The sequence below is a fragment of the Hibiscus syriacus genome, unplaced genomic scaffold, assembly GCF_006381635.1.
Source record: "Hibiscus syriacus cultivar Baekdansim isolate YM2019G1 unplaced genomic scaffold, ASM638163v2 tig00002237_pilon, whole genome shotgun sequence".
NCBI lineage: Eukaryota > Viridiplantae > Streptophyta > Magnoliopsida > Malvales > Malvaceae > Hibiscus > Hibiscus syriacus.
In genome coordinates, this window is record NW_024061918.1 from 586974 (window position 1) to 659062 (window position 72089).

The window sequence follows — 72089 nt, forward strand, 5'->3', positions numbered from 1 at the left end:
CAATACATAATCTCTTATGTATTGTTTTTTATCCTACGGATTTTGCAAAAAGACCAAAGAATTTGCCAAACTACTCTCACTGGAATCCCTTGATCGTCTAACACATCCCGAGTTCAGCTTATGCCCTTCAAATCATGGGACTGGCTTGACTTTAACCATCAATGGCGGCTGGCAGGTTTCTTACTTCTTCTGTAGATTGTGAACAAACGAATTCATTCATCTTTGTCATCGTCCTCATCGTAATTGAACGGCAACGGTACTGACTTGAATGCTCGATACTTTCCAACATTGTTTAAATGCTCATTTTCCAACCTAATACATCACTCATAATTCTTAACAACTTCTCAGAAAATATTGAAGTACTTTTAGATGAAAATATGTGTTATTTGGTCACTCGACTATGCATCAAATTTCATGGATTACCTGAAGAAATTCCACACGCCACGACGGATGATCTCAAGAGAAGCAACAAGTGTAGCCAAGGTTTCTCGGTGCAAATCAAACTTGAAATTCAACACAGTTTGGAGCCATGCAAATCTCAGCGCAACATTCAAACCCTGAAATTTATGTAATCTGTTAGAGAATGGTTATGAATGAACTCAAACTTGGAAACAGTATATACACTCTTATAAACTAACCATGGCTGCAAAATATATATTTTTGTGAGGAACAAGGAGTTTGTCTCTCAACCAAGGGTTCTTGGAATGTCGGTTCAGGAGCCCCCAATCATAAACGAAGTCCCAATATGTACAAAATATTGCTGCAATGGCCGACACAATCCCAACTATCACTCTCCATCCAATCCCTGTGTTAACATAGTAAGCTGTTCTCAAACAAACAGCTACAATGGTTAGGAAATATTTGAGTCCATTGTACCCTTGGAGCGGATCTCTCTCTTCGAACAACCGACGCAAGCACTGGAGGAGGCGAGCCATGTACGGAAGCACTGCCACGATGAAGTAGAAGGTCTGGTACACTTCACTCTTTTTGCAAGTGTGCTTCCTGTGTTTAAAATCTCCCCAGATATAATAGCAAACGTAAAACTCCAAGCTCCTAATGGCTTGTACCTGGCTAGTTAATTGATCAGCTAAGAAGAAATCTGGGAGTGTGACCTGCAGCATGACAGATATGTTAAATCCACAATTATGATCAAAGGGTTCACATTTGTTGTTTAATTTACCTTGTACAGAGGAGCGCAGATACAATGAAACAAGCACGTGAGGAGGAAGAATCGACTCGACCGATACAGGACGTTGAATGGGAGGAATAGGATGATGAATATCGACTGCAAAACATGTATTTTGTGAGGATAAATGGGAGCAAAATATTGTTTGGTGAATGGTGATGTGAATTACCAGGACCAAGAGTAAAGGAAGAAGTTCGGGGAAGGTTTTGTAGTCTTTTGTTTTGGAATCCATCTGCATGTCGAGGTTGGAGAGGATAGTGGCTAATGCCAATGTTCCAAGGACGAAACTGAGGAGTAGAACTTGTCGATAGCCCAATTCGGTTCCCGGCTTGAAACCAAATATGAAGGCGTAATTCACTCTGTACCGCCTCCAGTAGAATATGTTGATTGCATACATTACCATGTGTAGAACAATGAATCCGAACAAACTGCACCCAAATCATCACAACCATTTTTTCTTAAACATGTTCAAGGGTCTAAGCTTAAAACGTTTTCATTAATTATTTTAAAAAGTAGAAACTTATGGTCAAATATCTGTAATGAAAACATTATTCACATGCCTAATCATTTATATATAGAATGGCAAACTTGTCAATCACCTAAGTGGTCTGATCTAAGATAATTAAATATTTAATTATGTAGTGTTTTAGTTAATTATAACGCTGCAAAACTATCAAAAGGTTGGTAGTTTGTATACCTAATCTCACAACAGCAGCATAAATTTTTAACGTCAGTAGCTATCATAATTTCCATATTAGTGTTGCCCCACAAAAGTCAGAGTCTTTAATGATTACAGAGTTTTGGGCAATAAGATGACTCACTGGCCATCCAGGATTAATTAATTCTACATTGCTTTATAACCATAATAATTGTTTAACAAAATTACCAAGAGAACAACAGCCAAAATTATAAAAATTTCTCAGGATATATATATATATATATATATATATATATATATATATAATATATATATATATAAATCTTATATAGATGAATATAAATAATAGATTGAGTATAATAAATAAGATATATAAATAGTTAAAAAAAAGTTCAGATTTCAATCAATGTAAATCCGACACTCATACCAGATCAGAAAATGGTGAAAGTAAGTCGATGAGATATGTTAATGGCGGCTAAACTTGAAGAAGAAAAGGGGAGTACCTATAAAGAGGAAACATGGTATCCATATATGCAATCCTCCCTCGCTATTCATGATTTTACGGAGACGAATGACCAGAATCAGGCCTAGAAGAAGAGAGGCCATGCACCCACCGAAAAAACCTGATTTTTTTAAGAAAACAACATTAAACAGATGAAAGATTCAATATAGTGTGTGTGTATATACACACACATCTTGAATAGAAAATTTACCAGTAAAAAAGGTTATCCTATGCCTTTCCCTTTTGGTTTTTGGTCTTAAAAAGTTCATCCCCTTGGTACGATTTGCATTAGAGAAATGCTTGATGAAGGTGGCTTCAACTCTCTCCATCAGCTTCGTAACCTCATCTGAACTACAAAGGTAAGAATTATCCACCATTTTCATGTATGATTTTGATGCATTTCTGGATGAAATCTTATCATACTTCTTCATGATTTTGGAGAAAGCCAACGTATTCAAAAAGCTGTAATTAATTCCAGGAAACAAATTATTACGCACACCAACAGATGAAACAATCAAGTAAAATCCCAGAGCCAGTCAATTCATTAATTACCTGTAACTTTTAAGCAAGCGGAGTTTTTGGTAAAATTCAACGAAAGCCACCTTGAGTTGTTCTTCAACCTTTCTTAGATTTTCCCTGCTAAAACTCAACTCCGTCTGGTTTGGAACCTGAAGGACACCTTTAATGGTGGAACGAGGAGTTTCGAGAGTATTGTTCATCTTAACCCGATCTAGTACTTCAAGTGGTGCAGGTTTGACTCCTTTCAATTTGGGTTTCGACGGTTTGGATTCTTGAACCGGACCTTCTTCATCATTGTTATCATCATCAGCTTGTCCGTGAGTGCTTTCTTCAATGGCTTCCAAGTGAGCAGCTTTTTCTGCAAATCCAAAACCAGGATTATACATAATTATCGATGATTAAACTTGGGATCACAAAGGAGAAAACTTACTGCCCGCTGCTCTACTCCCCGATGGAGTACTCGGAACCGACAAAGAAGCGGCAGAAGCGGCAATGTCCGAAGCAAGACGAGTCATCTCGACTGACCGATCAAAATGAATCCCAGGGGGATTCTCAACTTTGATCCTAAAAGCAATCAAAGCATCCATTTGCTTGTTCAAAACATCCGCCTCTTTCATCACTTCCTGCACTTTAGCCTTATAAAACCTGTCTACTTTATTGAACTCGTCGTCGAGTCTTCTGAAGTACACCAGCTCATACTCTCCACCATCGTCGGACGACATAAGGAACGTCGTTTCGTAACAATTGGTGCCGTTCCGATCGACGGAATTCACCAAAATGGGTTGGCTTTCAAGGTCGGGTGAGGTGGATGGACTGGTTGGGTTGTGGGGGTGGTGTCGCTGTGTTAGGCCGCTAAATGCTCTATAAAGTGTAAGCTTTCGTTTCAGGCCGGCGGGTGCGGTGGCCGGTGGCTTGGTCCGATGTTTGAAACGTTGGAGTTCTTTTAAGAGGGTCTTCAAGTATTCGTAATCCATATATGCTTCTTGCCATTCCGGCACCATCTGTGACACAAATTCCTTTCCGAATTTCATTTTTGGCTTTCACAACTGCCGATGCAGGTGAAGAAGACACTGTATATAAGTGAAACCGTTTTCTCTTTTTATTGGATTTGAAGTTTATGTAAAGCTTCTCAAGCTTGGGGCTTTCGTTTCTTGAAACAGAAGAGAACCCCACAGGAGTAGCTGAGAACTTGAAACTAAATACTACTTACTACACAAGTTGAGTAGAGAATTGAAAGATCAATTTAACCCTTGAGCTGGCTTTGTTAGTTGTAAAGTTTTTTTTTTTTTTTTGTTAGACTTCCGTTCCAAAGTTTTACTTAATTAATTTTTCGATCTACATGGTGTAAAATTTTCGGGTCGAGTTGACTGAAACTCAACCCGTGCCCATCCTTAGGTGGGTGAATCTCCCAACGGAGATTTTCTGTATACACAATGACCCGAATTCGAAACTTGCTTAAACAATATTAAATTTCTAACTATTTCAAATAGTTGTAAAACTTTATTATTAATTATTAGCGTAAACAACATGTTAGACCAAGTTTCTATTTTGGTCAACAAAACTTTTCTTTGAGAAAGTTGGTCACTGATATCACGTTTTTATTATAAAATGGTCATAAACCATTAAAAATAGTATTAATAATTCAATCACTTCAAATTTATTTATTCTATCAATTTTATCATAATTCATAAATAAATTATTTTAATTTATCTTCATTTTAATAAATTTAACAAGTGAAATGCTACATCAACACAAACCAATTTACCTCAATAGTTAAAAGAATCAATATTATTTTTAGAGGTCATAGGTTCGACCACCAAATATTACAGTTGGGTGATTGAGCATTCATCATCAAATAATTAAAAGTATTTAAAACATATTTACTTTATAATCACCTTAGTTTAATTAAAGAAATGAAATATTACATCATTTGGTTTGTTTTACTTTTGGATCAATCTAAATTCGTTTTGTATTACAAGAAAATAAAATAAAATAAACTTATTGGAAGAAAAATAATACTCAATCTTTAGATATTACATTTAAAGTGATTTAATTCTTGAAATAAAATATGATAATTTTAATTTAATATTATAATTTCCTTCATCATTTATTATTTTTTTATAATGCATTCAAATATGTAAGCAATTTCTACCATGATTTAATTCAAATATTATTTTTGTCAATAATATGATAATTACTTAGCTTATTGTAACGATTAAGTTTGTTTATCCCTAGCTCTCAAATTTGATCCCATTCAACCAGCTTATATTAAAAAAACTACATCAACCATAATTTAACTTGAATATTATTTTCTTCGATCATGTAGCATTCGATTAAGTATTATTTATCCCAGATTCAGGTTTTGATCCACCGAGACTCATCTATATATTCTTTAATTTTTTACAAATAAAATGATAACATGTATTGTATACACTCATTTTCGCCCTAATTTGTTTTTAATTTTATTTTATTATATATATATATATATTGTAATATAGTATAACTTTTGAAATTTTTTTTGAAAAATATAATATATAATTTTCAGAAAACAATTTTTGAAAATATATATTATATAGTTTTTGAAAACACTTTTAAAATATATGTAATTTTTAAAACATTTTGAAAACATTTATATATTATGTAGTTTTAAAAAAAACATTTTGAAAATATATATATTATATAGTTTTTAAAACATTTTGAAAATATATATATAATATATAGGTTTTTAAAACATTTTGAAAATATATATAATATATAGTTTTTAAAACATTTTTTTTTTGAAAACTTATATATAATATATAGTTTTTAAAACATTTTTGAAAATTATAAAAAAACATTTTTGAAAATTTATATAATATATAGTTTTTAAAAAACATTTTTAAAATATATATTATATAGTTTTTAAAAATATTTTTTATTTTTATTATTTTTATTATTATTTTATTTATTATTATTTTATTACTTATTTTTTATCTTTTGTTTGTTTTAGGTCCAAAATAGGGTTCAAAGTAGTCTAAGAATTGGGCTTGAACTAATCCAATACAGGTTAGGGTTTGAGAACCCTAAAAGTCGATCAACAGCGTCGCACAGTAAGGAGACCAAGGGTCATGCGAGCGGTCGGCCAAGGCGTCCGGCCGAAGATCTCGGGACTGACCCATCCCGAGATTTCAGCCAGTCAATAACAAACCCCCAAACTAGGGGAACCACCCACACTAAAATCGTAAACAATCCCATCAGGGGTTGTATAAATAACACATCGGCGAACAATAAAGGGACATCAACACAGAGAACAAAGGAAACCGAGAACCCATCACAAAACAACATCACAACCTAAGAAAAACTTAGAGCCATCGAGGCACAACAGTGACAACAACGATGCCACAGAAAAAAAAACAAAACCATCAACCTACCACGACAAACCAACATTAAAACAGTAAATACAACAAAGCCAAGCAAAGCAAAAAATGAAGGCCATCGGAAGCGAAAAAATCACCGAAAAATGGTAAAGAAAACGAAGCTTCCCTTTTAGATCTAGGCCGATTGAGGCCATTTTGTGGTGATCGGTGGCTATATTTGGTAAAAAAAGCTTTCGAAAGGGGGTAGTTTTTTGGTCTCCAGCCACCGTGGGTGGTGATTAGAGCGATTTCCGGCAGGGCGGGATTGGCCACCGGATTGGTGGACGGGTTTCCACCGGGGGAAGGGAATGTTGATAGAGTTGGGAGAGGTGAGAAGATAACAATTTGAGAGAATGGGTAAAATGAGGGTGAATTGGGTTTTTTCTGGCTTTTATACAACCCGCAGACCCGTCCCGTGGTTCGACCCGACCCGGAGGGGAAGATACGCGTGTTTTTAAAGTTTAAAGGGGAAAATTATGTTTTTGGTCCCCCATGTTTTTCATGTATTTATTTGGCCCCGAAATCAATTTTCTCTTCTTTTAATTCGACCTTCCATTTTTATTTTCTTCTAATTTAGTCACTTATGCATATTTTTATTATTATATTATTATTGTTTTTTCTTTGATTTATTATTTAGTGTTTTATTTATTTTTTTATTTTGTTCTTGGATTTATTTAATATTTATTTATTTATTCATTATTTTTATCTAACATTTTTTACCTTTTTTAGAGTAATTCCAATCGATCAAAGGTAAGTAGTTTGAATCGGGTTTTAAATTTTAATTTATTTTTTTCAATTTTTACAATTAAAGACAACCGACAAATTAATTGGTACCAAAAGAGCAGTTCAAGGGTGCTAATCCTTCATTGACTGTAACTGACTCCCGAACCCGACACATTTCTGGTAAAACGCATATCAGGTAAAATGGTGTGCGATCCACCTAAATGTTTTTTAAAGTGATCGGGTGGCGACTCTAACTCTAACCCAATTATTCAAGTCAAAGCCCAATTCTGGGCCCAACCAAAAGACGATCGTGATAGCTTGGCGACTCTACTAGGGACAGGTAAGTGAGTCAGACCGAAATTAATTTTCAGTTCCCTTTGTTTATTTTTCAAATAAATAGTTGTACTAACATTTTTTCAATGATTTCAGATTTTTGAAAAAGTTTTCATCTCTGGCTCTATACCCGAGCTCCGAACCCTTTTAAGTGGGGGTGAAAGCGATGCCTTAGTGGGAATTTATTCTCTGTATGGGCCTAGCATGTAACCTTCGAGATTCATATATCTTATGTCTTCGTGTGAATTTATTCTTCGTATGGGCATAAGGGAATGTATCCTCTCGAGTTTAACTTAGTCCACATGAGCTTGTAATGTGCCTAGGACTAAGGGTCTGGCAAGCCCAATGGGGCACCAGCAACTCGGGTACCATTTTAGAACCTAAACCGGGAGACTATAGGGAATTAGAGCCTGCCCCAAAACCTTATTTCAAACCCTAAGTTGCTTCGATATTATTTCCTGTTTTATTTTATGTTCAAAGCATGTGAACTAGAAATTTATGCGGTTAAGACTTGTTCAAAATCAACTTATAGGATAGACATCATGTTCGGGTATGAATAATAAGCATATGGGGTAGATATCATGTAGGGTAGGACTTTTCATTTTCATTATTGTTTTGATTTACCTCACTAACTCTTTTCATTTTTGTTCTGTTTAATTTTTTTAATCATTTGCATCATTCAAAAGAGGTATTAATCCACTAAAAATGTGTTCGTTAAACGTAAATAATTTGTATTAATGGACAAAGGGTTTATAATACAAGAGATGAAAAGCTCAGAAGTCCCGCTATGGTCAGAGAATACTCAGAATGGACCGGGATTTACATTGTGTATTCTAGAAGTCAACATTTTAAGCTGGAAAGGGTTGAAGGGGCAAGATGAGAAAAATGTTGTTGACCTGAAGAGTCCTTTCAAAGACAACAAGAATAAGATAGCAAAGTGATAGTTGAAACTGGAGGCCATCGTTGACAAATTCAATAAGCAAGCTTCGGATAGTTCCTATCGATGGAGGGTTTCAAATTAGGAACAAGCTCAACAGAGAGCGAAAGCCGAAGATGCAGTCATTCAAGACTTTTTAGAACAAGTAACTCGTCACTTGCACAGTTTAGCCAGAGAAGCCGGAACGGTTCAATAGGGCATTCAACCAGTGACAAAGGCAGAAGATGAATTATCCCGTCAGAAGCTGTTCGGGGTTTATACCCTTAAAATGTTTTTTGTCTCCTACGACATAACACTTTTGTCCCCAATAAAGGTTATTTATAATAACAGACTCGTTTTTGGATCAATGCCTCAAACATTGCATGCATTATGCATTTAAACATATTTTGCATTTTGGTTATTTTCATTTCTTTACATTCGCATTAACTAACAGAAGAATGTCTCCTCAAAAAAGGAAACAAATACGGGATATACCACCTCAAGCATTTGACACTCCCCATCAGCATAACACCCGCTCAAAAAAGAAGAAGATAGAAGACAAAATTACTCAAATCGAGGAGAACATGTTGAAGCTCCAGAGAGAATTAGAAGACAAGATAAACCAGAGCAGTCGAAGTACTCTGGATGCAATCACAAAGAGCCAAGAGTCCTTGGTCGATCAAATTGTGGCCAAGTTATCTGGTCTACGTCAAACGAGTGCGCCTGGGGTAGGTTCATCGGAAGGGGTAACTATGCCACCTACCTCACAAGTGGTTATCACACTTGGAATCTTACCCAGACTTTAAGGGGATCTATCCGCTGTAAAAGTGAAGACCCCATCTGCTGCAAGGATACAGACTATTGTATCTAACCCTGAGAATAATTCGGGTTACCACTATATATCGAATTTGGACAAAGAGGACAAAGCAAAGAAGATGGAGGAGAAAATCAAACAATTGGAGGACCAAATGAAGGTAGTTAAAGGAGACCATGACTACCATGGAGTCGATGTAGTGGAACTCAGTTTAGTCCCGGACTTGATTCTTCCTTCAAAATTCAAGTCCTCGGAATTCAAGAAGTTTGACAGGAACAGTTTCTCATCCGCTCACATCACCATGTTCTGTTGAAAGATGACAGGATATGGAGGAAATTACCAACTCTTGATCCAATGCTTCCAAGAGAGTCTGTCGGGCTCAACCATCCGGTAGTACAACCAGCTAAGCCGATCCCATATCAAGACTTGGAATGACTTAGCCAAGTCATTTCTGGAACAATACAAGCATGTCAACGACATGAGACCAGATCGAGTTATGCTACAAAGAATGGAAAATAAGCATAATGAAAGTTTCAGGCAATACGCGTAAAAATGGAGGGATTTGGCTGTACAAGTTCATCCGCCCTTGGATGAGAAAGAAACTTGGAAGCTTTTTGTATAGACCCTGAAGGCTCCATATTTCGGACACCTGGTTCCAATCACACGAGGAAGCTTTGCAGACTTAGTTATGGCTGGAGAAATGATCGAGTCGGCCATAAAGCAAGGTAAGATTAAGGATGGGGATGCCAGTAAGAAACCTCTTATGAGGGAGAGAGATATAGAGAGATTAACAACATCAACCACATCAATAAAGGTGTTATAATCTCCAACCCAAAATCAACTGTAGTTGTACCGTCAAGTCCTTCTAAACAAGATTCCAGAGAACCCAGGAAGGAAATGGAACATTTCGACCCTATTCTCATGACCTACAAAGAGCTTTACCAACAACTTCTTGACATCTACGTATTGTCACCATATTCGATGGAACCTATGAAGCCCCCATACCCCAAGTGGTATGATGAGAATGCTCATTGTGAATATCACAACGGTGTCTCAGGGCATACTATTGAGAACTGTTACGCATTCAAGAGAATCATGTAGAAGATGCGTAACAAGAACTAGATTGACTTCAGTAACTTGGGGGTATCCAAGTGAGGAAGATCATTTCATTATTTGAGGCATTCTGTTTGAATTCGTTTTTCATCTTTTCTCAAGTTTTTTTTTGTAATTATATTTCAATAAATTTATGTTACTTTAAAGATGACGAGCAATGAATTATATTTACAAACTTGAAATTCTTTGAATATCAACTGAATTAAAAACTCTGTAAATGTTTGGAGTTATAGATCTTTAGCAAATTAACATGATTAAAAACAAGGACTTTGACCTTACCCCGAAAGATACGCTCGAACACCATACCTTTCTATTACAAGAACCGATATAGCCTTCTCCTCTCATAAAAGAATAAAAAGAGGCTTGATATTTAGATGTGCATAGGTGCAGACAACATGGGGCATCCTTTTGCATATGACATTCCTATACTTTTTGTTCAAGATGTTCAATGATGATAATGATCTTTACAGATGGAATAGTCGAGTAGATGAATCAAGTTTAGGTCAGTTGCTTGGAAATTGAACTCTAAAGATGAATGTTTTTTACTTTCAACAAACACCTAGACTATAACAGGTTCTTCTTGTAACACCCCCAACCCATACCCGACCCGGATATGAGTCAGAGATACTACATTGACTTTAAAACACAACTCTTAATAAATAATAGTAAAATATTTGAACTTATATAAAAAAAAATACAATAATATACATACTGTAATATATGTTTACCAAAATATTCAGAGCATACACAACTTAACCCTTTAATTACATGCCAACTGCTATTTACATAACAAAAGACTACTGATTAAGTTGCTTCTGATCTGATGGTTGCAGGAGTAATACTGTCAAGCTGCTTCACCTGTCTCGTCTATTTCTTCGGATCCTACGTGTGAAACACTCACACGCTAAGTCATCGACTTAGTAAGGCAATAATAATAAAGCACATGTAATGAATATATCATGATCATATGAGATGAGATGCAAACATGTACTTAATCCATGTAATATACATCATTCATATCCATACCTGTAAGCGTATGACTGTAACATTCATGAATCTGTATTAATAAGTTTACTGGCCCATGATAGCATATTGAGAACCTAAGGTATCTGAGTAATGTGAGGTTGTGCACTATGCTGTCACCACAGCTCGTATAAATGCACCGAAGTGCCCCGTAGAATTGCACCGTAGTGCCATATAATGATGTCCATAAGGACCACGTAGAATTCCTTAAGAATCATATACATATACTATGGATCAAGTATGTGTCTTTCAAGACTTCACACAGGTTCCAAAGAATATACATATGTCCTAAAGAACCGAATAGAATTGCACAGTAGTGCCATATAATAATGTCCATAAGGACCACATAGAATTCCTTAAGAATCATATACATATACTAGGGATCAAGTATGTGTCTTTCAAGACTTCACACAGGTTCCAAAGAATATACATATGTCCTAAAGAACCGAATAGACCATCTACTCTTGGCATGCCAACTATACCTATAGTTCTCATCTACCTAACATGGGCTTATACATTTCCCGTAGTTCATATCGCGTAGACATAGTATTTCCATACCTTTATCACATAGGCATATCATTTACATACCTTTATCACATAGCTCATATAACTTTTTCTGCATATTCATGTCATATAATACATATAATATGAATTCATGTCATGTAATACATTTAATATAAATTCATGTCATGTATCATAATATGGAATGTGATCATATGTCAAAATATGGAATCTAGACTTATCACAAGTCTAGAACTGAATATACTACTATATTCATGCTATGCATATGCACTCCTATACTTCTTTGCCTTTTCCTCGATCGATTCTACTTGTAGATTGTTCCCGAACTCGAGTAGGCTCGGTATCTACATAAACATAATTTTCAAGATGATCATCAGATGTCTATGTCTTGAAATTAAGCTTTAATAGCCTACTAATTTAAGGAATTTATAGCTGAGTCTTTCTTCCTTTACTTTCATTTTTTTTTCTCATGGGGGAATCGGTTCCCCCCCTGGGGGTATCGATTCCCCACTAGCCTTCTGGAATTCATATGCGTTGAGGGGGTATCGGTTCCCCCCTGGGGGTATCGATTCCCCTCTATCATTCTGGAAATCATGTTCGTTGAAGGGGTATCGGTTCCCCTTGAATGGGTACCGATTCCCCTAACCCAGAAATCCTATTTTGAGCCCGGAAATCATCTCATTTCAGCTCAAACATACATATTTCAATCCCTTTAATACTCTTAACTCTCATACACTTACTTAAACTAATTATTATCCATTCAATACCTCTAAAACTTAGAAATCTAATCATCCATATAGAATTGAAGAATCTTACTCAAATTTCAACTTGTTCTAATTTCAATTCTATTACTTCATACTTCTTAATTAGCTTATTGACAAGTCAAAAATCTGATTCAAACATCAAAAACTCATTCCTATCAAAATTTCATCTAAAAATTCATTTTCCAAATCTATCTCTAAAACACTTATCTTGTTGTTTTAATGTCATATAAGCTTTCCTTTAGCTTATATAACATCCAAACTTTCATTCCCAATCTTAAAAATCAAAGAAACTACCAAGGTTTAGATTCTCACCTTTACTTGCAAGTTTCACGCGGTTGGAGAAGGAAGAGAAGAAGAGAAAAGTCTGGAAGCTTATCTCAAATGCCCACGTGATTTATAATCTCACCCTAAGGAATATTTAATTATTTCCTTTACTCAATTACTCTTTTGCCCTCTTAATTCTCCTTCTTTATGATTCAATCCTACACCCAATAACCCAAATAGATCATTAAACTCTTCCATCATTATACTTAAATTACCAAATGTTGAAACTTTGCAAATTAATCACTCACCCGACATGGAGGATGTTACAAATCTCTCCCCCTTAAGAAAATTCGTCCTCGAATTTTCATTGCACGAACAAATGAGGGTATTGATGTCGCATATCTTCTTCACGCTCCCATGTTGCTTCTTCTACTTTGTGATTTATCCACAACACTTTGACCAAAGGAATAATCTTGTTCCTCAATTGCTTAACTTCATGTGCTAAAATTTGAATCGGTTCTTCCTCATAAGTCAAGTCAGGACGAACCTCAATCTCTTCTGGTGTCACGATATGAGAAGGGTCAGATCTATATCTTCGAAGCATTGAAACGTGAAAAACATCATGTATCTTTTCCATCTCAGGTGGTAAGGCTAGCTGGTATGCTACAGGTCCTACTTTCTTTACAATCTCATATGGTCCAATAAACCGAGGACTCAATTTTCCTTTTCGACCAAATCTCAACACCTTCTTCCATGGGGACACTTTTAAAAACACTTTATCTCTAACTTGAAATTCAATTTCTTTCCTTTTAAGATCAGAATAGGACTTTTGCCGATCAGAGGCCACTTTGAGGTTATGCTGAATTTCTCGAACTTTCTGTTCTACCTCTTGAATTAAATCCGGACCAAGAACACTTCGGTCGTTGAGTTCATACCAATTTAATGGAGTACGACATTTTCTTCCATATAATGCTTCATAGGGAGCCATCTTTATACTAGACTGATAACTATTGTTGTAAGCGAACTCTGCCAGCGGTAAATACTTTTCCCATGATCCTTTAAATTCCATTACGCACGCTCTCAGCATATCTTCCAATATCTGAATAGTTCTCTCTGATTGCCCATCAGTCTGAGGATGAAAAGCCGTACTAAAGTTTAAACGAGTCCCCAACGCTCCATGCAAAGATTTCCAGAATCTAGAAGTGAATCGAGGGTCTCGATCAGAGACTATGGAAACAGGTACTCCATGCAATCTAATAATTTCTCTAATATACAACTCTGCATACCTTTCCATAGAGAAATCCGTTCTAACCGGAAGAAAATGCGCTGACTTAGTTAATCGATCAACAATTACCCATATTGATTCTCTTTTGTTCGGGGTCAAGGGTAACCCCGAAACAAAATCCATCGTAACATTTTCCCATTTCCATTGAGGAATGAAAAGCGGTTGCAATAATCCTGATGGAACTTGATGCTCGGCTTTGACTTGTTGACATATCAAACACTTAGACACAAATTCGGTGATGCTTCGCTTCATCCCTGACCACCAAAATCGATCCTTCAAATCCATATACATCTTGGTTCCACCCGGGTGCATCGTCAATGGACTACAATGAGCCTCTGTCAATATTTCTTTCTTCAACACCTCATTGTCGGGTATCACAATTCTTCCTTTGAAATACAAATTTCCATCTGACTTAACCTCAAAGTCTTTAATCTCTTTGTTCTTTACTTGTTCAATTCTTTTCAAGCACATTTCATCTTTACCTTGCAATTCTCCTATTCGTTCTAACCATGCTGGTTTTAGGGTTAATTCTGCACAAAGACCACCGTCTCCCGTTAAAGATAATCTTGCATCCATAGCTCGTAAAGCTGCAAACGTCTTTCTACTCAGAGCATCTGCTACCACATTAGCCTTCCCGGGATGATAGTCAATTATCACATCATAATCCTTTAAGAACTCTACCCATCTACGTTGCCTCAAATTCAATTCTTTTTGAGTCATCAGGTACTTCAGGCTCTTATGATCCGTATATAAGTAACAACACTCCCCATAAAGATAATGACGCCAGATCCTAAGAGCAAATACTACAGCAGCCATTTCTAGATCATGAGTAGGGTAATTCCTTTCATGTGGTTTCAACTGTCTCGATGCGTACGCTACCACTTTTCCTTCTTGCATTAATACACACCCCAACCCGTTATAGGATGCGTCACTGTATACTACAAAATTCTTGCCAGATTCCGGTTGAACCAATATCGGAGTTTCCGTCAGAATTCTTTTTAAAGCTTCAAAGCTTTCTTGACATTCAGAAGTCCAAACAAAGGGTACGTTCTTTCTCATTAACTTTGTTAGAGGCAGCACAATCATCGAAAAATTCTTAACGAATCTTCGATAGTAACCGGCAAGTCCAAGAAAACTCCGAACTTCAGACACATTCTTAGGAACTTCCCAATCCATTATAGCTTTAACTTTCTGAGGGTCTACTCTAATCCCAACTGCCGAGATCACATGCCCCAGGAAAATTACTTCCTTTAACCAGACTCACATTTGGACAATTTGGCATACAACTTCTTATCTCTTAAAATTTGCAAGACGATCCTTAGATGTGTGCTATGCTCTTTATGGGATTTCGAGTACACCAGTATGTCATCAATAAAGACAACAACAAACTGGTCCAAGTAGGGCTGAAAAATCCTGTTCATAAGATCCATGGAAGCAGCAGGTGCATTCGTTACTCCGAATGGCATTACTATGAATTCATAATGACCATATCTTGTTCTGAAAGCTGTCTTCGGAATATCTTTCTCCTGGATCTTCAATTGATGATAACCCGAACGCAGATCAATCTTCGAAAATACCGAAGCTCCTTTTAGTTGATCAAACAAGTCATCAATGCGCGGAAGGGGATACTTGTTCTTGATGGTCACTTTATTGAGCTGTCGATAGTCAATGCAAAGACGCATTGATCCATCCTTCTTTTTAACAAATAACACCGGAGCTCCCCAAGGCGATACACTTGGTCGGATAAATCCCTTCTCTAGCAACTCTTGTAATTGATTCTTTAACTCTTGCAATTCTTTAGGAGCCATTCGATAAGGTGCCATTGCAATCGGAGCTGTTCCCCGGCATTATTTCAATTTGGAATTCTACCTCTCTATCCGGAGGTAATCCTGGCAATTCAGCAGGAAAAACATCAGGGAACTCTCGAACTATTGGAATTTCCTCTAACCTTTTCTCTTGAGCTCTTGAATCAATCACATTTGCAAGAAAACCCTGACATCCTTGTAGCAATAATTTCTTGGCAGACATCACTGATATTACATTTGCTAAAGGATTAAACTTTTCACTACTCACACTTATCTCTATTCCTTCTGGACTTTTCAGAGTTACCTTTTTCAATCTGCAACTAACATCTCCATAATAACGGAACAACCAATCCATTCCCAGAATCACTTCAAACTCGTCAAAGGGTAATTCCATCAGATTAGCAGGGAATTCAATTCCCTGAACCTTTATGGGACACCCCTTACAGACTTTATTCACCCGGGCACTATGGCCTAACGGAGTTGTACTATAATCTCATTACTCGTAGTTCTAAGGGAATCCCCAACTCCTTTACTAACTTACTTGTAATATAAGAATAATTAGAACCCGGATCAATCAGTACCAATACTAATTATCATACAACTGAAAAGTACCTGCTATAATATCAGGGTCATCACGGTCTTCACTTGTCTTTAGGTTGTATACTCGAGCAGTGGATCGAACTTCAGGTTGAGCAGAGAATTCAGACGGGTTCCTTCCTCTGCCTCTTCCTCGTCCTCTTTGTGAGGAAGAACCAGCTCTTCCAGATGGTGCCGGCTCACCAACAATCACGGGACAATCCCGGACAAAATGTCCGGCATCTCCGCATCGAAAACAAGTCCCAGCAGCCATACGACAAGCTCCATAATGATTTTTCCCACAATGACACTGTCTCCCTTGACCGGAGTAGATCTCCCAGCACCAGATTCCACTGACTGCGTCTGTCTAGGTCTTGCCTGACTTGCTCCCCTAGCAGACGATGCAACTGATTCTGATCTAGTTTGTGATCGAAATCCCGAGTCTCTTCCCCTTTTTGTTGGTGTTGAACCAGAAGAAGTAGTCGTCCTCTTTGATGTCTGAACTCTTGAGTCCCCAAATCTTTCATTCTGAGCCCTTTCAAGAGCTTTTGCACGATTGATCACCTCCTGGAACGAGGACAAGTTTAATACTCAACATTTCTTTAAGTCTAGGGCGCAAGCCCTCCACGAACCACTCGCAAGCATCTTTTTCAGTAGGCACAAACTCACCTGAAAACCTGCTCAGCTTATTAAACTCACACTCGTACTCATACACAGAGCGGCTCATCTGCTTCAAATTCATAAATTCCTGCTTCATTTGGCGGATAAACTGATCTCCAATATACTTGTTTTTAAATTCTTCTAAAAACAAAGACCAAGTCAACTGGTCGGTTGACATCCTCATGGTGACGTTCGTCCACCATATCCTCGCCTGACCCCTCAATAAAGATACAGCTCCATCTAATTTATCCACTTCAGAACAGTGGAGACCCTCTAACATGATTTTCAAATCATTTAACCAAAGATCCGCTGACACAGGACCTTCCTCAGCTTCTCCCTTAAATTCGAGAGCTCATAAACTTCTTAACTCTTTTGCTACATTCATTCTTGGAGTTAGTAGAGCAGGAGGTTGAAGACGCGTCAGAATAGCGTCTAACGTTCTGAAGAACGTATCTTGATCTTGCACAGGCACTCCTTGAGATGCCTGTTCTTCACCTTGCCTGGCCAGGGCAGGTGAATTACTGCTTTCAGCATGCCTATCTTCTCCCGCTTCACTTCGGGAGCTATTATGTCCGGACATCTAATAAGAATAACGACATTATTCTATTAGCAAAACAGCATACTCATACTATACCATCAGATCAGAAGTTCTCACTATTTGTTGGCATGTATTCCATTTAAAGACTCCATAGACTCTGGTTTATGCCTAGAATCGGCTAAACCATGGCTCTGATACCATTAAATGTAACACCCCAACCCATACCCGACCCGGATATGAGTCAGAGATACTACATTGACTTTAAAACACAACTCTTAATAAATAATAGTAAAATATTTGAACTTATATAAAAAAAATACAATAATATACATACTGTAATATATGTTTACCAAAATATTCAGAGCATACACAACTTAACCCTTTAATTACATGCCAACTGCTATTTACATAACAAAATGACCTACTGATTAAGTTACTTCTGATCTGATGGTTGCAGGAGTAATACTGTCAAGTTGCTTCACCTGTCTCGTCTATTTCTTCGGATCCTATGTGAAACACTCACACGCTAAGTCATCGACTTAGTGAGGCAATAATAATAAAGCACATGTAATGAATATATCATGATCATATGAGATGAGATGCAAACATGTACTTAATCCATGTAATATACATCATTCATATCCATACCTGTAAGCGTATGACTGTAACATTCATGAATCTGTATTAATAAGTTTACTGGCCCATGATAGCATATTGAGAACCTAAGGTATCTGAGTAATGTGAGGTTGTGCACTATGCTGTCACCACAGCTCGTATAAATGCACGAAGTGCCCCGTAGAATTGCACCGTAGTGCCATATAATGATGTCCATAAGGACCACGTAGAATTCCTTAAGAATCATACATATACTATGGATCAAGTATGTCTTTCAAGACTTCACACAGGTTCCAAAGAATACATATGTCCTAAAGAACCGAATAGAATTGCACCGTAGTGCCATATAATAATGTCCATAAGGACCATAGAATTCCTTAAGAATCATATACATATACTAGGGATCAAGTATGTGTCTTTCAAGACTTCACACAGGTTCCAAGAATATACATATGTCCTAAAGAACCGAATAGACCCTCTACTCTTGGCATGCCAACTATACCTATAGTTCTCATCTACCTAACATGGGCTTATACATTTCCCGTAGTTCAATCGCGTAGACATAGTATTTCCATACCTTTATCACATAGGCATATCATTTACATACCTTTATCATAGCTCATATAACTTTTTCTGCATTCATGTCATATAATACATATATATGAATTCATGTCATGTATACATTTAATATAAATTCATGTCATGTATCATAATATGGAATGTGATCATATGTCAAAATATGGAATCTAGACTTATCACAAGTCTAGAACTGAATATACTACTATATTCATGCTATGCATATGCACTCACCTATACTTCTTTGCCTTTTCCTCGATCGATTCTACTTGTAGATTGTTCCCGAACTCGAGTAGGCTCGGTATCTACATAAACATAATTTTCAAGATGATCATCAGATGTCTATGTCTTGAAATTAAGCTTTAATAGCCTACTAATTTAAGGAATTTATAGCTGAGTCTTTCTTCCTTTACTTTCATTTTTTTTTTCTCATGGGGGAATCGGTTCCCCCCCTGGGGGTATCGATTCCCCACTAGCCTTCTGGAATTCATATGCGTTGAGGGGGTATCGGTTCCCCCCTGGGGGTATCGATTCCCCTCTATCATTCTGGAAATCATGTTCGTTGAAGGGGTATCGGTTCCCCTTGAATGGGTACCGATTCCCCTAACCCAGAAATCCTATTTTGAGCCCGAAATCATCTCATTTCAGCTCAAACATACATATTTCAATCCCTTAATACTCTTAACTCATACACTTACTTAAACTAATTATTATCCATTCAATACCTCTAAAACTTAGAAATCTAATCATCCATATAGAATTGAAGAATCTTACTCAAATTTCAACTTGTTCTAATTTCAATTCTATTACTTCATACTTCTTAATTAGCTTATTGACAAGTCAAAAATCTGATTCAAACATCAAAAACTCATTCCTATCAAAATTTCATCTAAAAATTCATTTTCCAATCTATCTCTAAAACACTTATCTTGTTGTTTTAATGTCATATAAGCTTTCCTTTAGCTTATATAACATCCAAACTTTCATTCCCAATCTTAAAAATCAAAGAAACTACCAAGGTTTAGATTCTCACCTTTACTTGCAAGTTTCACGCGGTTGGAGAAGGAAGAGAAGAAGAGAAAAGTCTGGAAGCTTATCTCAAATGCCCACGTGATTTATAATCTCACCCTAAGGAATATTTAATTATTTCCTTTACTCAATTACTCTTTTGCCCTCTTAATTCTCCTTCTTTATGATTCAATCCTACACCCAATAACCCAAATAGATCATTATACTTAAATTACCAAATGTTGAAACTTTGCAAATTAATCACTCACCCGACATGGAGGATGTTACACTTCTTGACAATCTTAAGAGATTAAATCCGTAAAAAATGAGCTATTCCACTAATGAAATTGGTTTATAGAGGAAATTTGAAAGTCCTGGCTTTATGAATAGATCGCGTTCAAACCATGACATTGCTCGGACACTTGGCAACTCGGTGTTTGCTCCACTACTATTGTCAGGATGAAGACTTTGTGATGAGATGAACCCTTCAGTTAACCTGATAAAAGTGATTATAATATTAAGCTTTCCCTCTAAAGCAATTGGTTAAACACCCCAGCTTTATGGATTTGGCTAGCTAGATAATGGCAAATTAAATCAAATTTATCTAAACAAGAAATTTTCGGTAATGATGGACTAAGGGAGTTAAGGAACACCTGTTATAGTCAATTTCACACGAGCACTCAAAAATTTTATTTTTAGACCGAAACTTTTGCACTGCCTTTGTTAGAGGAGTTTACAAAGCTTGAACAAATGGAAGATCTTATATGACCGAAATAGAAGGTCTAGTAATTGATCATGTTAGTTGCGTCATTTTGTCTGCATCCAATTAAAATGCCAAGCCAATCAATGACCGAAGAAAATGACATTTTTATGGTTAAATAAGAGGCCCACCTAAAGCCAACTCATCCATTTGAATATTTGTCAAATAGCTATAACTCTAGAGTTATTGATTCTTTTGATTTTCTTTGAGTTTGTGTTTATAATTTGATTCGATTGCAAGCCTGAATTAAGGAGCAATATTTTACAGAATTTTTATATGCTCATATCTTTTTCCCTCCAAAAATAAGAGAAATGAGAAAAACATTTTCAAACAGGACAGTCTCAAATGTGAAAGGCTGCAACCCGAGAAGAAAATAAGGTATGGTCGATTCCAAGTACAAGACCGACAGGAAAAATGAGGCTCCATCCAGGAGATAAAACAGAACTAATTTATATTGCATGCATCATAGACATACTTAAGAGCATAACATTTATTATTTTTCATATACATAATGTTTTGCATCGTTTAGAGTTTCAACTCCAAGACAAAAGATACTCGATTCAAAAGCACCTTCAATAAAGACCTTCGAATTCGATTACACTCAGCTCAAAGGCGCATCATTTGCAGCATAGCTTAAGGCGATAAGGGCTATCTACCAACTAAAGACCTTCGAGTTCGATTACACTTAGCTCAAAGGCACATCATTTACAGCATAACTCAAGGCGAGAAGGGTTATTTGTTAACAAATACCTTCGAGTTCGATTACACTCAGCTCAAAGGCACATCATTTGCAGCATAGCTCAAGGCAAGAAGGGCTATCTGCTAACAAAAGACCTTCGAGTTCGATTACACTTAGCTTAAAGGCACATCATTTGCAGCATAGCTCAAGGCAAGAAGGGTTATCTGCCAACAAAAGACCTTCGAGTTCGATTACATTCAGCTCAAAGGCATATCAAATTTACAGCATAACTCAAGGTGAGAAGGGTTATCTGTCAACCAAGATCTTCGAGTTTGATTACACTCAGCTCAAAGGCACATCATTTGCAGCATAACTCAAGGCAAGAAGGGTTATATGCCAACAAAAGACCTTTGAGTTCGATTAAATTCAACTTAAATGCATATCAAATTTACAGCATAACTCAAGGCAAGAAGGGTTATTTATCAACCAAGACCTTCGAGTTTAATTACACTCAGCTCAAAGGCACATTATTTGCAGCATAGCTCAAGGCAAGAAGGATTATCTGCCAACAAAAGACCTTCGAGTTCGATTACACTCAGCTCAAAGGCACATCATTTGTAGTATAACTCAAGGCAAGAAGGGTTATCTGCCAACAAAAGACCTTCGAGTTCGATTACATTCAGCTCAAAGGCATATCAAATTTACACCATAACTCAAGACGAGAAGGTTTATTTGTCATCAAAGACCTTCGAGTTCGATTATATTCAACTTAGTGGCAAATCAAATTTACAGCATAGCTCAAGGAAAAAAGGGCTATCTCTTAACAAAATTGTCGAGTTCGATTCCATTCAGCTCGATGACACATCAATCACACTATTTTTTTGTTGCAGTCGAGATTTTTAAGTCGAGAAGAAGTCATGGGTTAGCTGTGTTTTAATGACAAGAAACTATTTTCCAGCATAGCTTAAGTCGAGAAAAACTATCTGTCAATGAAGATTTTTGAGTTCGATTGTGAGGGTTTGTCAACCACATGGTGGAGTCAAGGAACTATTTCCCAGTTGAATTCTTAAACCAAGGTCTTTAAATCGAGAATAAGACCGAAGTGGACTGCAATTTGGCAATAAGAAGCCACATTCTGATTCAAATTCTGAACTCCGGCTTTAATTCCATATCATTTCAAGATGGACTCGACTTCGCGACGGAGGAGTCATCCATAACTCAATTTGAAAAAGAGTTATTCTATTCAATTTTCAACTCCACCGGACAAAAATTTGTGTCCTTTTATCTTTGTCATACTTTTCGTTCCACAAAACATAACAAAGAGGGGCAGCTGTATACACTCATTTTCACTCGAATTTGTTTTGGTTTTTAATTATATATTATATATATATATATATATATATATATATATATATATATAATATATATATATATATATATATATATATATATATTGTAAATAGTATAATTTTTGAAAATGTTTTTAAAAAATATAATATATAATTTTCAGACAAACGGTTTTCGAAAATATATATATTATATAGGTTTTGAAATCACTTTTAAAATATATATAATATATAATTTTTGAAACATTTTGAAAACATTTATATATTATATAGTTTTTAAAAAAACATTTTGAAAATATATATATTATATAGTTTTTAAAACATTTTGAAAATATATGTATAATATATAGTTTTTAAAACATTTTGAAAACTTATATATAATATATAGTTTTTTAAAACATTTTGAAAAAATATATAATATTATAGTTTTTCAAATATTTTTTGAAAACTTATATATAATATATAGTTTTTAAAATATTTTTTTGAAATTATATAGTTTTTAAAATATTTTTTTAATATTATATAGTTTTTAAAACATTTTTGAAAATTATTTAGTTTTTAAAAAAAACATTTTTGAAAATTTATATAATATATAGTTTTTAAAACATTTTTAAAAAATATATTATATATTTTTTAAAAAAAATTATTTTTATTTATTATTATTATTATTTATTTTACTTATTATTATTATTATTATTATTATTATTATTTATTACTTATTTTTATCTTTTGTTTGTTTGAGGTCCAAAATAAGGTCCAAAGCAGTCCAAGAATTGGGCCTAAACCAACCCATTACACGTTAGAGTTTGGGAAGCCTAAAAGTCGGTCAACAGTGCCGCACAGTAAGAAGACCAAGGGTCATGTGAACGGACGGCCAAGGCGTCCGACCGAAGATCCTAGGACTAACCCATCCTGAGATTTCGGTCAGTCAACAACAAACCCCCAAATAAGGGAAACCAACCCCGCTAAAGCTGAAAACAACCCCATCGGGGGTTGTATAAATAACACATCGGCGAACAACAGATGGACATCAACACAGATAACAAAGGAAATCGAGAACCCATCACAAAACAACATCACAACCGAAGAAAAACCGAGACCCAACGAGGCACAACAGTGACAACAACGGTGCCACAGAAACAAAAACAAAACCATCAACCTACCACAACAAACCAACATCAAAACACTAAACACAACAAAGCCAATCAAAGGAAAAAACGAAGGCCATCGGAAGCAAAAAAAGTCCCCGAAAAACGATAAAGAAAATGAAGCTTCCCTTTTAAATCTAGGTCGATTGAGGCCATTTTGTGGTGATCAGTTGCTAGATTCAGGGTTTGAAAAAAAGGCTTTTAAAAGGGGGTAGCTTTTGGGTCTCCGGCCACCGTGGGTGGTGGTCGGAGCGATTTCCGGTAGGGCGGGGTTGGCCATCGGAGTGGTGGTCGGTTTCTACCGGGGAAGGGAATGTTGAGAGAGTTGGGAGAGGGAGAATATAACATTTGAGAGAATGGGTAAAATGAGGGTGAATTGGGTTTTTTTTTGTTTTTATACAACCCGTCGACCCGACCCATGCTTCGACCTGACCCGGAGGGAAGGGTCCGCGTGTTTTTAAAGTTTAAAGGGGAAAATTATGTTTTTGGTCCCCCGTGTTTTTCATGTATTTATTTGGCCCCGAAACCAATTTTCTCCTCTTTAAATTCGACCTTCCATTTTTATTTCCTTCCAATTTAGTCACTTATGCATATTTTATTATTATTATATTATTGTTTTTTTCTTTGATTTATTATTTAGTGTTTTATTTTTTTATTTTGTTCTTGGATTTATTTAATATTTATTCATTTATTTTTTATCTAACATTTTTTACCTTTTAGAGGAATTCCAATCGATCAAAGGTAAGTAGTTTGAATCGGGTTTTAAATTTTAATTTATTTTTTTTCCATTTTCGCAATTAAAGAAAACCGACAAATTAATTGGTACCGAAAGGGCGATTCAAGGGTGCTAATCCTTCCTTGACTGTAATCGACTCCCGAACCCGACACATTTATGGTAAAACGCATATCAGGTAAGATGGTGTCCGATCCACCTAAATATTTTTTAAAGTGATCGATGGCGACTCTAACCCAATTATTCAAATCAAAGCCCAATTCCGATCCCAACCGAAAGACGACCACAACATGTATCATTAAATATTAAATTTACTAAATTATTTTAAATTATGAATACACTGATAGAATATATAAATTTTGAAGACTAAAATTATGATTGTATCAAGAGAAGTAACCATCTCCACTAAAATTTATCAAAAATAAAACAACCAATAAAAAAATAGAAATATAATATTAGTGACCAAAATGTCAAAAAAATTAGTGATTAAAACAAAAATATAATAATAATAATAATAATAATATTATTATTATTATTATTATTATTATTATTATTATTATTGTATAATATAGAGTGTTATTTACCCTAACTATTACTAATAGAGCTTTATATCCCAAATTGAAAATCTTACTTGTTTAATCTGAGTTTAAATTTAATTTGATCATAAAATATTAATAGATTAGGGTAAATCCTACGATTTAAGTCAATGCGGTTGTTGAGATAATAAAATGCCACCTTGAACCAATTAATATACAACCCTCGACCCAGAATGACACATTCGATGACTAATGGGTAACCCAAGGGATGGATTGAAGAGACGAGTGAGAGTGATTAATTTCTTAATTTTTTTAATTTTTTTTTTAAAAATTAATATAATTTTTTACATTAGTCCTATATTATAACAATCACTTTCAATCTTAAATTTTGTATTATGCCAACAGTAGTCAGTCTTGGAAACAGATTAAGAAAATGTCACTTTTGATTTTAAAGTTAAAAAAGTAGAGCATGTTATAAATAAAAAAGGATTATATGTGATGAAAGTGCTTTTTGGCTAATTCTCTCTCCTATCAATAGTATTCAGTTCAGTCGGTAAAATACAAGGTTTTTAATTTTGAGGTCGTGGGATCGAATTTTACGGAGGACATTTCATAATTAGGAGGTCTTCTACGAAAGCTGCTCTCAACCTGGTATTGGGGGCAACCTATTATCTTACCTTCTCCTTACCCCATTACATATGAAAATAAAGTACAGTTATTTTTTTTCTTTCTCTTATAACCATTTTGTATTACTAATATCTGTCGCATCACTCTCAATTTTTCTATTCCCGTTAGTAAATATATCATTTAAATAAGTTTATAATGATTTTTATTTCTTTATATACATTTTAAGGGTTTAATTATGAAATTAAGAATTTAACCACTCTCGCCTATGTTTATCTATTAAAATAACATCATAAAAATCAAAATTTTAAATAACATGAAAAACTTAATTCTATAGAAGATGTTCATTTATTGACTGGATGTGTCTATACTTTATATAATAATTGATTAATTAAATTTTTTAAAATCTTATAAAAAATAAAAACTTAAATAAATCTAAAAGATTTATATCACTTAATCACATTTAGTTTTCAACTAAATTTTATTAATAATTTATTGGACATATATTATATTATTACAAATTAGCTTACCCTATTTCCATATGTAATGGGATAAGGGAGAGACAGGGTAGTAGGCTGCCCCCAACGCAAAATATTATTTATTTTATAATAAAATAAACAAAATAATATCTATTTTGTAATTTTTAAAAACTTAACAATTACAAATAATTTAATAATCATTTATGTACTTTAATCCCAAAAAAATCTTTAAGTTCAAAATTGAACTTTGATTCCGTCTTAAACAAGACCTCTTAGCAGCCGTGGGGTGTACCTATTAATTGCTCTGAACTGTCTTTAGCCTCAGCCATGGTATGATATGACTTTGTCATAGTTCATTCTCTTCCCACGATTTCCACTGATTAATTAAGAAAAAAGGAACTATTTATGGTTTCTATTGTAAATGATTCAATTTATGGTGTTTTGTTTCATAATTTTTGAAAATATTAATGGTTTATTTCAACTTACATTATACTTTTTCTTTCTTGATAATAATTTTTCCCAATTTGGCATTAATTTCTACTGGCATTATCAGTAGGTAAAATGTCGTAATTAAATTATTTAAGGGTGTGCATTCAATGGGAGGGAAGCTGGTTGATGAACAGATTAACATTCATTGCCTTCTACCTGCAACTTGTACGCACCATTAATGCGGTTCCTCCTTTCATTCGTGTATTCTTTTATTAAAAAAATCTTTTATAATTTATTTTAAATAGTTTTTAATTATGTTATTTAAAATTCGTATAAAAGAAATAAAAGCGTATCCTTATAGTGTTATTCTTTAATAGGCTTAATTAAATACATCATTGTGTGCGGAATACGGGAATAACGTAATGTGGAGGGGTCATTCGGGGTGACAGTGGCATTTGGGTTATGGACTATGCTAAATCAATTGGTTGCAGCTCAGTTTTCGATTTTTTTTTTTTTGGTGGGGGGGGGGGGTGTTGTGCTTGAAGGCTTACGAATAGTGTGGGGATTGCAACTTCCAGCAGTGGTGGTCGAAACGGACTGTAGTGATGTCGTGTCGGAGTTAAAGATGAAATGAGCTTGAGCGTAGGTTCGTCGTTAGTTCCACATATTTTGGATATATGAAGCGATCTTGGAGAGTCGAGGCTGTCGGTTGTCCATACGCCTCGAAAATTCAATACCATAGCAGATAGTTTACCCAAATTAGCTCGTAATGACAGGTCGGGAGTGAGCTATTTTCAGCAGTCATCGGTGCAGGTTGTTGAATTGTACCACGACGACATGGATGGATGCAGGCATGGTGAAACTTAGATCAACATAGGATTTTGGTGTGTTTCTTCTCCTTAGCATTAAAAAAGAATACATCATTGTCTCGTAAATTATGTACTTTGTATCAAATTGTTCTCTAAAATATTTTTTGAGATATTTTACTCCCTAAAATTTTCATTGTTATCTCATTTTCCCCAAAACCGTTAATTAAAAAACATAAGGATAAATTATATATTTAGTTATTTAACTATTCATGCAATTCCATTTAATCACTCAAATATCTTTTTTTTTCCAAAATTATCATTAAACTTAAAATTTTGTCTAGTTTTGATCTCCTGATCCGATATGATTTTACTTTTTAAATTTATAATATATAAAAATTTATCTATATTACATATTTTTTATTCGAAATATAAATTTAACTAGCGGAGAATAACAATAGTTTGTAGGTGAAAAACACCTTCCAAGGCCAAATAGCTTTTGCATGTGACATTGTTATCTAGGATTAAATAAGCTGAGTAGCGTGTAGACTCATTAATTCTCCCGCACTCTCAAATCCGTCTACTTTGCCCAAAGAATTGACCCTAACCAAGAAACTAACTTAAACCCATCCAAGACCCAAACACACAAAGAAAAAGGTATAATGTTAAAATTAACCAATAATGAATGATAAAATAATCACTTTGACTCATTTCTTTTTTCTTCTAAGTCTTTAACTCTGTTTCATTTTGGGGCAACATGCCTTGTACTTGAATGAAAATTGTTAATTGACTAGTAATCAACGTTTGTTGAAGAAAATCCTTGTTCGAAACAGATCAATGCGAAAACCTTTGTGCAAATTGAATGCAAAAGTAGCATCAGTGGAAAATGGGATTAAGCGAAGAAATTCAGCTTCGTTGTACTCTATTCCATTACTCTCAAGAAGCAATGTTACTCATTAAGATAACAGAATTCATACACATTCTAGTTGCGGATGCTAAAAAATGCGCCCTTCGGCAGTTTTCTCTTCCGGGATCTGAAGCAACTCTCGAATTCCTTCACAAACCTGCAGTGAGTGTATATGATCATTGCTAATGCCAACCAAAACAAAACGGTCACCCATGACTACAAATCTTTAAAATATACCAGCTTAATCTGTGCTTTAATTGATGCAATTAAGCTGGTATACTCCTCTATTTGGCTGCATAGTGCAATTGAAAAACAAACATCACTTGAGTGAAAGACAAAAGAATAAGTTGAGAATAAGCTGTACAATTCGGTAAATCTCAGCTTAACATGTGAAGGGTTTGAATCTTAGATCATATTTCATTGCAGAGGCTAAAGCCTATTTGTGTTCATTCAACTTTAACCTCAACCAGGGTTTCAAATCACGGTCGCGGTCGCGTTTTCGGTTATTTCGGATTTACCGTGATTGCGGCCGTCGCGAGCGCTATTGCAGCCATCGCGGATGCTATTGCGGCCGTCGCGGGTAACTGGGACGGCGGCGAAACCGCTATATCGCGGCCGAAATCGCGGTCGCGGACCGTTTTTTAAAACCATGACCTCAACTATGGAACTATCTTGATGATTGAGGCCAAATTAACACCTAAAGCGATGAAGAAAAAGTTGAGTTTGGCAAAACCAACTTTTCAATCCATCATACTGGAAATATAGGAGATGATGGATGAAGTCTTAAGATTCCTGTTATAGTGGCATCGATGGATACCATAGGGATATTGAACTGATGATCCTTGCAGAACATGTTAGGTTCCACAATGAGAGAATCATTCGTAGCATTTCAGTAAATTCTGACTGATTAGAAAGAAGTAGGCTATGAGAACTGATAAGTAGTTCTGTGCTTAAGGCTATAAGCAAATAAGAGACAAACAAAGCAGCTTGATCAATTTAAGAAAAATCATATATACCTCTCAAGCTTTTCCTCCCTCAATGAGATGAACTTCAATGCTTCTGACCAGGTGAACTCCACATGGAACCCAAGTCCGACATCCACAAATATACGTTGTGTATCTGGCCTGTAAACGTCAAAAGGAAGTCCCCAAAACACCACAAGCACACAAACATCAAAATTAATATAAATAGATAGCACACAATGTTGAGGGATTTCTCGGTTATTCGGTCGGAACCCCAACAACACTGGTAAGGTATTGTTTTCCTGGGGAGCCTATGTGTGGTTTTAGCCCCGGAATTGTGTCTCCTGACTCTTAGGAGGGTGCTAGGAGCACCCTGTCGATGTAGAACACGATCCTTGGGCCGTTTGGAGATTTGTGGAGATTTTTTGGAGACGCAGAACGCTCACACCAACAGGAACTTATCTTGCTCATGGTGCCATTGAAAATGCCCTTTAAGCGCAAGGACATGGCATTGAACCCCACCATGAGCGATATAAGTTCCCCTTGGTGTGAGCGTTCCGTGGCTCTCCAAACAATCCAAGAATTGTGGTTTACATCAACAGGGTGCTCCTGGCACCTAAGGGTCGGGAGACAAAACCCCAAGGCTAAAACCACACATAGGAACCCAGGAAAAGAATACCTTACCGGTTGTTGAACAACTCTATTCTTGAATGCAGCAAGTAGAAGGCCTATTAACTGAAACGAAAATGAGGAGAGTGTGAAAAACACTACACAATGCATAAATTGCAGTAAATTGTTATGCTGAAAGGAATAATGGAGTAAGTGTGTAAGCAACTAGACACGGGTATATGCTAAGACACCAAAAACAATGGACATAGTCCACAGAAGACTTACACTTCTGCTTGCATGTACACTTCAGAACCAAGATTGACCAATGTCCGAAGATTAGTTACACTGTTTCTCTCTAAATTTTCTATGTTTTTCCGCAAATCCGAGCTACAGGACAAAGTGTCAAGTAGACGTATATAAAGCTATATCTTTCAGCAAGAAAAAAAGAAACCCAATCAAGGGAAATGATCTAGCACAGATTTTTTTTTTAAGATATTGTGTCCTTATTTGGGAGGGAAAGAACTCGTCTCTAAATAAAAGGATACAAAATTTTTTGCTGGTCAAAAACCTTATCCCTGCAAAAGTATGGGGGAAAATATAATCAGCAATGTTGATACACCCTTTTTTTCTGTTCATATATATATATAATCAGACAAAACATTAGTAGAGAAAAAACTTCATACCGTTCACCAATAGCACGAACAAGATCCGGTTTAAGGCGGCGATCAACAAATTCTTCAAACTTCTGTATTTTATCCTGGCGTAAGCTGCTCATTTTTTCTGCCCGATAAAAAAATTTACCAATTTTCCACTTGGGCTTCAGCGAAATTCTGTTTCAGACGTTTCATCGAACGGATAAAGGGCATACGCTTTTTTGGTATACTGCATATAAAACATAAAAGGGGAAAAACAGTAAGGAACTTTGAACGCAAAAGTACTAACCAGGTTGAGGGCCTGTCGATTGAACTTCTCCGAATGTTCACAAAGTTAACAAACGAAGGGAAAGCAAGAAAAAAAACAATCAACTTTTTCAGCGATAATAACCCGCAGCTGGTATTAGTATCAACTTGAGTTGCATTTGAAGCCCAAACCCGCCGAAATGTCTTAAATAATATAAGGCTAAATTACAGATTTCAATTATTTCGTATTTCATCAATAAATTTTGACCTTATAACTGTTTGGCTCACTATATTTTAAAATTTTTAATTTAACTGCTCAACTTTAATATAACTCTACTTTTGGTCATCCCTTTGTTAATTATGTAATGATATTATGGTATATTATCTATATTTAAAAATAATAATGAAAATGTCGTAACATTTTTAAAAAAATGCTTAAGTATATAAAAGGTGTTCAACGTATGTCCGTTTTTTCAGTTCAGTATCTAACTTTTTTTCGTTCCAGTTTGGTATCTTACGTTACATTCCATAACTCAAAATGGGTCACGCTGTGACGGACCGTTAATTTTAGCCGTTAATATATTAAAAATGCCACGTGGCTTATTTTTAATATTAAAAAATCTTTTTCTTTTTTCTTCTTCTCTTTTATCGTCTCCAACCTGAATTTTCAGTTATGACGCGACGAATCGACGAGCAACGCGTATTGTTTCTGCAATTGAGGCATCGTGCACACTTTACTTGAGCAACTCTCTTCGACGCCGTCTTTTATTTTACTTTTTTCCATCAACTCGCGTATAAACTAATCGGAAACTCGTATTCTCAAACACCCGGACTCACTCTTTTCGAGGTGGAGATTTGCACAACAATAAAAGCATAAGTAAACGCTAGGAGGAAGAGGAAGAAGAAGAGAAAGAGAAATACTACAACCGCAGCCGCCGCCACGAGCAGCAAAGGTCGTCATGCAGCAACCTTCTCTGTGCCTTCGAAAGTGAGTTCCTCGGCTACAACTACTTTCTTCTTCTCCCCATTACCGGAAGATAGAGTTCTTTGTTCTTTCAATCATATATTTGCAGGTTTGCTTCTTCTTCTTCCCGCCCCTCATGTACTTTTTATGAATACGATTTCACGTAGCAGATTTTTGAATTGATTGACTTCTGTGAACGTCAGCTGGATATGCTGCTGGATGCCTACAAGGTATACTTCTATCATTTTTTAGTCTCTTCTTATAAAACTTCTGTGGAAACATGTTTTGAAATTTCGTGGTTGGAACCTATCAGAGGAATACTATATAAACTTATAAACCCTCCTCATTCTTCTTTCAAAATGCTATTTCGCAGTGGGCGGAAGTGTTGGCTGCAGATGCTTTCTCTGCTTTTGAGGACGCTGGATTAGAAGACAACAAGGTATGGAGGTTGCAAAGCCTTCTCAGGATTGGTGTTTTGCAGTCTTTTGTATGTTTTATTAATTTAAAAGAGTGCAGATCCTCGTCTGCGTGCTGCTATATTATAGGATGAGCAAACATGTTATTGAGTGCAGATCCTCATCTGCAGTGGTGATATATGATGCAGTTATTGCTAGTATATATTCGTTTTTTAAACAGAAAGGGCATGATCCTTTGATCGGCAGTATTATGACAGGCTGTTAAAGAAACCGGGCGCAAGTTCCTAGAGACTATTCTTACTCTTGGAGGTGGAAAAGCACAAATGGAGGTTAGTTTATACAAATTGTATAGAGATTCATAATTCTGAAAAAAAATTATTTAATGTTTCTGTTTCTTTCCCTTTCTTAGAAACAATGAGAAAACCTTAAGTTTCTTTTCCTAGAGTTCTTCCATTTGAATCTCCTTAACACGAGATGATGTTACACATCCAGATATTTGTTTAGTTCCGTGGACGCGAACCTTCACCCGTGGCATTGCTCAGGCAAAATGGGTTATTACCAGCCATAGCCTGAACAAAGCTGGTTTGTTTTTAAGTTGGCATTCAGGGTTTACCAAAGGGACATGGAAAACAAGTTTTACAGTCATTTAAGTTCCAGTTATACACCAATTTTATGTTCAACTCAGCCCTTCAAAGTTGGTTTAAATTCTTGTGTTGTAGAGCTGTAGAGATGGTAAAAAATATAATGTTCATCAAAGATTTGATGAGATTATTATTAGGATGTTTATTATTATATATCAAAGACATTTATCATTGATTTCCAAGAGATTGTTGTCTGTTGTTGACATGTTCGATGAATAATCTTTTATGTTTGTTTGTCTGTTTCAAATCTTGTTGCCAGCTAGTCTGAAATTTTCTCCAGCATGGTAAAGTCTGTTGTTGACTTGTTTGGCTTAAATATACAAAAGTTACCCAAACGGGAGACGAGTATCAAGGGTTGGGAAGAAGAACGTAGTTGTGACAGAGGAAATCACTTTCGAAGGCACAGAGAAGGTTGCTGCATGATGAGCTTTGCTTCTCGTGGCAACGGCTGCAGTTGTAGTATTTCTCTTCCTCTTCTTCTTCCTCCTCCTAGCATTCACTTCTGTTTCCCTGAAGCTACTGTTGTGCAAATCTCCACGTCGAAAAGAGTGAGTCCGGGTCGTTTGAGAATACGAGTTTCAGATGAGTTTATACGCGAGTTGATGGAAGAAAGTAAAATGAAAGACGGCGTCGAAGAGAGTTGCTCAAGTAGAGTGTGTACGATGCCTCAGTTACCGAAACAATACGCATTGCTCGTCGGTTCATCGCGCCATAACTGGAAATCCAAGCTGGAGACGATAAAAGAGAAGAAGAAGAAGATTTTTTAATATTAAAAAAAATCATGTGGCATTTTTAATAGATTAACGGTTAAAATTAACGGTCCGTCACGGTGTGACCCAGTTTTGAGTTACAAAATGTAACGTTAGGTATCAAACTGGAATAAAAAAACGTTAAACACTGAATTAAAAAAAATAAACATATGTTGGATACCTTTTGTATACTTTAAGCCTTTAAAAAATTGTGAAAGTATCGATGAAATCTTTTTTCTCAATTTTTTAACCTAACTTTTTTAAATTTTATTTGATTTTTTTAATTATATAGGCCTTAGGTCACACTTATCTCACACTCCACCAACTACCGCACGCTATCCATGCACCCCAATAGCTTGGTCCCACACACACTAACAACTTCTCTCAACAATTTAACACGAGGCTATTCTTTGCTCAACATTCACCCTACATAGTAAAGCTTGAAATAAACTAGCACAACTCAAACATTGAGCTGCTGCTGAAAAGAAGAGAACGTCGATTTGGGAAGCCAATTGAAATCACCCTGGGACATAATTGATACATACTAGTTTATCCGCAACTTTCTATCAAACGAAATGAACTTCGAATTCTACAGGCTTGGAGCGAGCATGAAAAATAGGATTAGCGCTCATTGCTGCTGCAGTTGTACTATCGATCCACACAACCAGTGTCGTAGTACAGTTGACACCCATATCACGGCTAAACTCACGATATAATGCTTTCAAAATAAATAATTCACGAGATAATGCACTCCCCATATTATTTGTTGAAATAGGGTGAAATCCACAGTGGTCGTAGGTCGCCATGCCTTCCGGGCGACCTACTACGTCGCATGGGCTTCCCTGGACGTCTGCATGTTCTATGCAAGTCCCCAACACCCCAACACATGTCGCCATGCACTCCCAGCGACCTTATAGGTCACCAAGCAGTCCCGGCGACCAAGCTGGCAACCAAACTTAACCCTGCTCACTGGCGACCAAACTTAACCATGCTCCCTTGTGCATTCGTTGCAGCCATTATTGAATTCACCCCATTTGTAAGAACTTCGAACTCTCCGTTGAAGCCAACTCGAAAAATCTTCAAGACGATATTCCAAGTAAGCCCGACTCGGTTCGAGGTGGCCCGAGCCTTTCATGGTGACCACGTAGATGAAAAAAACCAAGGATGCAAGCAATATGACGAGGATCAACATGAAAACAACCAAGCTTGGTCGTCGGGACTGCTTGGCGACCTACAAGGTCGCTGGGAGTGCATTGCGACCTTGTAGGTCGCTGGGAGTGCATGGCGACCTTGTAGGTCGCTGGGAGTGCATGGCGACCTGTGTTGGGGTGTTGGGGAGTGCATGGCGACCTTTGTTGGGTGTTGGGGACGTGCATGGCACATGCAGACATCCATTATCTCTGTGCAGCTAGCCGGGAAGCCATGGCGACGTAGTAGGTCACCCGGAAGGCATTGCGACCTACGGCCACACTGTGGATTTCACCCTATTTCAGCAAATAATATGGGGAGTGCATTATCTCGTGAATTATTTATTTTGAAAGCATTATATCGTGAGTTTAGCCCCCATATCACTTAGCAAAGCTTGCATCCAAATAAGTCCAGATACAACATCTGCAATACCCCAATACTTGACCTTTGCCGTGGAACAGGAAACAGATCATTGTTTCTTTGAACACCAAGAAATGAGGTTATCCTCAAGATACACACAATAGCCTGAAATTTTCAAGGTCTCCTTCAATGGAGAAAGGGAAACAGAGGTGTGTTGAGGGTTAGGGAAAGACGTGGTATTACGGTGAAGGTGAGGTTGGAGAAAAGAGATGAGGTTAATTTTGGTATTTTATTTTATTTAGATAAAACTAAAAGTTAGGAGGTGATGTAATGATTGGTTTGTATTTTTTAATGGGGTTAACAATTTGGGCAAATGGAGTAACAATTTATAGTTGAAAGGGCAAGACATCCCTAAAAACATTTTAAGGGACAATTCGGTAAAAAGGTATAGTTCAGGGGGAAAATATACATTTAAGCCTATTCAAATTATAATCATAAGATTGTGACATGTTTCACAATTTGATTGGAAAAATAAATTTATTAAATTAAATTGAAATTAGGACCTAATTAAGAATTAAGAATTAAAGTTAATCTTGGTAATCAAATTGATTAAATATAAAATCTAGGGGATTTAATCTACAAATTCAATGGAGAAAGGGAAACAGAGGTGTGTTGAGGGTTAGGGAAAGGTGTGGTATTACGGTGAAGGTGAGGTTGGGGAAAAGAGATGAGGTTAATTTTGGTATTTTATTTTATTTAGATAAAACTAAAAGTTAGGAGGTGATGTAGCGTGTTCTGATTGGTTTGTATTTTTTAATGGGGTTAACAATTTGGGTAAACGGAGTAACAATTTATAGTTGAGGGGGCAAAACATCCCGAAAAATACTTTAAGGGACAACTCGGTAAAAAGGTATAGTTCAGGGGGAAAATATAAATTTAAGCCTATTCAAATTATAATCATAAGATTGTGACATGTGTCACAATTTGATTGGAGAAATAAATTTATTAAATTAAATTGAAATTAGGACCTAATTAATAATTAAGAATTAAAGTTAATCTTGGTGATCAAATTGATTAAATATAAAATCTAGGGGATTTAATCTACAAATTTAATACATGACTAGAATAAAAGATTTTGAAGTTAATGCCCAAATTAAGGCATTAGACAAATTAAAAAAGAAAATCATGATCAAATTAGATTAAATGAAAATCCAATGAAACAAATCATATAAAAGTAGTGATCAAAATGGAAGAAAACAAAGCAGTGTGTCAGTGCCGCTAATACGTAACTTTACAAGGACCCGCACCTTAATTATATTAATTTTTAACTTCGACGTAAACACATATGTTAAATGTTAACGCTATGTGGCTATTTTGAACTCATTTAAATAGTTCAGTGATATTATTGTCGTAAATTTGAAAATGATGGTCATTTCGTGACTTGACCTATAATTACATGGTCATTTATGTAGTTTACCTTTTATATTTTAAGGCTTGATACACTTTTAGGTGCCTAAATTGTACCTCAAATTAACTTTTGGCTCCTAAAATTTTTTCGTTAAAAATAGGTGTCAATCGTTCCCACCATTACATTTTTAGGTACATGAACCGTAATGACCACGTTAAATTTGGTTATTATCTGACACGCGTCACACATATAAAATTTCAAAAAATATTTAAAAAATTAATATTATAATTTAAAACAAAAAGGAAACCCAAAATTCCACCGTCGATCGCCCACAGTTGGTCTTTGGCAGTCATCGTTGACACCATCAAAGTCGTCCCTTAACCTGATCAAAACCCAGCCCCCAACCCATCGCGAAACTGAGTCGATTGTCATGAAAAGCACTGCGAAGGGTCGCTAGTTTTTTAAGTTTTTCTTCGTAGTTTTTCAACGATTTTGACGACTACAACTAGTCTTACATTACATGACCGCCATCATTGAGTTCTTCGCCTTGCTCTAAGCAAAACCCAGCCAGTGGTGACCTTTTGTCGTCGTTGGTGATAGGGGATGAGAGGAAGAGGGACGACGCAGGGAGGATTTGATTTCTCTTTGAAAATTTTTATAAAAAATAATATTTTTATCATTATAAAAATAAAAAATATATATAATGTTATTAACCTAAAAGTGTAAAGGAGAAAACTTTAGACATCTATTTTTAACGAAAAAATCTTTAGGCACTAGAAGTCAATTTAAGATATAGTTTAGGAATCTAAAAGTGCATCTTTTTCAAATGTTTTTTTAAAATTTTATATGCGTGATACGTGTTAGATAACGATCATTGCAGTCTAAACACCTAAAAGTATAACATTAAAACATTAGACACTTAATTTTAAAGAAAAAATCTTTAGGCACTAAAAGTCAATTAGAGGTATAATTAAGACACCTAAAAGTCAATTTTTAGCAAGATACCCATGAAAGCTTATTTCCTTTGCACCAGGTTTGCTTCCTAATATTCAGTGTTTTTAATTCGAAGCTTTAGGTGTTTCTGGATAGAATGTTTCAATGCCTTCGCCTTTTGTACAGTTAGTTGTATTACTTTTTAATTGTTGGTGGGTTGGTTTTTCTCAGACTTATGGTTTTGGCAGTATCAATTTGAAGAGTATGCAAGCTGAGAATTTAAGCAACGTTATACCTCGTTCATCAAATCATATTGCCCTCAGATTTTGTGATTTCCCTCCAGATATTATTGTTAGATGTTTATCAAAAGATTTTTTTTCTACTTCAGTTAAACGTGCCCATGCGTGCTTATATTCTCACTATTCAGCAATTTCCCGTTTGAAGGAGATTTTGCTTGTAGCCATTTCCTTGATCATTGAGAAATTTATTGTTTTGAATCGTTAGAGGTGTATTAGGTCCTACTAATGATCGGTTTTAAGGCTTACCTGACTGTTACAAGTTCTCTCAACATTGGGCATGCATACAAGCAAGTAGTCTTTGTGATGTTGAAATTTGATTATGATTGTTTCCTTAACATCATGGGTTATTTTTCATTCTTTCCCTCTGGCTACCTTTATCTCTTCTACAGTTCAATACTCAATTCCTCTATTAACCAAGTTGCAAATGCGGTGCTGTTCATTAAGAATGGTACGAGTTGACTAACATTTTAAGATGAATTTGAAGTGTTATCTTCGTGAGAATCTGCCAAGTTTGCTAATAGCTTTTGGTATTGTTTGATTGAACAATATATTTTCTCCAATTGACTTTAGGCACTTGGAATTAAAAGGAAAGCCAGCAGCTGTCGTTATATGGTTGCTTTTCACTATGGATCTACGGTCTTATTTAACATTAAGGACCATGAAGTTAAGAGCCACCTCGAAATGGTTAGAAAACATGTCTCTGGATTGCTTACAGAGACGAGGAAAGGTGGTAAATTCTTTTTCCATCTTTTTTTCTTTCATTTCGGGTTGAAGCACATGCAATGTCCTATATTATAAATTAATTTTCTGTTCTATGTTTGACGGTTTGCATTAGATTATACCGTAAAATGCAAAACAACTGCCACTATTGACAAAGGATATGCAGGGAGGACCTGACTACATTGTTCTTAAAGCTTTAGACATTGATAGCATCCGCGACATCGAAAGTGTTCTTGGGAGAAGCATTGCATTGGATTATTTTGTTTCACGGGTACTACTAGAAATTTCCACAGAAGCATAAATATTTAGTTTGTTACAAGAAAAAGTGTTTGCATAGATACCATAGTTCCCATTCTAAATGATTCCCGGCTTGAAAGCCTGTTACTCTGCAAGGTATGGAGATTGATTATGGTCTTTCTCCATGTCTCTCAGGTTGATGGGATGGTTGAAGGTTTTGCTGACATAAATGGTGCAATGAAAAGACTGCAACTTTCACAATGGATCGGACAAGCCTCATTAAACTTGTTGGAAAAGCCAATTCAAATTTGGCTGACGTAATTCTTAAAGTCGGTCTTCTACAGAGTAGGATCTTGTATTGGTATTCAGTATGTCTCCTATAAATCAATGTTGGCGGGCTTAACATTATTTTGTAATTATCGGTTTCAAATGGCACCAAATAGGTAGAGAGTTGGGTATGCAAGAGTTCTTACTTGAAAAGTAACATCAAAGAAACTAGGATTTGCTCTGAAGTTACATTATGCAGCCTATTGGTGAGATATTACATGTCTTGGCTCAGCAGGCGTGAAACTGGTCCTCCTCCAAATGTCACTCCTCAACTCTCGTGTCATTCGAAGATTTTCTTGTTGAAGTTAGTCGTGAATAGGACTGGCAGCTCCCGTTTCTTATTCATTTAATGCGTTTGAATACCAAGCATGAGATGGATTTGTAACCAAATTGTTGGTTTTGTTTCATTATCCAGATCAGAAATTGCTTGGAGAGAAGCAAGACATGCTCAAATATACGAGTACCTTCGAGAGGAGTATGAGGTGACCAACGCTTTGGGAATCTGGATTTCAAGCTAAAATTTGTGGAGTTACCTTCATGTTTTATCTACACCTATATAAATTTCGTACCTATTGAAACAACCTTATTCTTATAATATTATTCATTTTTCTCTAATTAATTATCTTTTAGGTAAATTATATAAATGATTAATAAAACATATATAATTTTTTTTTAGTTTTAATATTTCAAAGATGACAAAATAATCATCAACGTTATTATTTTGTAATAAATCAACCATTTATTCATTAATAGTTATTATCACAGTCATAGTAATCTAATGTGATACGTTTGGAGGGTTTAGTTAACAACATTTGGCATCTGGTCTTATTAACACAGTTAGACCAAACACTTTGACTCTCTTCTAAAAAATATATAAATCTCTTTATTTCTTTATAACCTGCAAAATGGCATCAATAGTACTTGAATGTTGTCATTAAAGATGCTCTTTATATATATATATGATACATTCAGTGGCGGATCTACTTAGGGTTTAGGGTGGGCACATGCTCACTTTGAAATTCGAATTTTCTTCGATTAATCATCTATTTTATTGATGATGTCCACTTTGAAATTTTATTTTGTCCATTTTGAAATATGAATTTTCTTCGATTAGTGACATGTCTTATTGATGTTGTTCATCCTGAAATTTTATTTATGTCTACATCATTTAAAAATTTTATATTGTTAACATATATGTGTCCACCTTAAAAAAAATTCTAGATCCTCCATTGGATACATTTGAAATATTATTAGGAGTTAAAGTTTTTGTTCCATTAGTTATGGAACTATGTGTCAATGTAATTAAATGGTGTTAATTAACGGTCCAAATGTGTAATTTATTACAAAATAATAATATTAGTGACTATTGTATTGTTTTTTAGTTACTTTTTCGACAAAGCCGGGGGGGGGAACAAGATGCACGCTTCCTCGGATTTCGCGTTGCACCACTTTTTGATGAGGCCAATTTCGTAGTGCAAAAGCATCTAAACAAAAGGGTAGCTCGGTTATTTCAGCAGAAAACGAAGGGTGGGACTGTGAGGGTCAACTTGCTTTAAGCCTTTTAGAACGCCGAGATACGTGGATAGTACAGATCGGCATGGGGATTTGGAACCCTCTCTACTGTACGGATAATCATGGGATCTTGTGGCTGATTCTTTTGGAACAACCCTTGTAAATCTCTCGAATTACTAGCATGTCCTTTTTCCAGTTTATTGTACACACACACAAAAATTGAATATTTTATGGTGTTTTTCATACTCATTTAGATTTTAGAATAAAAAGCATATTTTATTCTGCAAAATGTATTAAGTGCATCCAATACCCAACAACGATTTTGATATTTAAATATACACAGTAATTAATGAATTAGCCCAATTTTTTTTATCCCACAACAAAGATCGGTATATGATGAAATACTAGTAAAAGTTACAGAGATTCCGATAAAGTGATGATTATATTTGTTTCCTCTATTACACGTATATTACTTTTATAGAAACTTTGTGCAGTTAGTCTGACTACATAGTTGACTATAGCTAACCCTAACTGCTCAGCTAATAATCTTTAACTGCTTAATATCACATAAATCACGTACAAACAAGAACGAGCCATGATTTTAGTTCAGAGCACAAAGTATAATTAACGATAGAAAATAAGGGGATAAATTAAAATAAATCAAAATTTAAAGGTCTAAATTAAAAAATATCCTTATTTTTTTAATGGTAAAAAATTTTGGGGGCAATGGCCCCTAGGCCCTAAATGGCTTCGTCACTACGTACAACTATCTTCAATATTCTCTCGACTTCTTACTCCTTCTACATTACCAAGGTAAGACACAAATCTTATCCTCAAACACTTCAAACTCATCTTTAAGCAAGGGTTTAATAAGATCATTGGCAACTTGATGATCAGATGGAACATAACTAACACAAAGTTGTTTAGCAGCAACCCTTTTGCGAATGAAATGAATATCCATATCCACATGTTTAGACTGAGCATGGTAAATTGAATTCGCACTCATGGAAATAACGTTGGTGTTGTTGCACTAAATTATTGACTCTTCATGCTGCTTCACACTCAAATCAACAAACAACACTCTGACCCAAGTCACTTATGCAGATGTGTCTGATACACTTCGATTTCTGCCTCCATAGTCGACCTGAACACAGTTTATGCTTCCTCGAGCTATAGATTACATGATATTTTCCTACAAAAACTGTATGAACAGAAACTGACCTACGATCGTCTACATTGCCTCTCCAATCTGCATCAGCAAAGGTTACGATTCTCAACCCTTCTTCAGTCGTCGAGAACGTTAGCCCATAGTTTAAGGTATCAACAAAATATCTGAGTATCCTGTTTATTGCTTCAAAATTAGGGATGGTCAAAATACCTAAACTCGATGGGTTCCGATATGACCTGACCCTATAGGGGTCTTTTTTTAAAATTTTGAGACTCGGGGCGGTGCATATGGTATAAAATTTTAGGGCGGGTCGAGGTTGGGTTTCAGGTGAAAAATCATCGACCTGGCCTAATTAATATATATTTATATATATTATTTTAATTATTTTAAAAAATCAATATATTTGAGTCGAGTCATGTCGAGGTTTTAGTTTATAATTTGGGGCAGGTCTGGGGCAGAAAAAAACCTAAATTTTTTTGGGTCGGGGTGTGGTTGGGTTTTAGTTATATGCTTTCAGGTTCGGATCGGGGCAGCTAAAAACCTAGTCTGCCCCACCCCGTGCTCATCCCTATTCAAGATGAAACCCACACGACATATGCATGTACTAGGTAGCCTTATTCACACTAAATGCAACAATAGATCTTTTGTGGAAGACGTACAAGAGAGCTCCAACTATACTCTGATATTCACGAGCACCAGACAACAATGCACTTGCTTTTTGACTCAGTTTTGAAGTTCCCACCATTGGTGTGACAGTTGGTGTGGTGTTTGTCATATCCGTCCTTTCCAGCAACCTAAGGATATACTTCATTGGAGTGAGGACAAGCTCACCTTTACATCTTTTAACCTCAATGCCTAGGAAAAAAATTCAACTCCCCAATATCCTTAAGTGTAACCTCCTAAATCCAACCTAGAAGAAATAGGTCGAATCTAGAGGGCACAATTGAAATCTTTTTCTCTCGTGCAAAACGTGTTCATTTCAAAATTAAAAATAAATTTTATAAATAAGAAATAATTTCTCAAATTCAATATTTCATAGTATTACTAGAATAAAATATCCTAGAAAAATATAATGTAACATATAATTAATAAATGTTCTCCAAAACATGCAAAAATAGTTCGAAATAATTTATGTTGTCCAAAATCTCAAAATCACATAAATAATAGATATAATAATTCTCAAATAAAAATTTGAAATAAAATTTTATACTGAATGTAACAATTTTATGTGAAAAGTGAATTGGTTCTTTATGTACCGATTTGCCTAAGTACGAGTACCTGAAAGAAAAAAAAGTATTGGGGTGTAAGCTATTAAGCTTAGTATGTTTCTAAAGTGCAATTAGACAAACAAGTTCAAAACACAAACATATCCACAGTGCGAGTCATAATATTCATTGTCCGAATGAAATACAAATATAAATGCATACATATGTCTTAAATATCATCCGAAGAGTAGGTTCCCCAAACCACTCTAACTACAACACATATTCAAAGTGGGGTCTACCATAAAGAAAGAGGCATTGAATCTGAAGTGGCATGTTCTTCGTCAAGTGAATGCACTGAACTTCCCCTATCAATCTTAACCTAGTATGATATGGCATCGTGATTTACATATCCTGTAATGCCCCAAATAGTGAATTAGGAACTTTATTGAAATGATTTAAGATTTGAGAATATATTTGATTAATTGATAAAGGATGAGAATGAATTAGGAAGAATAATTTAAACTAAATTGTAGTTATGGAGGATTAAAAGGACATATTGGTCAATTAGAGTTAAATAAATTTAAAATTCATTTCTTTTAGGGTATTAAAGTAAAGAGTAAGGGGAAAAGGGGATTTAACTTGGTCAACTCTTTTTCTTCTCTTCTTTCTCGTGCATAACCCTCCTCCATAGCTCAAAGGTGAGTTTTCAATTTACTAGTTTATTAATTCATTTTTGGTTGGGTTTTGAAGCATTGAGTATACAAGAAGCTTAAGGAATGATTAAAAGGGATCAAAACTAAGTTATGAATGAGATAATAGAGATTGAAGAAAATGAGTTTTTGAGTGATATGTTAAAATAGGAGTGTTTATGGATGTTTACTGGTAGATTTGACTTGTCAAAGAGGTAAATGAGAGATTAGAAGCATTAGATAGGATTAAGAACACATTAGGAAAAGTGGTGTGATTCTTAGAATTGATTGTTCTCGGAAGATTTTAGATGTTTTAAGAGGCTAAATGAAGGAATGTTAGTATGGATAGTTAAAGAAGAGTTTAATAGCATTGTATGGTGTATATATAACGAAATTTAACCCCATTCGAGTGATAATCGGGTTGAAAATTGAAAATTCTGGGTACGGGTATTGGTACTGATAGAACAGTACTGATACTAAAGACTAAAATATGATGAATTTGCTAGGTAGTATTCATACTGATCTAATCAGTATCGATACTGAAGGGGGAGTATTGATACCGAAGGGAAGGTATCGATACCATTTCGAAACAGAATGTAAAAATGGTATCGATACCATAGCATAGTACTGGTACCATGGTATGGTAGTATCGATACCATGGTATGGGTATCGATACTGAGGAGCCAGAAATTATTAGATAGGTTGATAATGTTGTAGAAAAGTTAATAATAAGTTTTATTGAGTAATTTTTAAAATTAATTGTTAGGAAATACACTAACAATTGATATTGTACATGTATTTAATGGATGCTTGAGTAGATCGAAATCAAGTTCTCGAGTCAAGTAAAACGAAGGGCAATGGCAAATTACCTGAGTGATCATGGTTTTATTTTGGATATGGTAGTGAGACAAGCCAGGTGAGTGCATTTATTATGTACATTAAGAGTTATAAATATATGTTGTTAAAAATATATATTGCAATGATATATCAGTACTATGTGTACTACAGGCACTATATATGTGTGCAAATCCACATAATTCATCATGAGTTGATGAATAAATGTACATGCACTATGTGTGTAAACCCACGAGATTCATCATGAGTTGATGAATAACCATACAGACACTATGTGTCCAAACCCACGGGATTCATTATGAGTTGATGAATAACCGTACAGGCACTATGTGTCCAAACCTACGGGATTCATCATGAGTTGATGAATAACCGTACATGCACTATGTGTGCAAACCCATAGGATTCATCATGAGTTGATGAATAACCGTGCATGCACTATGTATGCAAACCCACGGGATTCATCACTAGTTGATGAATAACCGTACATGCACTATGTGTGCAACCCACGGGATTCATCATGAGTTGATGAATAATCGTACAGACACTATATGTGCAACCCACGAAATTCATCATGAGTTGATGAATTACTGTATAGGCACTACTTGTGCATTCTAATAAATGAACATGAATAGAAAATGAGTAAATTATCATATTAGCACTAATGGTGAAAAGTTACAAGGTTTACAATTAATTGTAAAGAGTTGCTCGATATTAGAATTATTACCCTATATTTATGTTTATAAGTTGCTTATGATTAAGTATGCCTCACTAAGTAATACTTAACATGTGTTTATTTCACGCGTAGGTTGAATACCAGCTGAGTAAGGAGATCATCAGACATTAAGTCAGAGTGGCTTTATCAATAATAGTATGACATACCTGTCTACTTTTGATATATTTTAGTTGGCATGTAATAAGTTTAGTAAAAACGCTCTGAAAAGTTTTGAATTAAACTATTGTAAAACGGGGAAATGTGGAACATCTCTTTTTATTTGTATATGTAAGTTTAACACATGTTTTAATTATAAGTAAATTATAATGGTTTATAAAATGAAACAAATTATACGGATTTTCAAATGGAAAACTGTTTTAAAAGTGATATGACATATGTATCTCGTATACATAAAGGTATACGGGAGATGTGTGTTACATATCCAAATTCTGATCCAATCCGAATGTAAAAATATTTACATAAATTTTAAAGTCTGAATGCACAACATAAATTTTGAGCCATATAAATCAACAAGCATCATATATATATTTTTTGAAATTTGACATAATAACATATATAAAAAAACTATTATCTGAATCAGTTGCTAGTTAAAAAATGTCACATCACAATCATGCTCGCAATCAATTGAGAAAATGTTAGACAATCAGATAATTCACAAACAAAATATAACACTTGGTAGAAAAACACATCGATAGAATAACTAACGACGATCGAAATGTCTTTCACGGTCAGCTCGAACAGTGAGTTTATCCGAATCAATTATTATATAATAATTAACCAATAATTTACTATTCTAATTTAACAACAAAATTGAATCAAACCTAAAGTTGTAACGGCTTGTGCCCTATCCTTCAGAAGATACAACCACATATGTCTCGTGCAAACATCAATAAAGGTAACGTAATACTTAAATTCGTTCAAGACAATAAGAGTAGGTCCTCATAGGTCTGTAAACACAAGCTAAAAAGGAGAGTCATACACAGTGCATGAATTGTTAAAAAGTAATTTGTGACTCTTTCCCACGTGGAAAACAATACACGATTTATTCATATTGTTTGAAATATTTACATTTGGTTCTTTACAAACTTTAACTAAACTATTATGTGAGAGATGCCCCAAACATCGATACTAGAGTTCATAGGTGCCTAGAGACGCAATCAATCAGTTAGCTTCTGCCATCATGTGAGCATCTATTTGGCGATTAACAGTAAAAGAATATAGACCACCATCTTCCTTCCCTCGAAGAAGCACAACACCATAAACTTCACCACGAACACAACACTCATGGGCATGAAACTCAAAGAAAACATTGTTATCCCTATCAAGCTTTGAAATAGAGAGAATATTCTTGGTTATTCTTGGCACATGCAATAAATCATTTAATAGCAATGTCCGAGAGGAAGAAATTAACCTGATACTATCAACAAATTTAACATCTAAAGCAACCCCATTACCAACAATAAACTTACATGGATTATTATAGTCAACCTTATAACCAAGATTTACTCTATCAGGTGTAACATGGTGTGTAACACCAGAATCCACCACCCAACATTCACGAGCTGGTGTTGAGACAAAAGCTTAAGGATGCGAGTTCACCTGAGATCCATTACTCCGAGCATGACAACACTTACACTCAATGTTTCAATTCTCACACATGGAGTAGTAGGCATTTCTCGATTGGTCTTTGGAATAAGGCCTATTACTGGTTGTAACACCAAGGAACTCCTTATCAAACTGGTGCCAACAACTATAAATGAGATGCTCGTTTTTGGCACAGAATTGACACTGCAATAGACGCGACCTCAACCTCTCGCACACAATCGTCCACCATAAGAAACAAACGACCGAGAAGCCTTATAATCACGATGATAGTTTGAATCAGTTGATTTGTTCAAAACTGCACCTTGGGCAACATTCGTGCTCATCGATATAAAATTAAGATGGCCATCAAACCCATCCGATTAAGTATATGCGTCCATTAGCATAGTATACACAATTTCAAGAGTAAAAGATTATCTTATGGCTGTTATAACCGCCACGAATGATTGGTATTCTCAAGGCGATCCTTTCAATATGCTCTCAACATGCTCGGCTTGTGGAATCACACTTCCACATGATGCCAACCCATCACAAGCTTTTTTAACACGAGTGAGGTGAACTCTCATCGAATCATCACTCATCGATACCAAAGCTAAAGGGAGTATCGATACTACTTTGTTATTTTTAAATCAACTTGTCGTTTCTAGCCGTTGGGGCCTGATGGTATCGATACTATGCTTATGGTATCGATACTACTATGTAGAGTAGTATCGGTACTCCTTTGGGTATCGGTACCATTTTTGCATTTTGAAATTTGAGAAATTGTTGGTAGTATCGGTACTACCTAGTGAGTATCGATACTTCCTTTACCTTTGGTATCGATACCATATGAACAATATCGATACTGTTCATAAGGTATCGATACTATAAGAACAATATCGATACTTATTGTACGTGAAAATCATTTTGTGCTCAAATCCACTTTTAAGGACTTTGAATTATTTTTGAAAACTTTGAATAAATTCAATTTAAGTCCAAAAATATTTTTCCATAAATTATTATATCAAAATATAGTTCAACATAACCTTCCTACACCATTTGTAAGCCTTACCATGCATTTATGTAGCTTGCATTGCTTATGAAGAATTAAAGCATGTTTATGGTGTATCTTACATTTATTTATTTTTATGCTATATGATGACTCTTTATGACCTTAATAAGTTCAAATAAGACACTAATAACGTTTGGGTACCTCCTTAGGGCATATATGATGGTTTAGAAACGTTGAAGACGCTTAAACAGGGCATTTTTGGGTACTAGTATCGATACTAGTTGGGTCAATATCGGTACTAGTTGGGTCAATATCGATACTATTTTTATACAAGGCTTAATCAAGTAGGTTTTAGAATAGGAGTATCGATACTCATGCGTTTAGTATCTATACCATGAGCTCGGTCTCGATACCTTAAGGAGAGGTTTTGATACCCATTTTCCATAATGCAATTTTGGTATCAATACTTAGGTGAGTATAGATACCAAGGGCTGAGTATCGATACTCCCTATAGGGGTATTGATACTACCCTAGTTTTAACGTCAATCTTAAGCCATCAGTATTGATACTCGAGGAAATGTATCGATACTGTTAAGCCAGTATCGATACTGACTCATCAGTATCGATACTACTTTATTTTTGTGAAAAATAATTAAGGGGAAATTTTAGAAACATCTTGAGGAACCCAAACCGTTCTTTAATCATTTCATAAGACATCAAGTGAGAACGATATTAATAAGTTTAATTTCACTTAAAAACCCTATAACTTAGGGAATCATAAAACTTGTCTTGTGTGATGTTCGAGGAATAAGACGAACACCCAAATCACTCTAGAACAGGGGAACGATTATATGTTACGATATGACTAACCCTAAGATAGTGCACTAGGCACTTCTTTGCTAACTGGGCGTAGATACCCCAAGGCTCGACGGAGCAAGTTAGTCGGGTGACGCAATCCGATGTAGAATTTTGGGTTTCTGCCTTAGGTAGGATAGAGGGGTGCATGAGCTCCGAGATGTAGACCCTTAGCCGCACCATGATGCCTACAATTGTATGTATGATTTAGCATAGCATACTCGTATGCTAGCAAGTATGTTTTAAGTATTATTAAATATGTTTATTAGAGGATGCATGTAATGTAATTGGTTATTAGTGTGGCATTGAGCTTGTGAGCTCAGCGTTCGAAAATTGTTTCTGTGTGTATGTTAGTAGCAGAAACATTTGGAGGAGCCATCACCTAGACTTATAGCCGCTAACTTTTGAGTACATCTTGTCTTGTATTTTTGTGGGCATGTATTATAAATGAACTTCCGTATGTCGAGTCAAGATGATGTCTAAATATTTTGTAAATGTAAACTTAATGTTATTTTAGCGCCTTCCACATAAGTAAATAAATATTATATACTTATTTTATTATTTATGTTTATAGATTTAGATGAACGAATATGTTGTTTTTAAAAGAAATATTTTTAGAGGATCTACTCTAGTGGTCTGTGTGATGCCATAATTCAGTGATTTTGGGGTCATATTGGATTAAGACTTTACAATTAGTGTAATTTAAAATTTGATAATATAAATGATACAATATCTAAGGTTTATTAATATATGATATAATTTATCTTTTAATAAAATATCAAAATTTATCCTTTCAATGTGTTTATTTTAAGAGGGGGAGAAACGAATGCTCATTACCTTTGAACAGTATGTGTTTGACATGTGGATTTTTGGCATAATTTCTTTAGTTATTTATTTATACAGAGACAACTATGAAATTGCGATTTTTTATTTTATGCCGACTTGTTTGATGCCGTTTATTTTGGTGAATGTATGTAACGTATAAAACAAGCCCTGCCCACTTGCTTTAATTTTTGGTGAGTGTTTTAACTTTTCCATCTGAATTGGAATGTGAATTTTCATAAAATTTCTATTTATTTATTTGCTATATAATATTTCTACGTGCATATGGAAATTTTGTCTTTTTTCCAATGGTGGGTCCATTGGGGAGTGAGATGGTCTCGTTATCTTCTTAAAATTTGATTTTTTTATTAATTATTTATTTCATTTATAGTGTCTATCGTGAAATCTGAATTTTTCTATTAGTTATTTATTAAGTTAATAATTTTTATAATTGTGATTAATTTTTATAATTGTGATTAATGTTTTTCGATAAAGTTATTTTGGTGGGGGTTAATGAAATTTAAGGATTCTAGTTTTGTTGGGGTATAATGAACTTTAAAAATGTTTTTAGATTTCCAATAGCCTCAAAAATAAGTTAGTAACACATTTGCTTTATGCATTAGTGAAAGAAGTTGGAGAATGTTCCAAAGCAAGGGGAAAGGGAAAATTAACTCTTGGGTAATTTGGGACAATTTCCAGCTACCAAGACCTTAAGGTAACACTCGTCTAACCTTCCTACACCATTTGTAAGCCTTACCATGCATTAATGTAGCTTGCATTGCTTATGAAGAATTAAAGCATGTTTATGGTAAATCTCACATTTATGTGTTTTTATGATATATGATGACTCTTTATGACCTTAATAAGTTCAAATAAGACACTAATAACGTTTGGGTACCTCCTTAGGGCCTATAGGATGGTTTAGAAAGGTTGAAGACGCTTAAATAGGGCATTTTTGGGTACCAGTATCGATACTAGTTGGGTCAATATCGATACTATTTTTATACAAGGCTTAATCAAGTAGGCTTTAGAATAGGAGTATCGATACTCATACGTTGAGTATTTATACCATGAGCTCGATCTCGATACCTTAAGGAGGGGTTTTGATACTTATTTTTCAGAATGCAATTTTGGTATCAATACTTAGGTGAGTATCGATACCAAGGGTTGAGTATCCATATTCCCTATAGGGGTATCGATACCAAGGGCTGAGTATCCATATTCCCTATAGGGGTATCGATACTACCCTAGTTTTAAGGTCAATTTTAAGCCATCGGTATTGATACTCAAGGAAATGTATCGATACTGTTAAGCCAGTATCGATACTGACTCTTCAATATCGATACTACTTTAGTTTTCTGAATAAGAATTAAGGGGAAATTTTAGAAACATCTTGAAGAACCTAAACCGTTCTTTAATCCTTCCATAAGACATCAAGTGAGAACGTTATTAATAAGTTTATTTTCACTTAGAAACCCTATAACTTAGGGAATCATAAGACTTGCCTTGTGTGATGTTCAGGGAATAAGATAGACACCCAAATCACTCTAGAACAGGGGAACAATTGTATGTTACGATATGACCAACCCTAATATAGTGCACTAGGCACTTCTTTGCTAACTGGGCGTAGATGCTCCAAGGCTCGACGAAGCAAGTTAGTCGGGTGATGCAATCCAATGTAGAATTCTGGGTTTCTTCCTTAGGTAGGATAAAGGGGTGTATAAGCTCCGAGATGTAGTCCCTCATCAGCACCATGATGCCTACAATTGTATGTATGGTTTAGCTTGGCATACTCGTATGCTAGCAAGTATGTTTTAAGTATGATTAAATATGTTTATTAGAAGATGCATGTAATGTAATTGGTTATTAGTGTGGCACTGAGCTTGTGAGCTCAGCGTTCGAAAATATTTTCCGTGTGCATGTTAGCAGCAGAAACATTTGGAGGAGCCATCGCCTAAACTTATAGCCGCCAGCTTTTGAGTATGTCTTGTCTTGTATTTTTGTGGGTATGTATTGTAAATGAACTTCCGTACGTCGAGTCAAGATGATATGTCTAAATATTTTGTAAATGTAAACTTTATGTTATTTTAAGGGCTTCCACATATGTAAATAAATATTATGTACTTATTTTATTATTTATGTCAATTTTTGGATTTATATGAACGAATATGTTGTTTTTAAAAAGAATTTTTTTTGGTGATCAACTCTAGTGGTATGTGTGATGCCATAATTCAGCGATTTTGGGGTCATACTGGATTAGGACTTTACAATTAGTGTAATTTAAAATTTGATAATATAAATGATACAATATCTAAGGTTTATTAATATATGATATAATTTATCTTTTAATAAAATATCAAAATTTATCCTTTCCAATGTGTTTTTTAGGGGGGAGAAACGAATGCCCATTACCTTTGAACAGTCTGTGTTTGGCATGTGGATTTTTGGCGTAATTTCTTTAGTTATTTATTTATACATAGACAGCTATGAAATTGCGATTTTTTATTTTATACCGACTTGTTTGATGTTGTTTATTTTGGTGAATGTATGTAACGTATAAAACAAGCCCTGCCCGCTTGCTTTAATTTTTGGTGAATGTATGTAACGTAATTTCTTTAGTTATTTATTTATTTGCTATATAATATTTCTATTAAGATTTGAATTTTTTTAATTAGTTATTTATTTTATTGATAATCTATCTTAAAATCTGAATTTTTTATTATTTATTTATTTTATTGATAATTTCTATAATTGTGATTAATTTTTTCGATAAAGTAATTAAATGATTATAAAATGTATTTTATTCATACAAATAAAAACAGAATCTTGGATCTCATAATTAAGAATACAATAAATAATCAGCATACCATTCCTTATGATTACAATGATTATCTTTTTCTCTCGTTTCCTAACAATCAAGAATTATTTATTTTTTATATCTTCAATATATATATATATTATGACGATCTAAACATTTATCATCTCATTTTTAACAAATCAGTTTTTGTGAATTTAGGCGTTCGATAATTATTTAAAATTTAAAATCTAATTGTTTTTATAGATTTAGGTATTTGATGGATAATAATGTGGGATACGTGTTAAGATTATATCTTGTATATAGTTGTAAGGTGCAAATATAAGTTCATCGAACCTTTTAGGGTTGGCGGTACACTTGTATGTTGGTTCCTTTTGACCCATTATAAATTAATTTTTTAACCAAACAAACATGAATAACTAAACGAATGAAATTTTTTGTTCGTGTTTGTTTATTAAGAAGTATAGCTTGTTCGTAATTGTTCATGTTCGTTTATTAAAATGATAAACGAACAAATATAAAATTAATTGGATTTATATTTGAGAAGATTTTTTTTCTTTCCAAATAATTTTAGGATTTATTTTTTTAATTTAATTGATTTTTTGTATTATTTACCTGGGTTTAAAATTAATTGGGTTTTAAGATATTAATAAGTTTAAGGTTAAAATTTATTGGTCCTAATATTTCAAACAGGCCTAGAGATTGGGTTGAATATAAACGAACGAACATAAACGAACGTAAACGAAAGAATTATCGAATGCTTGCGAACATAAATGAACGAACAAATCATTTGTATGTGTTCGTTCATTTAATTAAACTAACATAAAATCTTATTCATGTTCATTCGTTTAATAAATAAACGAACATAAACGAACTACCCGCCGAACGATTCGTTGAACATTTGACTAAGTACACATATATATATTCGTTTAAATATGATATTAATAGACTATTTCTTATTTTATTCGGATACTTATTATTAATCTTAATTTTCATAATATATTATTTTCAATTATTTTCCTATGTGAAACTCTATAAATATCGTGTAAACCTTATAGATTAAACACAACTAAAAAACAAAAATTCTTTTCTTCTCCTCTAGTTTTGGGTAATAGGCACAAGCAATAATATGGTTCGTGACATATCTTTTTTGAATATTTTAAATTAAAAGGATATATTATGATTTCTTGAAATTTGAATATTAATATGATATGTCTTACAGTTCACGAATATATAATCAATTAAATACGACATTAATGGATTATTTTCAATTTTATTTATATACTTATTAATAATCTTAGTTTTCAGAATATATTATTTTCAATTATTCTCTTATGTGAAATCTTATAAATACCGTGCAAGCATTCTAAGTTAAATAAAACTCAAAAACAAAAACTCTCTTCTTCTCCTCTAGTTTTTAGTAATAGACGCAGACAAGGTTTCTTTTTGGTTAACAACGCCACAAAAAATTTGATCCACTAATTTTTTTTTTTGTTGAAAATCACTCGATTAAAATTTGGATAACGAGGATTGATAGTTCATGGCAATTCTAATGATCTAGTTCTCCTGAAAATATGGCAATTTTCAAGCATCTATATTTTCTCATGCACAAACCTTTTTCTGAAATTAAATCATTGTAATGTGATCCAAAAAAAAGCAAATCTTGATGGGACGCTAAGCATTCGTTTGGATATAAATAATTCATAATTTTTATTATTGTTTATTCGGTATCTGCATCATCAGATATTACATATAAAGAGAGATTATAATCCTATAAATATATTAAAAATTAATTTTTATATTATGAAATTGATTACTTACCCATACTTGATAATACCTTTCTACTTGACATAAGAAAACTTCACACATTTTCCATGAAAATGATAAGGGCAGGGTAGAGGTATTTAAGGACCCACAATTAAGATTAAGGTACGATTTCCATAATAATATGAATTAAAAAAAATCTACGAAACAAAGGGTCTACTTATGAATATAACGTTAATTAATTCATAATTAAGTTGATAATGACTTGGGCCACATTTGTCACATCCCACCCGTCCCTCGAATTTTATGAAAGCTGAATCTTATATCAAACCAAACTCAACCATCATATTGATTGGAAAAAAATATAGATCATACCTGATCAAATTCGAATAATAATAATAATATATAAATAGAATTAATTATTTATTTAGATTTAGTTTATTATTTTTAAAATATTTCATATTAGTAATGTTTATAAGTTTCATAAATATTATTATTTTGTTAGATTTGTTGCACATTAAATACTTTTAAATAATTGTTGAATGTTTAGATTTTTTTCTTTGAAACATTGAAAGAATTAATAATATCTTATCAAACTTTAGATTTCTTAAAGTGATTTAAAAATGTTGAAGCAATCAATTAATTAACCACCAATGAATATGACCTGAAGCAAAATATAATAATTAAGGTTCTCATTCACGTACAAATATATACTTTTAATTTGTTTCCTTTTTTATCTGTAATTTTCTAACTAACATTAAATTCTATGATCGCAATATTTAGTAAATCATGTGTTTAGTACTAAACTGTCAGTTTTGGTATGTTTTTAGTATCTAAACTTTTAATTTTTTTCAAAACCACACCTAAAGTTTAGGTTTTGTTTCATTTTAGTATAATCGTTCAAAATTTAATGTTAAATTTTGAATTTTTTTTAAAGTTTAGGAAACAAAATGGACCAAAATTGATAACTTGGCACTAAATGCGTTAAGCTTTTAACATTGGGTACTAAAATTAAACAAAAACCAAACATTAGGTATAATTGTAAAAAATAATTCTTTAGGTACTAAAACGAATCAAAACTAATAGTTTAGGTACTAAATGAATAGGTTATCCTATTTAATATTTTTAAAAATATATTTAAAAATAATTAATTACTGGTAATTTCTAGTTTGCTTCACAACTTAGTTGAATAAACGTATAAAAATATATATAATTGATAATTTTGTAAATAATATGATTGTATTATGCAAATACAGGAAAATAGTAATTTTTTCCACTCCATGTGAAATAAATATTGGCATATTTCTGCTTCAAATCATGTTATAGAGATTCTTTTTAGTATAATCATATCATTATAATTATAATATCGTAACAAATTATTATATGTAATATTAATAAAAAAACTAATCTCGTGATTATGTGTCTTAAACCTGAAGAAACCTCAACCTTAACACAGACAAGATCGGAGGACCCATTTATTTGTTGTCTGCTGTACGTTATGAATTAGCCAATTAATCACTGCTTTGTAAAGTAAATAATTACTATTACACCTTGTGGAATAGGACACTGTCTTCATTCTTTTCTACATCTTAATAAGTTGTAATAACATATTTGATTATTTTCTTTTTAAACATCGAGATTAGAATGTTAAAATTATGATTTTAATCTCTCCACTAAACTAGTATGAATTTATGTTAAAACATGATTTTAACAGAAATCATAATTACTAGTTTAAAAGTATATTTTAATATATATATATATATATATAAATAATTTAAATTATATCAAATTAAAGTATAAAAATTGAATTTAATATTTAACTATAAAAAGAAAAGTAAACTAAAATCTTAAGCAAAGTAAAAATCATGTTAGTTCGATTGTAAATGTTGAATTTAGAGTAGAACCGCAACCAGATGTAAAAGTTAAATTTAAAGTCATGGTTTTCATTAATAATAAAACGAGCAAAATTTAATTTGATTTGAGTTTTTTTTTTAATTTTAAGATATTTGAGTTAATTAAAAAACATTGTTCTTATATTGAGTTTAAGGTTTTTTTTCATGTAAAGAGGAAACCCTAGAAGGGTTAAGCAAGCAGGTTATCTTCAAAGAAAACACGGCCCCACCTCCATAGGCGAATCGTGGTGAATCTGAAACTCGATCGGTTCTGTTCTCTTGGCACGAAACTCAGGCGAATCTCCCAATTACGCAGCAGCAGCTCTCTAATATGGTGAACCATGGATGCTCCTAACTCCGTTATCCGAGAATAACAATATGAGACTAAATTATAATATGAGAAAAGTAAAAGAAAGAATCAAATTCTTTTAAAAAATAAAAGAGAATCACAGGAAATAAAATACTCAGTATTTTGATCCTGAGATTAGAATTACTTGAGGTCTGTCGCTACACAGTTTCCTTAAAACAGATTTTCGGCCACTCATTAGTGCTCGATATTCTTTGGTCGTCTATCTATCAGGATACAACAACTAGATGATTAGCTACAGTAACACAACAGTAGAGATCACGAACTTTTATTGCCTTTGACTATCACCGGAAAACTAAGGGAAAAGAGATATTTTTGGAGAATGAGAGAAAATATTTTTCAAGAGAATAAAATTTATTGAATTATGAGGTGTGAAAAAACTGAGAGATTTGCTCAGTATTTATAGGGAAATTTCGAGAGAGTTTATCTCCAACTAAGTCTCTTTTATTAAATAAATTTAAATAGATGATGATATCTTTTAAATTTAAAATATTAAACATAAGATATTTACTCCAACCATATATCTTTTAATATATAAATTTAAATAGATAATAATAGCTTTTAAATTTAAAATATTAAACATATATACACTCCTTTTATTATTCAAATTAAACAAATATTATTTTAATTTGAAATACACAAAAGTATATAATTATCTTTTAATATTCAAAGTTAAAAGGGTAACACATACAATTTTAAATTGACATATTAAAATATTAATTATCCTATTGATATTCAAATTAAACCATATCTTTTAATTTGCAATATCTAAAATGACTCTAAATTTAATATAAATATTAAATCCATCATTGCAATTCACCTTTTTTCCAACCATCCCCATATGAATGAAATTAATGATTTAATCAAACACTTTTTGACATAGTGTGGTGATAACCTCTACGATTGATAGTTGCATAGGATAGGTAGGTGTCTTTCTTTGAACCTACCCTTGTGACAGTATATTTACTTTACTGGTTAAACAGTAGACACGATGTCCTTGAACTGTTCTGCCATTTATGTAAACAATGACATACTTCACACAACTACCCCTCTGACAAGAATTTAGTTCTCATAGGTATATCCTTAAAGCCACTTTGATCACTGTTTACATCATGTGAACAAACTTTGATCACTGTTTACATCATAGGAATAAACTTGGGATAAGAAACCCCCACAGTGATCGTACAAGGGTTATACAATTAGGTTATCCCTTTGAACCTAGATCTTGGGATCTCCAATCAACAAGGTAGGGTTTTCCTTCACATACCGCCTTTAAATTTCATGCGCTTTAGACCCATTCCTTTAGATGTCTTCTCAACTTGATCACGATTTAACCCTTTGGTTAGAAGATCCGCAATGTTATTATTTGATTTTATAAAATCAATAGAGATAAATCAATTTGAGATCAATTGTCTAATAGTATTGTGTTGACGACGCATATGTTTCGATTTACCATTATACATAAAATTTTGTGCTCTAACAATTGTTGCTTGGTTGTCACAATATATACATACTGTGGGCACATGTTTCGACCATTCTGGAATATCCTCAAGAAATTTCCACAGCCATTATGCTTATTCTCCAGATTTGTCTAGAGCTACAAACTCAGATTCCATTATGGATCTAGTTATTATCATTTGTCTTGAGGATTTCCAAGACATAACTCCCCCTCCTAAAGTGAATACGTATCCACTTGTACCTTTGGTATCTTGAATATCAGATATCCAACTGGCATCGGAGTATCCTTCTAAGACAACAAGATCTCTGGAATTATGCAAACCGTAATCACGAGTACATCTAAGGTATCTCAATATCCTTATTATCGTTTTCCAGTGATTTTCACTTGGATTGATCGTGAATCTGCTTAAATTGCTCACAGTAAAAGTGATATCTGGTCTCTTATAGCTCATGAGATAAATTAAGCTGCCTATGAACCTTGCATATTCCACATGGAGAACACTTTCAATTGGGTTTTTAGACAAATGTGAACAACAGTCCAGTGGAGTTATGGCTATACCATTATCAACCTTGTTAAAATTTTCAAGGATCTTGTCCACATAGTGTGACTGTGTTAATATAAGGCCTTTAGATGACTTTTTAATTTTGATGCCAAGAATCATATCTGCCAATCTCATATATTCATGCCAAATATTGAATTTCACATATCTTTGGTACGTTTTACTATCTCATTGTTACTTCCAACAATGAGTATGTCATCAACAAATAAGCATAGAATAACATATCATATGCTTGTTATTTTGACATATACACACTTGTCACACTCATTTATCTTGAAGTAGTTTGTCATCATGACACTATCGAACTTCTCATGCCATTGTTTTGGTGCTTGTTCAAGTCCAGACAAAGATTTTACCAACCTACAAACTTTCCTTTTTTAACCTAGAACTACATGACCCTTAGGTTTTCCATGTAAATTTCATTATCAAGATCCCCATTTAGAAAAGTTGTTTAACATCCATTTGATGTACTTCTAGATTTCGTAAAATGGCAATCGCTAGTATCATTCTTATGGATGTTATTCTTGATACAAGAGAGTATGTATCAAAATAGTCTAGGCCCTCATTTTATCGGTATTATTTTATTACCAATCTGGCCTTGTACTTATCAATTGTTTCATTTTCTTTCATTTTTTCTTGAAAATCCATTTAGAACTTAGTGGTTTAATCCTTGAAGGAAGATCAACTAATTCCAACGTATGGTTTTGCATGATGGAATCTATTTCACTCTTAATGGCTTCCTTCGATAACTTCAGAGGATCGTATAGTTTCAATATACGTTTGAGGTTTAACCTTCAACATAAAGATTAAGAAATCTAGCCCAAAGGATTTTCAACCCTTGCCCGTTTACTCCTTTTGGCTCTATCTTAATTTCAGCCTCTTGTTGATCATCTGGACTATCCTCATAATTAGTCTTTAAAGTTCATTTCATTGAACTTTGATCAACCTCCTTAGATTCACAAGGGACAATATTTTCAAAGAATGATGCATTCTTTAATTCCATTATTGTATTCTTGTGAATCTCATGATTCTTAGATTCATACACAAGAAATCGATACACATTTTATGTTCTGCATAACCAATGAAAATACAATCCATAGTTTTATGACCTATTTTCATTTGCTTTGGTAGTGGGGCCATTACCTTGGCAAGACATCTCTACATTTTCAAATGTTTGTAGGAAGGTTTCTGACCTTTTCGTAATTCGTGTGGTGTCTTGTATTTTTCTTTTTGGGGTACCTTATTTAAAAAGTAATTATTGAAAGGACAACTCCCCCCACATATTCTGTGATAACCCAGAACTACCTAACAAGGCATTCATCATTTCTTTTAGAGTTCGATTTTTTTTCGCTCGACAACTCCATTTGATTGAGGAGAATAAGGTGGTGTTACTTCGGTATAAAAAGAAAAATATGTCTTAAGATTATTATTCGAGAGTAACAATCCGAGACTAAATTGGAACCTAAGAAAAGTAAAAGAAATAATCAAGTTCTTTTAAAAAAAATAAAAGAGAATTAAGGAAATAAAATACTCTATATTTTGATCATGATATCGGAATTAGTTGAGGCATGTCGCTACACAGTTTCCTTAAGACAAATTTTCGGCCACTCCTTGGTGCTCGAGATTCTTTGATCGTCTGTCTCCCAAGATACAATAACTAGATGATCAACTACAGTATAACAACAATAGAGATCACGAACTTTTCTTACCTACGACTATCACCAGAAAACTTGTAACACCCCAACCCGTATCCGACCCGAATACGAATCCGAGGTGTCACATTGACTTTTCAAAACTTGTCTCTTAAAAAAATCATGAAATTTTTAACTTTCATTAAATAAAATTTGTTGTTTTACATAAAAGAAACCGTTTGGTTCTACAAATCTTATCAGAGCATATTCAACTATATCAATTAGTACATGCTAACTACATTTAACATAACAAAATACATAATCACATATATTTCTTTTCTGATCTAAACTTTGTAAAGGAGAGCTGACCTGTCTTGCTCCTCTTAACGTCTCTTCTCGCTTTCCGGAACCTACGTGTGAAACAATCACACGCTAAGTCGATGACTTAGTGAGGCATATAAAATATATAACGTAACCATGACTCCTAACAATGAATGCAGGTTTTCTACTATCATATCAAACAACCTCATATACACTTCCACATAATGCATATATACATACATATACATCAACATATCATCTATGCTTATATACTCTTTCATGTCCATAAAGTCCTGTGTATTTATCCCACTCAGCTTATCACATTTTCCTATTATCATTTAATCATTTCTTCTATATAATTCTTAATCATATAATTTATATCCCAAAATCACATATCTTATCCCTTATTCCATAAGTTCTATCGATCATATACCCATAGGTTTTGGTGACAAACTCTATATCATATTCTTGTATAACAACTCCTTATATTCTATTAATTCATTTTTCGTATAAGTTATCACATAAACATATATATTTTAGTAACTTATCGTAAATTAACTCCTATGATATTTTCATTGAAATATATAGTGTTTCCTATACAACTTATCTCATATATTCTTATTCTTATTCATATATATATATTTTCTATTTGATATATTATTTTCTTTGTATATATTCTAATATAACTTCCATTATACTATTTCATTCGCAGAGTATATTTCACACTACAATCCTAATTATTATATTCATATAATCCTATAGTTCACTCCCCCATTACATATACTTATACTTATGGAGTTCACAACATTTCTCAAGCAATTACTCATAACTTATCATATAAGCTCATTTTATTTCCTTATAATCCAACATATCAAACAATCATAAATTATAGCATTAAACCATGTAACATATGCAATACATTCAACTAATACACTCACTTCCAATTACACAATTATATAACAATCATATTACTTCTTATTTATATTATATCTTTACTGGCCCATGTACACTTTGGAGAACTAATGATATGTGAGTCTATTGAGGTTGCGCATTAATGATGTCACCATAGCTCGAATAATTCCCACTATGGGCACTGAATATTTGTCCCGAAGGACCACTATGTCCCGAAGGACCACTGAAAATCCCTCGCCTCTTGGCATGCCAACTATACCTCTAGCTCTCATTTCATAGAACATGGGCATTATGATTTATATCATTTCACATATTTCATATATACACGTTGATCACTTACATGTAGAACATTTCATATGATTCACCTATCATATGTACTTTCTCTTTCATATATCTCATATCACATAGTTCACTTCCATATAAATCACATATCACATATACATGTAAACACTTAATTTATTATTCATGTAATTCATGTCACTTCTCATATGATTTCATATTCATATATCAAACAGATCATATTACTTTGCATGGATTACAAAAACATATATATATTATCATGTTTATCATCAAGGTTCATTCACTTAATCTCTTATACGCGTATATCACATATTCATATCATTCATTCAAATCATGTCACACACATACAATAACATATAGCTCAGACACTCATAGCAAATACATGCTCAGGTTCATGAATTCATGCATAACACTATAGGAAATAGACTTATCGCAAGTCTTATTTCCATTAAACATCATATGCTATCTAATATGCACTCACCTTGGCCTCACTAAGTTCCAATCCACTTTTATGATTTCTTTTCTTTCGATCGAATCTTAACTTGATGATCGTTCTAGAACTTGTACGTGCTCGATATCTACATAAATATACATTTTAATATAATTATCATATATCTACACCTTATAATTTGATGCTAATAACTTGAACGAATTTAATAGACCAATATTCACTTTTTCCTTTAAAGGTGTACCGATACACTATGGATGCATCGATACACAAATTAGGTTCGAAATACCCATGCATCGATGCACCCTTTAATGTATCGATGCACCTTCAAAATTGGTCTTAGTGCATCGGTGCATATTCATAGTGTACCGATGCACCTGCCCAGAATAGGCTATTTTTACCCAAAATTCCTCAATACTTTACCCAAATTTTCATGTATAAACCCTTTATTATGCTATCAAACTCATCTATAACCATTATAATAAATTTCTAGCATTCCAACACCTTATAATCTCCCATATTTCATCCAAATTCTTAAAGCTAAGAATCATACCAAAATATCAACATGATCCAAATTCAATTCTAATGCTTTAGACTTCTTAATTCTTCTTATGTCAAGTCAAAAAACTCATCAAAACCCTAAAAACCAAACCATATCAAAATTATCTTTAAAACTCATTTTACAAATCCCATCATAATTCACTCATCTTATTGTTTTAAGTTTATATAAGCTTTCCTTAAGCTTATATAACACCCAATTATTCCAACCCAACCTATAAATTCAAGGAATTAACAAGATGAAATCAACTTACCTTTGCTTTGGCTCTCACGGTGAAGAGAAAGAAGAAGAATGGAGAGTTCTCTGGAAATTTTCCCTCATTTCCCACGTTTATATAGCCTACAAAAAGAAAGATAAAAATCTTTCTTGTTAAATGGCCATTTTACCCTTCTTTCTTTCATTCTTTACTAAATCATCCATCACAAAATGTTTCCAATAAAGTCCCTAAACTTTTAACTTATTTCAAAATTAAACCCAGAACTTTCAAAATCCACATTTTAGTCACTAGCCCTGTTTTAGGATGTTACAAAACTAAGGGAAAATGGATATTTTCTGAGAATGAGAAAATATTTTCAAGAGAAGAAAGCTTCTTGAGTTCTGAGTTGTGAAAAACTGAGAGATTTGCTCGGTATTTAGAGGGGAATTTCGAGAGGGTTCTTCTCCAACTAAATCTCTTTTAATATCTAAATTTAATCTCTTTTAATATCTAAATTTAAATAGATAATGATATATTTTAAATTTAAAATATTTCATTCGAGAGATTTACTCCAACAAGATATCTTTTAATATATAAATTTAAATAGATAATAATATCTTTTAAATTTAAAATATTAAACAGATATACATTCCTTTTGTTATTCAAATTAAATAAATATTATTTTAATTTAAAATACACAAAAGTATATAATTATATTTTAATATTCAAAGTTAAAAAGGTAAAACATACAATTTTAAATTGACATATTTAAAGAGTAATTATCCTATTAATATTTAAATTAATTCATTTATTTTAAATTGTAATATCTAAAATGACTCTGAATTTAATATAAATATTAAACCAATCAATGTAATTTAATTTTTTTTCTCAACAACCCCTCCATTCGTCGGTCTGCACAGCTGAAACAGCCTCTCGGCAGTCCGTCTCCACCATTAACCGTCGTCAACCCTGCTGCAAACCTTCAAACAAATCCCATAGTTCTGCCTCCCAAGCCGAACATCTTCCAATCGCTTTAATAAATCCCATAATCCATGCTCCTGAATGATCCCGTTAGACTCCTCCGCAAGCAGCTAAACCGACAGCATGCGCATTCCATCGACTGGTACGAACCACAGTGTTTGAGGTCCTGGAAGGGCCTCCCAGTCGAACGATGATGGCTTCTCTAGCTTCAGTCTGTAACCTGCGAATACAAACTAAAATATTGTCCTCCGGAAGAGCAACCGTACTCAAAACAGAAACATTCCTACGTTTCCATAAGCACAAAAGTGCGGCATCGAACAGAAGTTCCCAGTCTTCGCTGACGATCGGGAAATAGGAAGGTTGTGTGAGGTTCCTCAAGAGACAATCCCGAAGTCCCATATTCATGAATTCATGCAGCCACTAAGGTTTGATAAGACCATCCCAAACTCTTTTGGCGACCGAACAGTAAGGGAGCAAGTGCTCGATCGATTCTAGAGCATGGCCACACACACCACAGCTTGCATCATTGCTCAAATGACGTCGAACCCGTTCTTCGTTGGTTAGAATCTTTCCATGAAAAAGTAACCACAAAAAGGATTTAATCCTAGGTAAACCTTGGAATGCTGAAATGGCTTTCCATCCAGGATCAACAGAGTTCACTGAACTCCCCGAACAACGCTCATATGCAGACTTAGTATAACGATATTATTTTGTTCTTAAGTTAAATAATTTATTTGTTTTGTGATTTGATATTTAATTCTTTTTTATAGTAATTTTTTTTTTTATAATTTAATATATCAACTTTTTATGATTTATTTTTTATTTTTTAAAGTTCTCTCCTATTTTAATTTTATTTTGATCAAATTTTAACTATATGTTTCTTTATATATATAGAATACCGGTGTAACTTAAATTTTTATTTTAGACCAACTTTTTTTTATAATATAATCTCTTAACTTTATATTTTATTTAATTTGTTCCTCTAACTTTATAAATTATTTTTTGTCATCAATTTCTTGAATCTTTTATCATTATTTTCAAGTGTTTTACATAACTCCATTGAAAATTGTTCAAATATTCATAAACTCGATTACCATAAATTCCTTTTTATTCAATTTGATTGAATAATCAACCTTAATAAGAAATGAGTAGTTTCAAATGAATTAAAAGTCAAAATTGAATAATTAAGATTATATTAAAAGTAATTTAAAATTTGAAGGAACTGCACGAATTGAATGATATTAATAATAAAAAATAATATTTTTAAACATATAGTATATTTTATTTAACCAGGTTAATAAGAAAAAAAGTTGACAAAGCTTTATAAAACAAGGGCCTTATATTACTTTTGTTAAATATGTGGAAAAAAAGAAAGCAAAGGAGGCGCAGCGAATCTAGAAATTCCCTTTCTATAAATAATATTTTATACAAGTCAAGTTTCAGAAAGAACCCGAGGAGAAGAAAACGAAAACGAAAAACGAAAACGAAAACGAAAACGAAAAACGAAAACGAAAAACGAGGGAGAAGTGTAGAAAAAGCAGAGAACGGAAATTTCAAGTCTTTGTTTGTGTGAAAGATTTCATTTCTTATATGGGACCTCTCTCTCACTCTTTCTTCCATTATCTCTCTAACACCACCCCAAAGCGTTCTACTTGTTTTTCTTTCTTCTCTCTCTAGAAACAAAATCAAATTTCAGGACTTCAACAATTATTCTTTATTCTTTATTTTTTTTGTTTAAGAGAGTGGTCCTGTAAATCGGAATCTCCTTCTGTTTGTTATTCAATCTGATGATGATCTAAGTTCCTTTAATGGTGTTACAAAAACACCCATTTGGTTGTAAAAGCTGTATTTTTTCTGTAAAGATTTATTCTTTGTTGATGTTCTGGGGTTGCTTGGGAGCTATGAATTATCTATGATGGGGAAATAAAACAATCTTGAAGGAGGAGTGATTACAGGATGTGGGTCTGAGGTAAAAATTCTTTCTTTCTTTTTCACCACTATGGTAATTTGACTTATAGATTTTTTAATTTTTTTATCTCGTTATGATTTGGTTATTTGGATTCTCTTTTCTTTTAATTGTGTTATTTGAACCTTTTAGCTCAACTATAAATTTTTAATTAATTATTATTGTTATTATTATCTTGTTTTATTTTGTACTTTGTGATTTCTGGGTTGGGATTGTTGGTAATTTTGGTTTGATGGGTGTTATACCTTTTGCAATGAAATTTTAGATGTTAATATTTGGCAATTTGTCATATTAGTTTAGGTATTAGTTATGTGGGATCTAGTCTACTAATTTAGCATCTCAATGTCCCCATTTCTTCATAAATAGAATAGGATTTGCCTTCTTGTTCATAGGTTCCTAACTTTCCTGCTAAATTATGTTTTTATCTGGGAGTTTTCAATATGCATATGAAGTGGGCATGGTTCTTAATTTATGGTGTACTTGACTTGCATTATACTCCTAAATCTTGGTTTTATGTGTCTACTTTTGGTGGCATTAGCTATGAATTTATGATTTGATACCTTTCCATAAATGTAGGACAAAACTCTTTTACATTTTAGCTGGAACTATCAACTATGTATGGGAACTATTTTATTGTATGGACATATTGTACCAAACAAAGGTGTGACGATTCATTGGTTTTGATAACTATATTTACAGAACGTAGTTGACGATATAGCATGCATCATTTAAAGTGGGGATAACGTCGAAATTTAGGGCTTCAACCATTGTTCATTATTTTTATTAGCCGGATGTGTCCTTTATTTTTGTGATGGTTTGTGATATTTCCTTTGGGTTGCTGTTGAATTTGCTCATCAACCAGGCATATGCCATAGACCTTCAACTATGCGACCTGGTTTTATGTGAAAGTGGTTTCTTCAATCATCTTTGGTGCTTTAGCAAGTTGTTAGGCTGTTCTTTAGGATTTAGGATCATTCAATTATTGTTGAAGCTTTTTTTAATTATTTTTTGTTAAATCACCGTCAGCAAGGCATTCAACCAAGTTTTTCATCTTTGGTTACTTGGGTTGCTTTCTATCACATGCATTCATTTCTTAAATGGGATAGGATCCATATGTTAGCAGCAGCGGTAGGGTGCATGACAAATATTCCGCACTTTTTTAACAAAATCCAACTCTGCTAGAAAAAAACATTTCTCACATTTTTGAAGAATTTCTTTATTCTAAGAGAATTTAGAGTGCCCTTTCGATGTTTATATGTGTTTATTATCTATGATTTCTGCTATAAACAATGTGAATGGATAACACTGCAAGTGATTTTTTTAGGCCAACAAGTATTAAGATTCTAGTAGTTATGATTGTTTACTATTTATCAAATTACCTAGACTTGTTCACTGATTTCAGGAATGGGAACAAAAGTGCAGTCTAAAAGCTATCTTCCAGGATATTACTCAATGAGAGATCTAAACGATGATTCTAGCAGTTGTAGCTGGCCACTTTATTGCGGTGATAAGACCTTGATAAATGGTCAGTATTACAGTGGTTTTTTCCCGAGGGCCATTGCAGATGCATATCCTGGTTGTGATAAGAATGCTTTGAAGCGAAAGATGCTTGAGCATGAGGCAATATTCAGGACTCAGGTGGGCCTGTATTTAGTTTTGTATGGCTTTTGCCTGAAATATTCCGATGAAGTTGAGTGTTATTTGTATATATATTTTGTAGATATTTAAATATCTGGAGTTCTCTGTCTTTATCCAGGTGTATGAGCTTCATCGCTTGTATAGGACACAAAAGGACTTGATGGATGAAATAAAAAAGAAAAAATTACCAAAAAGTCAGGTTCCTGTTGGGCCATCGTTTTCATTTAGCCCGTTAGCTTCACAAATTACAAACGAAGATTCTCATAAGTTGTGTATCCTCAGCTTCCCTGTGGCAAACTCCAATTGTGCTGGACCATCTGTATCTGGTGTTGAGCGTAGTCATTCTCCCCTGAGTTTCGTGAAGGGAAACAGCATCCAAGCTGGTTCCTTTCCGCCCCAAAATGGAGATAACTCGAATGATGTTGAGGTGGTAGAATGCAGACCCGCAAAAGTGGGAAGGAAAACATTTGATCTTGAACTTCCTGCGGATGAGTACATTGATACTGAAGAAGCAGCACAGTTCAAGGATCACACAGCACCCGGTGATGTTGGGAAGGCTGGTTGCTTAGGTGATACTTCAAGATCCAATACATATTTGCGGGGAAAAAATAGTTTGGTCGACTTGAATGAACCTATTCAGATTGAAGAAACCAATGGTTCTTCATACTCTCACTGCCAAGATCCCGATTGTGGAGGCTGTGAACCATCTGTGAAACCAAAGCAAGAGCTTCCCGGTTTGTCAAAAGAAATTTCTATCAACTCTCATCGCCAAAGTGATAATTGGTCCATGAATAATGTACATGTTGAAAGCAATGGAAATGCTAGAGGATTCTTTCCCCATTTGCTTGAAGCAGGTCAATAAATGATATTTCCCTCAATTTTTTTCTTTTTGATACCAGACCGAAAAAAGTGTGGACTGCCTGATCATAATTTAACATGTAATTTGTTTTTTCTAATGTGAATATTGTCTTTCTTTGCAGAGCATTGTAAAGCCAACTTAATATCCACTTCTCAAGGTTTTCAGTCCGAGAAGTTGCCTGTATTGTCTCAGCAGTTAAAGGTTCTTTTTGACAAAGCTCATGATCCTCCAACTTTTTCGCTAACTGGTCAAAGCAAGGCAGAGCTCTCTAGAGAGACAACGGTTCACAGTTTAGAAGTTTCCGAAAGAAATTGTGAAATCTCCAATAACAGTAATCCAGGTTCAATCATGACTTCCGACGTACCCAGTTTGAATCCATTTACTTTTTCCGATGCTGTAAAGCAATGGTCTCATTCGGTTTCTTCGTGGGAAAAGCCTTTCAGTCACCTGAATTCGATGTCACTTCAGACTCGCCCATTTTTGAATTCATCTAGTTCTTTTAGTAAGAGTTCCATGATGGCACCGCAAAGCAATGAAATTTTCTGGGAGAAGTGGCAGGTGAGTCGCAATTCTAAACTTAACCCTGGTTTTGGAGGTGAATTGCCCAATCGAAATGGATGTTATAATGGATCATCGTCCGGGTCCAAGGAACCTGCAATTTGCTTCCCTTCCATCATTTATGATTACCCAAAATGTAGTAATGATAGTAAGGGGGTCTTTGAGCACTTTACTCATGATTCAACTAAGCTATACAACTGGCCAAATAGTGTTAATATGAAGTCCAGAACTGATATGAATTTGAATGCGCTGCTTTCTAACGGTTCATCTATCGAACCGGTTTTGCAGCAAGGTCGTCAAATAGATGGAGGAAGAAAGCATGAGGACCATCTTCCAGGTCTGCCATGGTTACGAGCCAAGCCTGCTTGTAAGAATGAGGCCACTAGTGAAGGAAGGGATTTCCCTGTTGTAGAGTTGAGCTTCTCTCAATCTTCTACAAAGCAGTTGACCTTAAAAAATGAGATTAGAGATGGTTTCAATCAAATTTTGACACGAAATGTGAAATCACTTCTGTTCTCTGATAATGCCAATGCCAGCAGGAGTGAAATAAGTGAATTCCTGCGCAGTAAAATGATTCTAGGGACTCCTCTTTATGAAAAATGTTTTGTTTCTAAGAATGAGTCTTCGTTGACCTCCCCATTCGTATCTGTTCCTGCACCATTTGAAGGTGAAGCAGAAAATAAGGAGAGAAATAGGTTAATTGATATTAACTTACCTTGTGATGCAACGATTCTCGATGTAGGCCAAGACTCTGTTGCAGAGAACTCAGCCTTAGAGAAGGAAACAGAGAGAAATTTATCAAGTCGAAGACCTGAAATTGATTTGAACTCCTGTGTTGATGATAATGAAGCTTCTTTTACACCCTCTGGTAGGAGCACTAGCATGAAGATGGCTGGGGGAATAGATTTGGAATCTCCACCAGCTCCGGAGCTTGAGGATGTTATTCACGGAGAAGAATTGCCAGAGAAGGCATGTGAGTTACCTTTGCCATCAGTACAAAACAAAGATGACTGCTTGCAGGATGAACTTATTAAAAGCGCAGCTGAGGCAATAGTTGCCATCTCGTCATATGGTCTGTGCTGCCATTTGGATGATGTCAATCTCAATCCGTCTGAGACTTCTGAGATAGACACCCTTAATTGGTTTTCTGAGACGATTTCCTCTTTTGGCAAGGATCTTGAGAGCAAGTTTGAGGCTATTTCGATAGTTAAAATTGTGGATCAAGATGAATCTATTTTGGAAGAAATTGATTACTTTGAATCTATGATTTTGGAATTAGCAGAAACCAAGGAAGAGGATTACATGCCCAAACCTCTGGTTCCTGAAAACTTTAAAGGGGAAGAAACCGGAACTACCCCTTTGTTAACAACCCGAACACGGAAGGGCCAGGGAAGGCGAGGAAGGCAGTGGAGGGACTTCCGAAAGGACATCCTTCCAGGCCTTGCTTCCCTATCAAGGCACGAGGTAACAGAAGATATTCAAACATTTGGATGGCTTATGAGAGCAATGGGACATTCATGGCAATCTGGACTGACAAAAAGAAATGGCACCAGAAGCGGGCATGGTAGGCGGAGGCGACTGTCAGTAGCTACTAACAACTCCTCTCCTGCTTCGGTAGCTGACACAACGTCCACGACATTGGTGCAGCAGCTTAACGACATCGAAGTGAGGTTGGAGGATAGAAGCCTTACCAGATGGGGGAAAACAACTAGACGGCCTCGCAGGCAGAGATGCCTTGCAGGTAATTCTCCACCTCTTGCCAAAACCTAGTAACAAATACAGGCTTTTAATGTATTAATTGAGAATACTATAGAGGGAACTAGTTCATTGTGTAAGACACTAATTTTTTAGTTCGCATTTTTTTTTATTATTATTATTTTATTATATTATTATTATTAAGATTATTATTATTATTATTATTATTATTATTATTATTAATATTATATTATTATTATTATTATTATTATTTATTATTAAATAAATATATATTACAAATTACAATCAGACCCAGAAGGCCCAAATATCAAACCCAGACTGGCCCAACAACAAACCTTAAACCCATCTAGGATTTTCTATCATCTCTACCCTAGCCGCCGCATCATCAACCGTTGGATCTGGCAAGATCCAACGGCTCCAGCAAGAAATCCTAGGGTTCACCAACCCTAGGGAGATTTCAGTCGCCTCTGCCTCTAGTCGACCCACGTCGACGTTCCAGCTGCTGTCGCCCTAACCAGAAGCCTCCAGAAGACCTTAACAACCGTCCACGTTGCAGTTATGGGGTGAGTCACCACATAGTTCGGTGACTCACTGAATTTCACCCATGGGACCGGTCCGAGGAGCCTCTCGACGAGGCCTATAAATGGCCACCATTTCCTGCAAGGGGGAAGAAAGACAACAAGAAAAAAAAACGAGAAAGACACAAACGGAGCAAGAACGAGCCAACAACAACACCAACGACACAAAGAAGCAAAAAAAATAACTAAGAGAAGAGGAAGGGACTTACCATTGTTGTTAGAGCCACCAAGCACCTCCTAAGCATTCGAAAACGGAAGGTATAAATTGTAGATTTGCTCCGATTAGGAGCTTTTTAAGGGAAACGGAGGTAATATTCAACCTCAGTAGGTTGAGATCTATATTCTAGGGTAGTTTAAGAAATTCCGGCCACCATCGACGGTGGCCGGCGATGGTGATTGACACCGGAGCACGGTGGGAGTTGGCTGCCAGACTTCCCTTTAGGGAGGGAAGTTAGAGAGAAGGGAGAGGTTTTGGGTTTTTAAATCCCTCTCCAAACGACGTCGTTTTGGAGAGGGACCTTTGTGTAATTTAGATTATGGATAAACCCTTTCTGAAACCTTTAAAGTTTGTATACTTCCATCTTAGTCACTAAATTAAATTTTCGAGCATTTTAATTTTGTTCCCGAATTTTAGTTTATTATAATTTAGTCATTTACAAAATTATATATATTTTAGGTAAAATAATAGATTTAGACCTTTAATTTTAATATTTAATATTTTAATCTCGAACGCATGTTTTAATTTATCTTAATTTGATATTTGAATTTGATATAATTTTATTTTAATCACTAAATTAATAAATGTGTAAAATAGCATGTTTAGTCATTGTAAATATTAAATGATTAATTACGAATTAAGACATTTAATCTTAATATGTTATAATTTAGTCCTTAATTTTAATACTTTCATTTATTTTACAAGTTTTATTACTTTTTAATTTAATCTTATAATTTTATTTTTCTTTATTTTGGTCACTATTTTATTTTATTATTGCCCCTTTAATTTCAATATTTTTAATTTATTATTTTTATCCCCTATAATTTTAATAATTTTTATTTTTGTTTCTTATAATCAATTATGATTAAATATTAAATGTTTTGTTTATTGATTATAGATGTTAGGTGATAATAATTATATTATAAATATATTGGTAATAAAATCAACATGAGAATAGTATGTTATT

General features: G+C 34.2%; 2 protein-coding genes and 2 pseudogenes across 2 annotated transcripts; 2 read left to right on the plus strand and 2 right to left on the minus strand.

The window, feature by feature from the left end:
- Nucleotides 1-3978, minus strand: part of LOC120141589 — a 4040-nt pseudogene extending 62 nt beyond the window's left edge.
- A 24271-nt stretch (nt 3979-28249) lies between these two features.
- On the minus strand, nt 28250-30862 carry LOC120139033 (protein UXT homolog). The gene is made up of 7 exons (XM_039154384.1): nt 30756-30862; nt 30497-30643; nt 30359-30388; nt 30099-30200; nt 29259-29366; nt 28480-28534; nt 28250-28399 (listed from the first exon to the last, which is right to left on the minus strand). The coding sequence occupies exons 2-7, from the start codon at nt 30586-30588 to the stop codon at nt 28331-28333; spliced, it is 456 nt and encodes a 151-aa protein (XP_039010315.1). The 5' UTR covers nt 30589-30643; nt 30756-30862; the 3' UTR covers nt 28250-28330.
- Nucleotides 30863-33014: 2152 nt separating this feature from the next.
- Nucleotides 33015-40510, plus strand: LOC120138610 (annotated as a pseudogene).
- A 24573-nt stretch (nt 40511-65083) lies between these two features.
- LOC120141599 lies at nt 65084-70489 on the plus strand. The gene is made up of 4 exons (XM_039156418.1): nt 65084-65559; nt 66959-67194; nt 67313-68048; nt 68175-70489. Exons 2-4 carry the CDS (start codon nt 66961-66963, stop codon nt 70379-70381), a joined length of 3177 nt encoding a protein of 1058 aa, XP_039012349.1. The 5' UTR covers nt 65084-65559; nt 66959-66960; the 3' UTR covers nt 70382-70489.
- Nucleotides 70490-72089: the final 1600 nt, after the last annotated feature.

Excerpts from the sequence above, each read along its gene's own strand:
- LOC120139033 (XM_039154384.1), bottom strand. The coding sequence starts at position 30,588 with ATGAGCAGCTTACGCCAGGATAAAATACAGAAGTTTGAAGAATTTGTT. Across the intron at positions 29,367-30,098 it reads GTGTACATGCAAGCAGAAGT|GCCAGATACACAACGTATAT; the intron begins GTAAGTCTTCTG and ends TGACGTTTACAG. Across the intron at positions 28,400-28,479 it reads TTAAAGCACAGATTAAGCTG|GTTTGTGAAGGAATTCGAGA; the intron begins GTATATTTTAAA and ends CACTCACTGCAG.
- LOC120141599 (XM_039156418.1), top strand. The coding sequence starts at position 66,961 with ATGGGAACAAAAGTGCAGTCTAAAAGCTATCTTCCAGGATATTACTCA. Across the intron at positions 67,195-67,312 it reads AGGCAATATTCAGGACTCAG|GTGTATGAGCTTCATCGCTT; the intron begins GTGGGCCTGTAT and ends GTCTTTATCCAG. Across the intron at positions 68,049-68,174 it reads TCCCCATTTGCTTGAAGCAG|AGCATTGTAAAGCCAACTTA; the intron begins GTCAATAAATGA and ends CTTTCTTTGCAG.